This window comes from Papaver somniferum, chromosome 4 (genome assembly GCF_003573695.1).
Source record: "Papaver somniferum cultivar HN1 chromosome 4, ASM357369v1, whole genome shotgun sequence".
Lineage (NCBI taxonomy): Eukaryota > Viridiplantae > Streptophyta > Magnoliopsida > Ranunculales > Papaveraceae > Papaver > Papaver somniferum.
The window spans coordinates 140,843,817-140,915,905 of NC_039361.1; the positions used below are offsets into that span (position 1 = coordinate 140,843,817).

The 72,089-nt window shown below is 35.5% G+C and overlaps 2 protein-coding genes across 2 annotated transcripts; one reads left to right on the forward strand and one right to left on the reverse strand.

The window, feature by feature from the left end:
- The first annotated feature begins 8,744 nt into the window (after positions 1 to 8,744).
- On the forward strand, positions 8,745 to 9,875 carry LOC113273214 (BAG family molecular chaperone regulator 6-like). Its single transcript, XM_026522972.1, has one exon. It carries the CDS (start codon positions 8,745 to 8,747, stop codon positions 9,873 to 9,875), a length of 1,131 nt encoding a protein of 376 aa, XP_026378757.1.
- Positions 9,866 to 13,999, reverse strand: LOC113271386 (actin-related protein 2-like). Its single transcript, XM_026521235.1, has 15 exons — positions 13,823 to 13,999; positions 13,338 to 13,448; positions 13,022 to 13,156; positions 12,839 to 12,910; positions 12,676 to 12,754; positions 12,434 to 12,483; positions 12,237 to 12,340; positions 12,089 to 12,157; positions 11,943 to 12,006; positions 11,481 to 11,549; positions 11,149 to 11,232; positions 10,814 to 10,872; positions 10,505 to 10,571; positions 10,346 to 10,429; positions 9,866 to 10,187 (listed from the first exon to the last, which is right to left on the reverse strand). The coding sequence occupies exons 1-15, from the start codon at positions 13,862 to 13,864 to the stop codon at positions 10,107 to 10,109; spliced, it is 1,170 nt and encodes a 389-aa protein (XP_026377020.1). The 5' UTR covers positions 13,865 to 13,999; the 3' UTR covers positions 9,866 to 10,106.
- Between the last annotated feature and the right edge of the window lie 58,090 nt (positions 14,000 to 72,089).

Below are 72,089 nucleotides of genomic sequence, written 5' to 3' on the forward strand. Positions count from 1 at the left end.
TTAGTTTATTCATATACATAGGATTTGTTAATTAAGTCTCTTCAGAGTGTTATGATCATCTTCTTTTGAGAGGCATGATTCTTATGAATTCCTTGAAGATATCCTTTATAAAAGTATAGTTCCTCGACCTTGAGCACGTTTGGTTCTCTTTCATTTAACTTTTCAGAAGAGTTTCTTGTGCTTGACAAGGTATTCATGAACTTGAAGATATTTCTTAACAACTAAGTTATGTTTAAAGGAGATAAGTTTGTCTCACTAACAGTTGCAACACGTTAGCTCTTGTTTATACTCTTACGAAGACTATCTCTTTTATATAAAATGCCAAAGATAGCATAGAAAAGACTGTCATCAAGGTATGAGGGTAGTAACTTGTGTAGAGTGGAATTAGTATTTTGATAAGACTCATTCTTTTTCAGTTCCAATGCTTTCATCGATAACTACTTCCAGGCGTTTTTTGGATCGTGATTCTTGACGATTTCTTGTCTTTTGTGAGAGACTGGTTTTTTACTGGAATCGATTTTCTCCAATTTAAAATATCAAATCTTCCTGGACCAGAGTTATGAGTGATCTTACTCACAAAAGGTTTATTATAACGACATAGACCAGATGTTGTTTCCTTTAGAATTTGAACAATTAAAAAAATGATGGTTAGTTTTTCACATTCTCTTAGAATTGATTCCACAATGAAAACATGTTTTGTGATTACTATCATCCTTTAATCTCTTACTTGTCTTTCAATTTCTTAATTTCTTCAGTATTTTATGTCGATTCTTAGTTTTTCTTAATTACTGATTATACCTCCACTTTAAATATGTTTTGTTTAACTCCCTATGTCTTCTGCCATGATTGATGTTTCCAAAGTTTTAAGCCGTCGTTGATGAATTATTGAAAAAGTCTTATATTATTTAAGGTTTGAAAGTTCGGCCAGCTCTTTGGTGGGTGCAATTATCCGATGAGCTTTCAAACCATTTTTCGGTTGACCTAGTTTTATCTCAATTTATCATTTTTACCCTTGTTGCGTTATCTTTTTAAAGAATTTGGCCTTTCGTTTAATTCGAAATAGTTTAGTTTTTGTTGCCAAAATAAAAAATAATATAAACCAACATGTGCTTATTTGAACCCAATAAGAATCCCCATGTCTATTCATTGCTCATTATGTTTTTATACTTCATTTTCTTAGATATTTATTTAATTTATGTCTTAGTTAACTTTGTAATTCAACTGGTACTTATTTAATATTTATTTCAAGTTTATGTTTCTCAATTATTTAGGAAAATAAAAACTCCCGTGAAACAACAATTTAATGTTGAAGTCGTTATTGAATATGTACAATTCTGGTTTTGATTTTATAAACCGGGCCGTGAATGCTTGTATCTTATATGAGATACAACTTTCACTTTTCAAATCCTCGATTAAGAAGAAGGCTAAAAGGCTTTCTTAATCATCAAAAAGATATTTTTGTCATTTTTAAGCATTTTTGTCAGGACTTCATCTTGATAGTTTTATCACGAGCAAACACGCTCATCTTTCACATATTCTCAACACTAGGAGACAACTCAACAGTACTGAAGAAGAACAAAAAAATACTATGTATTTAAAGAATTATAAATGTTATTTAATTTTCTTAGTCTTAGATGTAATTTTCATTTTCTTCGATAAAGGTTATGTATATGTATCCCTGTATGGATATTACCTATCTAATATATGTGATACACTTAACCTGCAAAAAGAAAGAAAAGAGTCAAAAAAGAAATCGTGACCCAAAATATCTTTTAACCAAGAGTATGCATAGTGTGACCTATTTTCCCTCCAATTAAAAATTCACATAACGACCTAAATATAACATGTGACAACTGATAAACATAGCAGTGCCACTGTGATAAAAAAAAACTATTTTATCTTCGATGATGAATCGACGATTTCAGCGAGATTTTAAGATATTCCTAATTTTGAAATAAGGGAAATGACAAGAGAATAAAAAAACTATTAATAATATATTGTAAAACTTTTATTTTTTTTCTAAATCATATGTATGTTATTACTAAAACCAACCAAAGATTTTTACAAAAAATTCTGTATAGACAGGCCCATAACAAAATTAACTAAAAATTATACTAAGGGGAGTACATATACAATTTAGCCCAACTTACAATAGGCCCAACAATTAGCAGAACCTAAAATAAGCATGGTTTTCACATTTCAGAGTTCCTAAAAGTGCAGGTTTCTCTTCATATGCAATTACTTCTCATCTTCTTAAGGATGTACCTTTTTTCGCCATTTTGTCTGCAGAAAAGTTAACTTCTCTAAATGAATGTCTGAAGGATATGCTGTGTAGCTTCTTTTATGTTCTTTCTCGTCTGTTCTTTACTATCCAAGGTACATTCCCTGAGTTAAATGCCTGCAATACTGCTTTTGAATCCAAGCTGAAACAAACATTTAAGAATTATCTTCTTACAGCCTGTTCACCTGCACAGATTAAATCCATCACTTCTGCAATGTAATTAGTGTCTATTCTTAGACCTCCAGCCTCTGTCCCAAGATAACTTCCAGTATTACTTCTTCCAACAAATCCATAACCAGGATTTCCTTTTGATGCTCCATCACAGCAAATGAGGACTTGATTAAGTACAGGGAACTTGAAACCGCATTCTTTTACCACTGTTGTTTTAGCTTTCAATCCTTTGATGCCAAACAATGTCATAATGCTCATGTCATACATGAATCCATTTAATGTACCCTTCATTCTTACACTGTTCTCCTTTGTGAACTGCATTATCCTCAATTTGAATTGCACCAAATGTGGAACTTCCTCATCATAACAAGCTCTTTTTCTAGTAAACCAGAGTTCCACCATTACTGTGAAAGCACTTGTAAACCAAACTTCTCTTACTGCTGAACTTTTCTTTTGAGCATACTCTAAAACATCACTGAATTTACAAGGATTCAAAAATTTGAATATCCCTCCAAGCCAGTGCCAGATGTTTTCACTAAAATCATAATGCCACAAAATATGTTCCATTGTATCTTGAGCATTCCCACATAAGTAACATTTTGAAACTGTATGAAATCCTTTTTTCTGTAATTCTCCTCCGTTGTACATGCTCCTCTAAGAATTTTCCATACATTAGTTGAAATCTTAGGGTGTAAAGTTGAGTTCCATACCTGTTTTTCCCATGTAACACAAGGGAATTTTTTTCTTATTAGCTGCACTACACCTTTCACTGAAAACTTTCCAGCCAGATCATTAGTCCATATGAGCTTATCTTTTCCATGACCTATACTTGGTAAATCCTCTAGCCGAAATAAAGTAGACAAATCTGCAGGTATGTTCCATTCTCCATTTGTAATTAGCTCACTGACTTTCATATTACTGCATTGTGTAATGAATGAATTATTAGGGTACAATTCACTTAGAGTATATTCCTTAATCCATTTGTCCTTCCACACAGAAATATCTTTTCCATCTCCAACCAGCCACCTACTTCCTTCCTGTACTTCATTAATAACCCATTTTAAACTTGGCCATGTTGAAGATTTTCTATAACTTGTCACCCATTCACCATTTCTATCTTTGTATTTGGCATTCATGAAATTAGTCCACTCAACTTATTTTGTTTGTATCTTCCAAAGTAACTTCATGGGGAGTGCTTTATTTATTATTTCAAATCTTCTAATTCCCAATACACCTTCAGTTATTGGAGCACAGATTTCCTCAAACTTCACTGTAATAAGCTTCTTAACAGCAGGATCTCCAGACCATAGGAAGTTTCTTACTATTTTTTCACATTCTTAGGCCACTTGTACACAGACATATTATAGACAGGTACACTGCATGAAACAGATTTCACCAAAGTTAATCTATCAGCAAAAGACAACATCTTTCCCAGCCAGCCAGCTAGCATTTTATGCATTAGCTCCACCATACCCCATACTTGATAACTTTTTACTCTACCAGGACATAAAATCACTCCCAAGTATTTATCAGGAAAGTTTGAATGTTCCATTTGTAAGCTTTCAGCTATTAGTTTTTTTCTGCTTTCAGTTACACCTCCAACAAAACACTTACTCTTCATCTTAATTATTACTTGACCTGAAGAATTCTGATAGTCCATCAACATCTTTATTAAATTTTCCAAAGATTTTTTTTGCCCATTACAGAAGACAAAAATGTCATCTACAAAAAGCATATGTAAAGGTTGACATCCATTTCTATTCAGCATTGGAACTATCTTTCTTTCTTGTATGTGTTTAGTAATACTTCTACTTAAAACTTCTTCAGCTATCATAAATAAGATTGGAGACAATGGGTCACCTTGTCTCAATCCTCTTCCAACATTAAAGAACCCGCAAGGACCTCCATTCACTAATACTGAAATTTTTTCTGACTCAAACAAAATTCTAAGCCATCAAATACCTACTTCAGAGAAACCAAAGTGTCTTAATGTCTCAAAGAGAAAGTTCCAACTTAATGAGTCATATGCCTGTGTAATGTCCAATTTTAAGCCTACGTCCCCTCATTTTCTCTTGACATCCAACTCATTCACCATTTCAGAAGCTAAAACAATTTTCTCATGAATATTTCTGCCTTTGATGAAGGCTCCTTGCTGACAAGATATTATTTTTCCAATCAAAGTACTGATTCTTGATGTTATAATTCTTGTTATGATATTGAAACTAAAATTAGCAAGACCAATAGGTCTAATTTCTTTGCACCTTGCACTTTAGGAAGAAGAAACAAGAAGTTTGAATTCATACCTCTGGGAATGAACTTACACCTCCAACAATATTGAATAGCATTGCACAAATCTTGGCCAACTATATTCCAGGAAAATCTGTAAAAACTTCCAGGAAATCCATCTGGACCTGGAGAACTACTGGCATTCATTCCATATACAGCCTCCTTAACTTCTGCATTAGAAGGAGTTGCATCCAGAAATACATTGTCTTCTTCAGATACTATCTTTGGTATCACCTCAAAATTTTGTCATCAAAGCTCACAGGTTGGTATTCAAATTTTTTTTTTGGAAATGAGTAACTAAAATATCTGCAATTTGGTCTTGATTAGTCACCATACAACCATTATCATCTTCTAATTCCACTATATTGTTATGAGCTTTTCTAATCTTTATAGAAGTATGAAAGAAAGATGTATTTGCTCCTCTCTCTTTAATCCATTTTACTCTAGCTTTTGACCCCAGAAGTTCATTATATTGTTGAGATATTATTTCTTGTCTTCCTCTAGTTTATATTAAAAGATTAAGTAAATCAACATTCTCTGGATTTGCATCTGAAACATTGCTTCTTTTTCCACCTCCTCCTCAGCTTGAGTCATTTTCATTCTTAAATCACCAAACACCTCCCAGTTCCATTTTTTATCAAATTCTTTGAATCTTTTCAACTTGGCCATAAACACAAATGCAGGATTTCCAGCTATACCTTCTTCCCAAGAATTTTTGATTACATTCATAAAGTCAGGATGAGAAGTCCATACATTCTGATATCTGAAGGGAATGTTTTTTGGTTTAGGAATCTCCACTGCATTTCCCATTATGGGACCATGATCTGAAGTTCCTCTAGCACCCACCTTATATTGCCATCCATCAAATCTTTCAATCCATTGAACATTAAAGAAAGCTTTATCTAAATCACATATAATTCTTTTTTCCCAACTCTGTTATTGCACCATGAGTATTTTATACCAGTTTTAGGAGCTTGTATTAGATTACAACTACTTAAACACTCTCTGAAATCTTGCATAGCAATCCTAAGAGGTCTTCTACCACCAAATTTTTCATCACTACTCGAGACAACATTGAAATTCCCAAATGCAAGCCAAGGTAAATTTATATCTTGAATCCTCACCAAATCATCCCATAATTGTATTCTATCAACATTTAAACAAGTTGCATGAATTCCTGTTACAAGTACTTCTCCAACTTTAATAGTTATTGCTTGTGATGTTGATGATATAACACTTGGAATAGAAATAGAAGAATTCCAGAACAACCATAAATTAGCCTTACCACCATTAACTGCATTATGTATAATCTTTTGATTCATACCAAGCAACCTTAAATTTTTAACATAATTTCCAGAATTCCTAATTTTAGGTTCTGCTATCCAGAGTAATGAAGATTGTAATGTTTAACTAAATTTATAAGTTTATCTTTGGCTCTCAATCTCTTTAAGCCTCTGATGTTCCAGAAAATGACTCTCATTGATGAAGAGTTGATTGAGGAGATCTAGGACTCCTCATTCCTTTATTTTGTTTAACTAAATTCCTTAAAGGTTGTTTTCTAGTTGGTGCAATAATGCCAGTATTTTTACCTTTCACTGCCTTGTTCAATTCTGTTGTGTTTGTCCCAGCTTTTTCTTTATGTATACTTATTTGTTCTTCCACTACATCAACTAAAAGAACTTACTTGAAGATCCAATTGCAGAAAATTCTTGTACTCCAGCTCCACTGACATTTATTTGTGTTATCATATTTTCATCTTCTCTATGAAAAGGATTAGTACTCCCCAAATTAGGAGGAACATTGTTAACTATATTAAGTAATTTGTCAACAGATAACTTTGGAAACTCCTTTTGAGAATTAATATCCCCAAAGAAAACTGAAGATGTTTTACTAGCACTAGGAGGTATAACAGCATCAACTTCCTCGCTGTCACTTAGCAACTCCTCATGAATCTGAGCATAATTACTAGTCTCCTCTTCTTGAGATTTTGAAGTTAGGCCAATATCAAAACCAATGTGTTATTGTTGCTTCTTCCCCTTTTGTCTCCAGATCTTCTTTTGTACTGGATTATCATTATGCATTTCCTCTTTTCTCATCACTCTGCATTCAGTAATTAAATTTCCCACCACCTTGCAATGGTTGCAAAAACCTGGTAATTTAGGAATTTGTACTTCGTGTTCAAAACTGCCATACTTAGGTTTCACCAAAACATGATGAGGCACTGTATTTGCTAAATCCACTTCAACAAGAACACTTGCATAATAACCTACTTCCCTTTTAAGAGTGGTTTCATCAACTTTAATAGCTCTTCCAATGGCATCTCCCAATGACATAAGAATTTTTTCCTTCCAGCATTCAATTCCCAAACCTGGAAAATTCACCCAAACAAAAGCTGAAGTACAGGGTGTTAGTCCTCAAGGGAGTTGGGGGAGTTGGGTGTAGTTTGGTTTTTTCCTGTTAGTCGTGGGGGAGTTCAAAGGAGTCTCTCGAAATCTCTGTTAGTCGTGGGAGAATTTAGAAGAGTCTCCCAAACTCCCTAGAAAACCCTGTTAGTCGTGGGGGAGTTTGAAAGAAACTCTCAAACTCCCTGTTAGTCGTTAAAATTAGAATGCTAGGGAGTTGGTGTTTTGGGGGGAGTTCTGGGGAGTTCTAGAGAGTTTATAGTGTATTTTTTCCTCACTCCAAATCTCTCAAAAAAGTAGAGATTTCTGGAGAGTCTCTCAAACTCCCCACACTCAAAACACCAAACTCTCTCAAACTCCCCACACTCTCTTACACTCCCTCAAAATCTCCAAGATTCAAAATACATTAAACTCTCCCAAACTCACTCGTGGACTAACCCCCTGGTAGACTTCTGGGTAGCAGGATTGAAGTTATGTTCTCAGTTTAAGTATCTGATTATCCATTTTCCAAAACCCATTCCAAATATACTTCATATCAACTTCATTTGTTAGCTTAATGATGGAGTAACTTTTGCCCAGAGGAATCAATTGATAATTACCTGATATTTTCCGTTGATTTTTCAAAGATTCAACAGCAACAACAAACTTAAGTTTCACAAAATCCAACCTCCCAATTAAACTAAATTTTCATTCATCTAAGATTTCATCAATATCTTCATCAGGAATATATAAAGATGGAACTGCTGAAGGAATTACACTCTCAACACTTTTCTCATTAGATCCAGAAGAAAAGAAACTAAAATTATTATTACTCATCTTCGATCCAGATTGCATCGAATTCCAGTAGAATTTGTAAAAAACTTAACTGAAATCCTTATTCAGATCAATAATACAAGAAAAATCATCACCAATCATTGAAAATAGTTATTGAAATCACTTGAATAAATGCAGATTATGCTCTGAAAACGAAAATTTTGAAGAAAAAATTCGCCGATTCCGTTGCCGATTCACAGAGCAAAACTCAGTCCAACCCTTCATATACTGTAAAACTTTCACAGTGTTGTAACAATCTATTTCAGAGGAGGATGATCAATTTTCATGGACACGGCTCAAAAATCATTTTTTTTTCTTTTTTTCTTCGGATTGATTAATATGATTCTAAGAAATTTGAAGATCATTTACTTCTACAAAATTACTAACATAAAGACAATGCAAAATGGCTATTAACCATTATCTTTCCAAATGTTTTCGATGGCATTGCCATTCCTATTAAGCCATCTTCTTTCCAAAAATCCGTCTCTAAACCCAAGCCTGAAATGCCCGTTCGGAGATATCCAGACCCAAACAAAAGTCCATCTTCTCAATCGCAAAAGCGAACGGTTGAGATTTCCAGGAAAAAGAAACTTGAAAATATTCCCGATTTCTCTAGAAAAAAAAAACAGAAGTTTCCAGAAATAAGAGACGGGAAAACAAAAGGCACTTATAAATACTCCAGAAAAAATTTCAGCCAACCACCAAAAGCAAAACCAGAAAAGAAACCAAAACCCTAGAAGGAAAAGAAAAAAGAAAAAAATCTTGCAAACACAGATCCTTACATTTTTAGCATGGAAAATCCCTTTTACGATCCATTCTTTGAGAATTGCTGGTCTCCATCACCAAGGAGTTACACGAGAGAGGTTCCAGTGGCACCATCACCACGGAGGTTCACGAGAAATAGTCCTGTCAATCATCATGACAATGAGAATAGAACTACATCAGCCGCTCCCAAGGTAGTTTCAATTCCTGTCCATTTTATAGGATTGGAAAAGAAAAGATTCAATGCTGCTTTGAAGATACAGAAGGTATTTAGAGGATTTTTGGTCCGGAAGAGTACGAAAAAGATTCTAGTAATTAAAAGAGAAGTTGATGAGATTCAGAGGAAGTTATCTGAGAATGAGATGATTGGGTTGATTTGTAGCAACACCAAGGAAAGGTTAAAGATGAATGAGGTGCTGATGAGGTTGTTGTTGAGGTTGGATTCTATTCGCGGTGTTGATTCTGGTGTTAGAGATGCTCGAAAATCAGTTATCAGGAAAGCGATTATGTTGCAGGATAGGGTTGATAAGATCGCTGCTGGAGAGCTAATGGATGATGCTGGAGTCCATGTTTCGGAAAATGCAAAAGAAGGTGCAGAATGCGAAGATCGTAATGATAATTCTGAGGATATGGAAATTGACAACGCGGTTGATCAATGTGTAGAAGAAGTGCGCAATCCAGTCGAGGCAAGTGAAGGGAATTCAATGGCTAAATCTCCAGATAAGTCTAACGTGGATGGTGAATCTCCAGATAAGTCTAACGTGGATGGTGAATCTCCAGAGAAGTCTAACATGGATGGCGTTAAACTAAGCGTGGAGGAAGAGAACTTGGTGGAATCAATAGAAGAAGGTTGGGAAGAAATTCCTGGTAATGAAGAGATAAAAGAAACAGTAATAGAAATCCAACAGCCAGAGATGATTCAGGAACATCAGAAGATGGTCAAGGAGGATGACACTAGAGATATGATGGCAAAGATGATAGAAGGAAACCAAAAGCTGACTGAAATGGTGGCAGAACTCTGCAGAAGCAATGCAGTGCAGACACAGATGATCAATTCACTGTCACAGAGGGTGGAAAGTCTTGAGAAAGCCTACAAGAAAGAGAAGTTGAGACGTAAAAAGAAGAAGATGGACAAAGCAACAACCAATGCTGAAAACTAAAGAAACTTAGATCGTTTTGATTGATTAGATGTAGATGAGTTTTACTCTTTGCAAATTGTTCCTTTATCAGATTTTGATTGCTGGATAATCACTCTGAAGTAAGATTTGAGGTGTAAATTACAGCAAAAATCTCATTACAATACTTGAATCTTGACTTTGATTATGGTTCCTTTACTACCTTTTCTAAATTACACACTATTTGAAATGGAGATTCTCATAAGAAAAACTAAGCTAAGCTTGTCCACACTTGCTTAAACAATTAAAACCCTCCTCAAGATAGTCTTGTCTGGTTATCCAGAATTCAGGCGCATCCTGTAGACATAACAAACATGGTACTAAATTAGCTCTGGATATAACAACAAAACCAACAGGAAGAAGAGAACATATGGATTCTCAATCTTCAAAATACACATGCTTATGTATAGGATACAGGTGTTTTCTGTGTGTGATAGAGAGCCGGAGACGTATACCTTCATGAGTCCTGCAAGGACTGCCCCACCGAGGTATACCATGTGCTTCCTTCGAGGGGGATCTTCTATCCGCAAACGCAGCTTCTGCACATCAGAACATTAACTTCTGATAAGTATGTTCTGTTTGAAGAAATCATCAGTAGGACTCATAACTCTTACCTTTAGTCCATCTTTATTTCCCTTCAAGACGGTTTCAAGATAACGATCTTCTATTTCTTTCTCCAAACTGTAACAATGCACAATTTATGAACATGAGTTGGAAACCTATCTGGAAGTAACTGCAGAAACTAACCCAACTCAATGATGCGGATATGTCCCCTTTCTTCTAATGATCATATAAAGACTGTAATTTGCAACATCATGCTAAGGGTATTCGCTTTTGTTCGGTCAGTCAAATGTAAGCAATTTCAGAGCTTAACCTAGAAATTTATTGTTTATTAGCTTCACAAAGGCGGTTAGTGTATTTACCGACTTGGCAATCCAGGATACATGGTACTTCCTCCACTTAGAACTATGTGCTGGTAGAGCTGCATATTACAAGTAGGATAGAAAGTTGAAAATCACATTAGTAGATAACAAAGATATGAAGCCGTTCATGTTAATATATGAATTATAATGTGGGATTGACCAATGATATAACTTTGTGGAGAAACAAAAAGCACCATGTCTACCATGAATGTTCGCTTCAGCAAGGCTTATGATTCATTGAGATGATTTCTCCCAACAACCAGAGCATAATAAATACATCATTAAGGGTAACAAGGTGGGTGCGCATTCAAGCAGCGGGGAGAAGAATCATTTACCATCATTCTATTGTCAATGTCCATTTCCTGAATGCAACGAAAAACCATGTCCGCCATTCCATCACCTTCAACATCTATAAGCTCCTGCACAAGAGTGAATGTTTGTTCAAAATTTCCAAATAATGAATGTAGCCCTGTAGGCAATGTTTTAATTTGAAAGCAATACGGTATCTGGAACGCAAATAACAGACAAGTGTTATTGTCACACCACGAGTACAGATAACAGGTTTACTGAGGGTGCATAGATAATGGTTCGCAACGTCTTTGAAATTCATGTAATTAATGGCACTAAAAGGAAGGGGGAAAAGGACCCAACAAACCAGATGACTTACTGGAGTGAAAAGAGCTTCGGGTGCTTGGAACCGTTCAGTGCCAACTTTGATGACCCTTCCATCTGGCAGCTGATAAAGTTCACTATTATAAATATGGAAAATTATGCAGAAGAATCTAGTATAAAAGATTTCTGTCTATTAAAAAAAAAATACTGTAGGATGATAGCTGCTCGGAAAGAGACTAACAATGTGATAGCTGCTCGGAAAAAAATTGTTCCTCATGAGCATACACAAAAAGAAAGAGACTAACAGTGTGATAGCTGCTCGGAATGCTTATAAACAATCACAAAGAGCAGAGAATGGCATCCTTGGAACGCGCTTACTAAAATGTGTGTTGCACTTGCACATTTGCAGATCAATCAAAATTCTAAAAAGCAACTCCTTTGCCAATGGAGCAATATCCATGGAAGTCGATGTAAATACATTTTGTGTGTAGTATGCCTGAGACAAAAAACAGCTTACCGTGTAGTTTTTAACAAGGATAGTTGTCTCCAGTCCCAGTTGATATTCTCGTTTATAATCATAACTGCAGAAGTATTACATGTCAACATCGGGTATAATGTATAGGGCTTCCATCAAATGAGCTGAAAGAAAACTTTTAATGTTACCTGACATAGCAGAGCTTCTCTTTGATTTTTCTAGCGGTCTCGAAATCTGCATTCCTATTCATTGAATACCTTCAAAACAGAGGGACGGATTATCCAGTGAACAAGGAAAACACCATCACGTGAAAGCGTGAGGAAAGTAAGAACTTACCCTCTACGCATGAGAAGATCCACAAGATAAGATGTTATATGCCTGCCAGCTACATTCATTCGCTTTGTAAGATGCGGGAATGAGTATCCATCAACAACTGGAACCTAGAAGGAAAGATACTATAATTTTAGCAATCGCAGTGAGTCGGTGACTACTGAAACTTGATCAACTGCAAAACAGTTTCTAGAGCATCTTACCACATGAGTAACACCATCTCCAGAGTCGATGACTAGACCAGTTAGCAATCCTGCTAAGATTCAAGGATGTATTAAGAAAGGAATCCATCACACCAAAATGCCATTCAAGTAGATAAAATAAACTGATGTTATCTGTACAGTTTACAAGAGCTTTTCGATACCCTTACACGCAATGCCATGTATTATAGAACTGATAAACAAAACAATTTGAAGTCTTAACCTTCAATAACATTTGTAAGCACCTTGAGCGTACAATGTCAAAACAGCTTGAATTTGAATGTAAACACCTGCGAAATTGTACTTCTCAAACATGGTCTCTACCTGTGAATTCATCCATAAGAATCAGTTAACATGCAAATAATAACTCCTGCAGTGAAACCTAGAGTACCTTTTAGACTGACTCACCATTTTTTCACGGTTCTTTGAGGGATTCAGTGGTGGATCTGTGAGCAAAATTTTGCATTCTGAAGGGTCGACCTGTCAAATGAAACAAATGGAAGTCAATTACATTATGTTGCCACAGGCCCACAGACATACTTAGGGTCAAGGAATAATAAACTGCACAGTCTAAATCATGCAACACGTTACTTTCAATTCGTTAAAAAATGCATGATCCCACACATGTCCCATATCATCCCAGTTCTGCACGATGCCATTGTTAACAGGATATGATATATCCAATTGGTGCCGCATTTCAGCACAACCTTCTCCTACAACAATATCCTACACAATAAAAACAAAAAAAAAACATAACGGATTTCAGTGTAAACAAGTATCCAAAAGCTCATTTTGTATCTACAAATGCGTCAACAAATACTGAACAGAACAAAAGCTAACATTTGTACACCACTAAATGGAACGTTCATGATTTCAGCCATTAATTTGCCCTTGAATTATGTCTTACCTTTAACTCCTGCTCCATGAGTGATTCTTCGTATCGTAACAGCGGTCTCCCCACCACGCAAGGGAATACAGATGTCGGGAAATTCTCTCCAGCAAAACCACACTTAACATACTGCCAGAAAAAGAAAAAAAAAAGAAAACCATGAGACCAAAAAAGACCCAAAATAAATTAAACCCTAATCCCATAATCCCAAATGATCTCAGCTTAAAATTGGAGACCCATGTTTACTAATATGTGCTAGATTTCAATATTTCAGCTCATTTGTTCATCAACCTTTACATCAGACTAAAGAAACAAAGATCTCCATAATTCATCATTGATGAATCAAGATTATTATCTACAGCAGCATCAGATTGATGAATAAATTTGGCATAGGAGAATAGTCAAGAAAAGTCAAAAATAAATAAATGTTTCTTTGAGATTGATACCATGATCAAGTGGGAAATTATGGAAATGGAATTGTCAATGAGTAGAGAAGAAGTTACCCCAGTGCCATTGTCGCAAACGACTACGTTTCTGTTCTCCATTGTTTCTCTCCACTTTCACTTTTCTCCGGTGATTCTCTCTCTAGGTGAAGACCAGGAGGTATTTGGGGTGTCAGTTGCACGTTTCCGCCCTTCAGAAATCGAGTGAGATCGTTTAACAACCGGATACCCCTTCTTTTCCTAGCTAACTTGGGGCAGTGTGATTATCTAGAGCCTATGACTAAAAAAAACAAAAGAGGTCATTAAGAATTAATCTCTAAAATCCCCTTATCTACCAATTTATGTTAATGGCTAATATGTATTTATTCATTAATGATGATTAATTAAGTTCGTATTAGTTAAATTAATTAGTACTAGCAAATATACACGCGATGCGCGTGACGTTCATTTTCGAAGCCTAAAAAGTGACTCGTAATCAAAATAAGATTTTAACTGGTTAGTTTGCTGGAAGCTATACAGTGATCACTTCATCTATGATCTCTATGGACTAGACGCCCTCGCGATGCGCCTGCTGTTACATTCTAGAACTTTTTTTTTTCAAAAATTTTCATTTACAATGAAAAATATCAATTGGCAACCAAACTATTTCTCAGATCCTATATGTGTATTTTTATTTTTTGTTCAGATCCATTTTTTTCTCAACTTTTCACTTTCAATCAAGATTATCTATCGGCAACTAAACTATTTCCCAAAATTTCATTTTGTATTATCTTGTATTTAGTTTCAAACAATATTTAAACATGCCTAAACAACATTGTATTGCTGACGCCAACCATTAGCAAGAACACACACTATGCTTCCACCGTCCCCTTCTAATAGATGATCAATAAAATTTCAAAGTAAATTAGATGAAGTCGTAATCAATAAGTCCCTCCATCTCAAAATAATATACTGGTTTGTGTGTAATTTGTATATTAAAAACCAGTTATTTTTTTTCCAATTGGGGTAATATGTTTTTACATAGAAAGAATGTTTGTCAGGTAGAACCCGAAAATGAAAATAGTGGTTTCTAATGCCTTCCTCGTAACGATTTTACCATTATCCGTCTTACATGCTTCAAAAATGAATAGTCCGGTCATAAGGGTTTTTCACAAAGTTAGGGAAAAAAAGGAACACACAAATATGTTGGGATCCCCGGCACGTCATTATCTCTACTAAAGGGAACGCGTGTTTAACACATGATCTCAGTTAAAATTAGGTCAGCCTTCGGTTCTCTCTTCAGTGGGTCATTATACTCATCGACCGGCCTTCATCATCACTTCTACCTCTTCATATGGTCATCTCTCTTGGCGTAATAGATGCATGCTCATACAATCAAACCAATATATAGTATTGTTTCTTGGAAGAAATATTTGAATACCGTCGTTTGATATCATAATTCTAACTTTTGGGGTTCTACCGTTTCTTTTTTTATCGTATGCATGTCTTCTGGTTTCTGATAATATTTGAAGGATATGAATTCGTGATTGAATGAGGTGCACTAATAATGGGAGTTTGAGAATCATAGTGGTGCATCCATGTCTTTTTTCTGTGTTCTTTTCAAAATAAGAAATGTAAATGTAAAATTAAGTATCTCAATTTCTGATTTCGGATTTTATTTCAATCATGTTGTATATTGATTTCGAGTTTATATGTAAGAAAAAAAATAGGTTTTTTTCAGTAGCAGAAAAGAAGAAGAGAGACGGTAAAGAAGAGATAAAAAGAAACAAAAATGCCGTCGACCAAACTTGATTTTTCCTGCGACCGAAAGGAAGGAGAAATTGATTTTATCTGGGAGAGGAAATAGAGCATTTTTTTTCTTTGTTCATGAAGATGAGACCGATTAAAACGAAGATGTAATCCGGCGAATGATAAGGCAAAGAAAGAAAACACAGAGGCGAGGGACATTGTCGTCCAAATAAAAAGTAACCTAAAAAGTTTGGAACACCGAAAAGAACCCTTTTCTTTATCATAGTATAGTAATATTTGAGTTTGATTAGCGTTAGAATTAGAGTAGAATTTCATTTTCTCTTTCAAGGTTTGGGAAGAAAAAATAGAGGAAAAAAACAACAACCAGGATTTGTGATTTTGTTTGCAAAAATGAAACTTTATAGCGGCGGAAGACTCTAGTAGTGATGAAGAAGTGGGTGAATCTGATGATCACCCATATATGGAAAAAAAATCAAAATTATAACCCAAAATCGGTTTATTCGATAGCACCACATAAACCGATTCTGGGTTAATTTCCCAAATTGAGAACGACAATTGGTCGTTGTTCATCACCACACAAAGTTTATGTACGTATATATGTAACCCGATTGTGGAGACAAAAATTGTACATGAAAATGCGAACATAAATCGGATTACATGTTACTCGACGTGAATCAGTTATTGTTTTTGGGAAATTTTCTCTAAAAGCATCAAATCCTTAATCGGTTGATATACTTAGATATAAAAACCGATTATTCACAATCGGTTTATGTGTGCATTAGTGTAAACCGATTATGGTTGGTGTTCATCGCATCAACCCATAATCGGTTTATGTAGGTGTAGCATATCTACCGAATATGTGGAATATCAACAACAATCGGTTTATGTTAGTGTTTATATCAACCGATTCTGGTTTGGTTTCAGAAATTTTTGATGAGAAATTTCATAGATTCATAGTTAAATCATTGATGAATCCCTCTTGGAAAAAACGTATTAGAGGGATTTAACTCAATCATTCGAATTTGTTTGTCGCCGAAATATTGTCTGAAAACCAAAAAAGGGAGAGTTGAATTGTTGTTTGTGATTATGTTTTAGTTTTTGATTTTGGTGGGTTGGGTTTTAGTTTTTTGATTGAAGATTTTTAACAAAAATGATTTAGGTTTTAGTATTTGTTTTAGATAGTTGGAATTATTAAGTTTGTATAAGGGTAATTTAGTATTTATATATAGTTTAGACACCCCTTATCCTTCTCTATTGGGTGGATGAAGAAATCTATAGGCCCCAAATAATCACACGAGTCCCCAAACTATCCATACTTCTTTTAATACAAACTAGTAAAGACGCACCCGCGATGCGAGTGCAGTTATGTTTCAAAGTTTCAAAACCTATAAAACAAATCATCTATTGATTTATATAATTGTTGGTTATAGACAAATGAGATGCTCTCTTAATTTGATAATAAAATCGGAGATGCATAGAACACCTACATAATGTTAAACATGCCATATTGCTAATGAGTCAAAGAGTTTTAACCCAATCAGTTTAAGCACAAAATACAACAGATCTCTTCAACTTGATGTGACTCTGAAGGAATCAAATTAATTATACTTTTCAAATGCAATTATGTTCAAGCACACATTAACATGTCAATAACTGTTGGCTCTAACTGCATAACAAACTTTTCCGTAATACATCATTACTTCATTAATATTCCCTTCGACCTGGGAAAAATGAAAAACCCAAAGATCCACTTTTTTTGGGATAGAGGGGATACAACATATTGGCTCTTTTTGTACTTTCTAACCTGCCTCAAATAGGCAGACTTCAACACATAAAAGGGTTAACGAATTTTTAATACGTTGACCGTCGGCTCACACATCATTGCAAGTTGCGAATTCAGTCATTTGTACTTTGTGCTTCCATTTCTACAGTACACCTATGATAACCCGAACAACCACAGTTTCATAATCTCAGAGAAAATCAAAAGCTCTTACCCTGCTGCAATGCATTGGATAATAAGTAAAATTGATCCTTGAAAGTAATAACACTGCATTTACTAATGGACCATAATGTCCAAGATTATTGGAATGAAAATTACTTCGAAATAATATAAGTGACTCCTTGTATCCCTGTATGTACATTGTTGTGCTTAAGATCAGCTACTTCCTAAACATCCTAAGATCTTCTCACAGAAAACATAAAACCATTGCGGAATTTAAACAAGAACACAAAGAATTATAGTGGTTCGGCAATATGCCTACTCCACTGCAGCAAATAAACTTCTTATTGAATACTTAGACAATAGACAAACTGTTTCTTCACACACCTCTAAGAATTCAGACTTAGATACAATAACCAAATGGTTATCACATTTATTTATATGTGTATGAATAATCTAGAATCTGCCTAGAAAAAGAAGTCATAAATATAGAACTATTTCCTAATATAACATAGAAATCAGATTCCTAAAATACTTGAGGAGGTGCAAACTGATTTAGGAACTGAGTTTGATCTTTCCTAAAACTAGGTGTTTCCTAAATCGATCCAACAACTAACAATTCTCCACCTCGGCAAGATTTCTAGGAGAACTTCACTATTCTCTGATTTCTCCACCTTGGCATGAAATATGAAATTCTATTTCCTTCATAGCTTTTGCTGCTTTCACTCATCCGTAGATGCTTCACTTCTTCAATCATCATAAAGATGCTTCACTCCCTTATAAGGCTTCACATATGCTTGAAAACACCACCACACCCTAAGGTGTCTACAAATATGCACAATGTTGATCAAGTTTATACAATGTCTAAACTTTTCTCACGTCACCACCTTGGTGAGCATATCTGCTGGATTGTTGACAGTTCCAATCTTTTCCAACAGAATTTCACCTTCTTCAACAATTTCACGTACTTTGTATTATCTTACACTGATGTGTTTTGTTCGAGCGTGATAAACTTGGTTCTTAGTGTTAGAGCATATTTAGGTTGAACCCATTAAGCGTTGGTATGCCAAGTTTGGTTGTCATATTTTAATGAATTAAAACTCATTTAAAGAGTCGCTTGATTATTTAATAGAGTCAACTTCGTATAGGTTAGCTAGAAAGTCACTAGGATATAAGACTTACAGGTATTACGTGAAGACTTGAAGAATGTGAAGAAGTAAAGAGCTACAACGACGAAATCATCCTTCCACTTGAGGTTAGTAATATTTGACTTGAACTGTTTCATTCCTAACGTATCTTTCAAGTCGTGCATATTGAAAACATAACTGCGAAGTTGTGAATGATTATACTCTAGTTAGACATAGTATTAAGGAATTACAATATGAAGTATAACGTCTATCTTTTGAACTTCGTATATAAGACACCGACATAATCGTATAAATGCTATTGTGATTATGTATGGGTATGGGTGAAGATTTCATCATAGGAAACAATGTTTTACATTTGTTCAAAGGAAGTAAATTCATGAACTTGTTTTGTGAATCGAAGGGGAAATCGCTAAGCTTATTTGTATTGTTATTCATTGCAAATCTTTGGATTACCAATATGTGTGTTTAGTATAACCGCTCATAACTTGTTAATGTATCTTGATAAAACTATTCACAAGGCCTGACTTTTGTATTGGTATGACTTTTATTAGTGAAACCGATCTTAAGCAATCACCTGAGATGGTATGATCGACATTTGTAATTGGTGTGACTATTCCTAGTCATTGGGTGACCGATCCTAGAACTTGGTTGGGACTAATCACAAGTTGTGTAATCGATCCTTGTAGTAGGTTCACAAGTTTTAGTTATTGGTGTGACCAATCCTATAACTTATGCAACCGAATACAAGTTTATACCATATATATGTGGTAACCGATCCTAGTACCTAGTCAACCAATGATGAGCGATTAATTCTTACATATTTACTACCCAAAATATATATTTTTGGTATTTATTGTGTTTTTGTAGGTAAATGAATAAAACGGGCTCTTCCAAGAAAATCGGCTAGACCTAGGTTTCCAAGAAGAAAATATGGACTACGGAGTACAGGGGTCGTGGATACTTTTGGATCTAAATGGTATAGACCCAATTTAAGTTAGTGAAGGAGATGATGGGCTGAAGTTGGTGTAAGAAATTAACATGCTCGGGCATTTTGGTCTCGTGGATTTTAGGATGAAGGACTTGGTGATTAGTTCTCGAAGGATTTAGGAGGTATCACGTAAAATGAAAAATCCTACTCAATAATTAATGTACGAGGTATGTCGACATGGTGGAGGAAGAAAGGAAACTAAATATCTTTTGCAACTAAAGAAGATTGATTTTGAGCATAAGATCAGTATGTGCTCATATAATATTTTCTTTCCCATGAAAATAAAAGCAAGTGGTCGGACATGTGGCGAGTCTTTATTAGATGATATTGTGTATTCTTAGACAAGTGGCACACTCCCATTGGACATGACACGTGGAAGAGAATTAAAAGAGGAAGGTTAGATTTTGTTGAAATCTATATATTGATGTCGAGAATAGGAAACCAGAGGAGTGATGAGAGAGCCGGTAGCAAGTTTTACAATTTTCTTTTATTTCTTCAATTTAGTTTTTTTTTTATAATAATGAGGAACTAGAATCACATGCTGGGATTATGGAGGAAACGTTGTTCCAATAATAAAGTGGTATTTTCTTATTAATTTATTATTGCAATTTCTTTATGATTATTTGCACTGAACTATAATTGATTATAATATTTTGATTAATTAGTTGTGTTCTCTCTTGATGGTGCATGCTTAGCTTAGAGCTCTTGATGTTCCATACTTGCGATTAACAATTAATATTTTGGAAATCTAATATTGGCAATATCTTAGAATCAAATTGAATGTATGAATTGCATATATATTGTTGTTAACTGAATCACTTAAAAATTGGTCAATGGTGGAATCCATAGTCTCAGTTCTTTCCATAATCTTAAATCAATCTTCACAAGTCCGAGAGAACGACAACCTTCTTACCACTATCAAAAATACCATCATTTTGGCGCCGCCGACGCGGATTTGTTTATATATTTGTTTTTAGGTTTTATTTTATTTTTTATTTTTTACGCGTTTTGGTATTTTTGTTTGCTTTCAGATTTGGAGCTAAGCTAAAGGAAAAGAGAAAGTGCTGAAAAGAAAGGAAAAGCCCAAAAAGGAAAGAAAAGAGAAATCCAAAGGGAGTGAAGAAGAAGATTTTGTAAATAATTTTATTTTTATTTTTTAATTAAGGTTTTTATTTTTGTAATATTTTATTTTTGGACCCTTTTTTTTTCTTCTTTTCTTTTGGACATTGAACGTTGGACTTTATTTTTAAAACCCTACGGAAGGGTAGTTTTAAATAAACTATTTGCAGAGAAGGACGACGATTACGATATCGCCTCGGTCCCTCGGGTTCGTACATGACATAGGAATCGTGGCCCGAGTCGACTTCAACGGTTCATCCCCCGTCTGGAACGGGAGGTAAGAATTTTAAACACCCGCGAATCCCCTGTCAGCGGGTTTACTGGATGATTTCGTATGCATATATGTTAAGGACCTGAAATCGGATTTAATTTTCTAGTAAAGGGCAAGGCCTGGCCAAATCAAGATAAGGATCGGATTTCAACACCGTTTCCTTCTTGCCCGCCTTAGGAACACGTAACCTACGCGAAACTAAGCCTTAAAATTTGGACTAGAACGAGACCGACAGGGTAACAAGCTTATTAGGAAAGTCGTTCGAAAATATTGGTTACTCTTTTGAGCGTACTTTGAAGTTCATGATGGTTTCTGTGAGTTGAATACGCCGCCTTGTAACGCCGGTGAGGCCTTGGGAATCAAAGCTCCACTGAGCTTCCCTCGTCTCTATTCAACTTACTTTAACTCGGATTGATTCCACAGAGGTTTTCTCAGATTGTAACGAATTCCTTTTCGAAAGAATAAAAGCTGGTCTAGAAACAATCTAGGGGAGCTATCATGCTTTTTGTTTGCTAGATAAAATAGGCTTGTTGTGGTCGAGTCAGCCTTCTTTGTGTTTGTTTAGAATTCCCTTGCAGTTAGGATGTCGAACTGGTATAGCCAATACAATGATTATTCGACTGAGCAACATGAATATTATTATTTTTATGACCATAGTGTGAATAGTGGTTGGGAACACCAAACTTTTGAAGGTTATGGGTCATACCATGGTGAGCCCAATTACTATTCACGTGAATACCGGTCATACGAGAAAAATTCCTGTAATTCATTTTCTCTAGATGAAGCACGTAAAATACTTGAGTCAACGCGTAAGTTACATGAGTCGACACATAAGTCAGCGGACACAGATGACTTAGTTATAGACGAAAGAACTGTAACAATGAGTGAACCTTCTTTAGAAGATAACCTCAGGAAGTTAGCTGAGTCAACATGTAAGTTAACTGAGTCAACACGTGAGTTTTCTGAGTCAACACGTAAGCTTGAATTAGAGACGGAAGAAAGAGAAGCTCGAATTACTCGTGATTGCCAATACATTATTTCCTATATCACCCGTGAAAATGAGGATAATTTTATAATAATCAAGATGGAGAGGTTAGAATTGGTAACACTACTTGTTTAGATGAGGTTCGATCATTTTCATGTTATTATAATGATGATTATGATGAGGATAGTATTGATGAAGAACATGAAATATGTAGGCATAGTGATCAGGAATTTGTTACTCCGATTGAGCTTTATAATGATAGTTTAGTTTCTAGTACAAATCCAAATAATTTTAATAATTATTCACCTATTCAAAAGGATGAGGATTTGACTAGGGATACCACCGTTTTAGACGATGTAGTTCATGATTCTTTAGCCTGCAGTGTGTTGGATAATCCATTATTAGATGTGCCTATCAGTGAATCGGAGGAAGTAACTTTGATTAACACCTTAGTTAATGAGCCTGTACTAAAATCTTTCTCTGATAATCCTTTATATAATTGTGATGACGGTTTAGAGGAACGAGTTTATTTTGATTCTAGCGATTTAGAAACAACAGTCTTAGACAAAGAAAGTGAACTCATAAAAATGAGTGAGGATGGACCTGATTACAACTTAGAATAATCAATTTACCATTTTCAGGAATCTAATGATTTAGAAATTAGGGAAATTGTGACTAGTCTACCTAGAGACACTGAAAACTCTAAGTTTTAGGGTGATTATCACTTTCCTGGTGCCTTACCTTTAACTCTTAGAAAGTTCCCTCGTGTAGGACTTGATATTTGTGCCTCAACCATCTTACAAGATTATCTTCATACACTTTCTCCTGAACCTAGTTGTGCCCATAAGAGAGCTCAGTTGTTAGAAACCCATCCTCTGGTTGATGTGGTTAACCCAGGCTATGATACCAAGATTGACTTTGTTTTCCCACCAAAAACTTTTCTTCCAATTGTGGGAACATATGATTTTCAGATGTGTCGGTTATTAAGTTTTGAGACTAAACCTAATTACTTTAGGAAAATAGGGTCGACACATTTTCTTAAGGAAGACCACCTCTTTCATTGTGGTCAGCTGTGTGAGTCAAATCTGATTGACTTAGAGGATCCCCAATTATTCAAGATTTTGTTATGCGCTTCTAAGTTCTTAGTTGAGTATTTCCAGACTCTTCAGCCTGATCTTCAAAATGCCTTTGAGGAAATCCAATCGATGAATCTTTTTATTTAGACCCTTTTATAGAGCCTGAACCTGAACTACAACTAGATGTAGTTGTCTTAAACAAGGGTATGTTCGATGTGTTCTTGGTTTGTTATATTTTCCTCTTCTTGTGGGTAGCACTTTTTGATCCAGATGACCCACAGTTATTCCGGCTACTGCTTTATGATTCTATGAGGTGATTAATTCCTTCCGATGTCTGGCTGAAGACTTTAAACTTAGCACTTCTTGGGAGGTAACCCAATCTCATGCAACACGGTAATATCTTTACTTAACTCTTTTGCTTCTAGTGGTAACAGTTTCTCCTTGTTCATGATTTTAATTTTATCTTTAGAACATTGAGGACAATGTTAGATTTCAGTTTGAGGGTATGGGAGAAACTGTTTAGTTGCAATAAATAAACTACAAAGCCTAGAAATTTATGTTTATTAAGGATGGCAACCAATCTAAGTGGATGCGAACATCTTGGTTGTAGGAGTTGAGGAACCAATCTGATTAGATAGAAATATCTAAAGAGTCTATTCATAAAAGCACAGAGCTCAGGTGTTAGATTTAAAAAAAGAAACATGGTAGTTTCGTCATATCTCGTTGAATCATAATCCTTCTGTTTTTATTTTTTAAAGTGATTTGGTGGGGCACACGATTCAAGTTGTTACCATTGCTAAAGTGAAATAGAGTGATTGAGACACCACAAAAAAAAAATTGATACCAGTCCATCAAACCAACCGGAATAAATTCAATAAAGTCGACCACTAGTTCCCTTGTATATGCCAGTTGTGTTGACCTAGAGTTAGGTTTATCGAGCACTGGTTCCCTTGTATTTGCCAGTTGTGTTGGTATTAGTCATACCGGTATCTCAGTCCATTAGGATAGGTTCATCTTGGCAGAGGCCTTCAGACAGATATGGGAAACACCGTTCACTTTAAACCATCTGTTTTTCTCTTTATTCATCTTCTTAATCTTTCTATGTGATTGGTCGACTCCGGTTATGATGTCTAGAAACCATCTGAGTAGAGCTTTGTCACTTATATATGAATTATAGTATGTTGTGTGAAAACTCGTGTACAACAATTGGAATTTCGCATCAGGGTACTTCCTCTATAGTCAATGTTTGTATGCCAACCAAGGAGATTATTTAGTGCCTTTCAAGGTTTTGCGTATATATCTAGGGTATGGAGTTAAGGTTTTGTGGGTACACCTCTGGTAAACCCTCCCGAGACTATAACTCGGTCACTAGGGCCACCTAGGGAGTTTTTATTTTCTAGAAAAAATTTGCTCGGGGACTAGCAAAATATAAGTTTGGGGGTGTGATGAGCGATTAATTCTTACATATTTACTACCCAAAATATATATTGTTGGTGCTTATTTTGGTACTTATTGTGTTTTTGTAGGTAAATGAATAAAACGGTCTCTTCCAGGAAAATCGGGTAAACCTAGGTTTCCAAGAAGAAAATATGGACTACGGAGTACAGGGGTCGTGGATACTTTTGGATCTAAATGGTATAGGCCCAATTTAAGTTAGTGAAGGAGATGATGGGCTGAAGTTGGTTTAAGAAATTATCATGCTCGGGCATTTTGGTCTCGTGGATTTTAGGATGAAGGACTTGGTGATTAGTTCTCGAAGGATTTAGGAGGTATCACGTAAAATGAAAAATCCTACTCAATAATTAATGTACGAGGTATGTCGACATGGTGGAGGAAGAAAGGAAACTAAATATCTTTTGCAACTAAAGAAGATTGATTTTGAGCATAAGATCAGTATGTGCTCATATAATATTTTCTTTCCCATGAAAATAAAAGCAAGTGGTCGGACATGTGGCGAGTCTTTATTAGATGATATTGTGTATTATTAGACAAGTGGCACACTCCCATTGGACATGACACGTGGAAGAGAATTAAAAGAGGAAGGTTAGATTTTGTTGAAATCTATATATTGATGTCGAGAATAGGAAACCAGAGGAGTGATGAGAGAGCCGGTAGCAAGTTTCACAATTTTCTTTTATTTCTTCTATTTAGTTTTTTTTTATAATAATGAGGAACTAGAATCACATGCTGGGATTATGGAGGAAGCGTTGTTCCAATAATAAAGTGGTATTTTCTTATTAATTTATTATTGCAATTTCTTTATGATTATTTGCACTGAACTATAATTGATTATAATATTTTGATTAATTAGTTGTGTTCTCTCTTGATGGTGCATGCTTAGCTTAGAGCTCTTGATGTTCCATACTTGCGATTAACAATTAATATTTTGGAAATCTAATATTGGCAATATCTTAGAATCAAATTGAACGTATGAAATGCATAAACATTGTTGTTAACTGAATCACTTAAAAATTGGTCAATGGTGGAATCCATAGTCTCAGTTCTTTCCATAATCTTAAATCAATCTTCACAAGTCCGAGAGAACGACAACCTTCTTACCACTATATAAAATTCGATCAACCAAATTTTGGTAACTAGTGTGTCCGATCCTAGTACACACATGAAAGTAGAACCGAAAATTGTTTTGGTAAAACCGTTAAACCCATGAATGGTGATTGAATATTTTTGATCAATCACATAGTTCTTGGAAATCATATGAACCAATTATAAACTCGTTTCGAAGTGTGGAAAATCGGTTCCAAGATTGTAAATATGGAAAAAGATTTACAAAGTAAAAATGTCGACATACTTTGAACAGGTGCAGTAATTCTTACCTTTTATTGTTCAAAGCTATTCCTTAATAGCTAAAGGAAAGAATCCCGGATATAAATAAATAGGGAATCTTTTAATTAAGATTTTTAGTTTTATATGCTTTTAATTTCCAGCAATTAAAATGCATATCTTTAGAAAATAAAAATTAGTAATGTGCATTTACTAGTTGGAGATTTTCTACTGAGATTTCGGTCAATATTTGGACAGTGCATTTCCAGGAATTATGAAAACCGATTTTGGCTTGATTGCATATCTTTGAGAATATTCGGTTTTGGAGATTCCTTGTTGTCCAGACTTCCTTGGTCTATAAATATTGAAGTTTGCATTTCAAGCAAACTGGTGTGATGATTAGATGCACACAAAACACTTGCAAGTATACAAGGCCAAGATTTGTAATAAAATGATGAGTAGGGGTTTGTCCACAGGGAGAGGAGCATATAAGAAGTTTTCCTAGCTAAGGTGTGTAGTGAGCTAAGGGCAGGCAAGGTAAATGGCATACAGACAAGAATGCAAGTTAAAGCAGCAAAGAAACAACTAAGAAAAAAAAACAATGTAAATCAACAAAGAACCAAGGCTTGGAAGCCAAGGGCAAGGTGAGTTTATGCACTGACTTCAGTGCACAGTAGCTACAAAGTGCAAGAAAATAAAAGGCAAGAAAATAACTGAATTGCAAACACACAGGACTGAAAATATAAGAGACTGAAAGGGAATTGGTGGGTAAGCCAAGGCTTATGATCCACCTTGTGTCCTAATCAAATGACATGTTTCTAGTTATGTTTGTTCCTAAGCATCATCTAGAAATGGAAGAACACCAAATTGCTCACTAGTCTACCCCTAGCATTGGCTGTCTTTTGACAGTACAGCCAATCACAGGCTCTATGAGCATTGGTATCTCCCATTTGCTCAATCAAAACACAGCAACAGGAGAACCATCCTAGCTTCTAGTCACATGACAGTGCACAAGGCTTCACTGAGCCTTGGCCTGAGCTGATTAGCTCATGCTAACCATGTTATGGCAACATACATACATTAACATAGATAATTCATACACATTTGCAACATATCAGATAACCAAGAACATATATAATTTCAACTGTCAACTGATAAGCATTGAAATTTGAAGTTCATAAAAATTTGTAGCAATTCTCTACTGGCTAGTCCAGAGAGGTATACAGTGTTTCACACACTCCCCACAACACCAATTTATACCCAATTACACATTTATGGTTTTCCCCCAATTTTCCCCCAAAATCAGTAGAACTAGGGTTTGGTGAAATTGATTTACCTACTGTTGATGAGATACTCGCTCCATCTCGTCGACCCACTCTTCTCCTGCTTCTTCTCGTTCCTCTCATGCTTCAATTGTTGCTTTAATCATCACTTATATCCCCAATTTCTCACCTAGGGTTTCAGTGAGCAGAGAGATGAGAAATTGAGAAATTAGTGATGCTAAAGAGATGGTACGTGATGGTGATGATGGGCTTAGTAGAGTCGGGGAGAAAATAGTGGAGTGATTTGGGGTGAGGTGGTGATGATGGAGACGGACATGGTGGTGGTACGGGTTCTGAAGGAAGAAGGATGGAGAAGAAAGAAGAAAGGTGCGTTTGGCTGGGTATAGGGTGTTCGATACTTGGGTGTAGGCGGGCGTATCGAGTTTGATGATCTGCGACGCTGAGCCGATGGATGGGAAGATGAACAATCTGACGGCGGTGAGATGGAGTGAAGCTTGTAGCGACCGCTGGATTATAATACAACAAAATCAACAACGCCAGATGGAGTTAGGTGTTGTAGTGTTAGGCGGAGATATCAAACTTCGATGTACAGCAAGGGAGCGACCGTCGGATGCTTCTGAGAACTGATCTGACGGCTGAAGACGCAAGCGGGTATGGATTTGGGTTTTAGGCTTTTGGGTATAGAATATGGGTTTGGGAAATGAGTTTGGGCTTGGAAAACCTTGAGCCCACTTCTTCTTTAAGACAACTTTCTTCTTCTTGAGCCCATTTCCAGCTTTTTGGACGTGCGCTCCATTCTTTGCGGCTTCCTTGCGTGATTTCTCCCGGCTTTTCACACTTTTCTGCTCTTTTCGCTCCGCGACTCATCCGAACTTTATTTATTACCTAAAAATGCAAAAATTAATAAAGTTTCTTGAAAAACAATAAAATACAGATTGGGATAAAGTAGAATTCAAAATATGTGAAATGCCAACAAAAAGGGATAAATATATACAATATTTGGCACTCATCAAATACCCCCAAACCTGAATTTTACTTGTCCTCAAGTAAAACAAAACTAAGGAAATCCTAACTATACCACTGTCGCTGGTCTCTCGAATGCATTTAGCGTATGCACTAAGCCTTTTAAACCACTAAGTGTCCCTAGTGGACGAGTTGAAGTCTCGTGAAGGTTTGCTTAGAACGTACCTACAAAGTTCTAGGTCAAAATATAAGCTCAGATTCCATCAAACGTGACATGTGCAAAACAGTTAAGCTCACAGCAAAATGGAGATGTCAATCTAGCTATCGAAGGCACAATCCTAGCACTGATAACAAAAAAAGACATGTGATAAGAGTGTAAAGTGTATCTACACATGTGTAAAGAAAGATCTGAAGTCATGACTACTAATCACCAAGAGATAGTTTCTCAGGCTAAGAACTGAGGTCGAAATCTAGCTAGCTGTCCGGACTTTACGAGAATTGTGAATGAGTTGGAGGTATTTCACAATTACTCGCGTTGTACATCAATGGCATACACCCTCCTTGCTTATTACACAACAAAAGATGACTATTTACATGACTCTTATTTACATTGACTATTCTCTTTTATTTTTGGAACAAGAGATGATGGAATTGATAAATACTTGATTTTTTTTTTTCTGATATTTTTTTTTTTTTTTTTTGAATATTACATCGTTTTTTTTTTTTTTTTTTTTTTTTTTTTTTTTTTTTAACAAGAAACACTTTTGATACATACAAAAGGAAACAAAAATTACATGACACTTTGCAAGAGGTAGCCCTTTTTGATGCACCCAGTTAAATTCGATGGTTGTCTTTCTTAATGTAACCTCCACCTTCTATCCCAACCAACCAAAGAACAAGCTAGTCAAGTTTCGTTCAGTATTCTAAAGTGATTGGCAATCGTAACTTCCTATCAACACCTTGAAGATCGAGGCCATACATGTATTGGTAGATCGTGCGCGTGCAAATTTCTTATCACTATGTGAATTGTGCTAGAATCAGGGTGCCTAAATATCTAGACTAAGACTCCTAATAAAAATACATATTTGCACAAGAGTCAACATTTCAAGGTAAATGAGCTCCATTTTTATGATTTTTCATTTTTTTTTTAATTTTGATTTTTCAATTTTTTTGGAATTTTTCAATTTTTTCAAAAAGAAGAAGGAGTTCGTTTTCAATTATAGCAATTATCATGGTATCTACTCTATACCCCCAAACCTAAACTAAACATTGTCCTCAATGTTTCAAAATGGAAAGAATTATAAAACAATATATGAAGAGGAACATGCTGAGTAGAGTAAAAGGAGAGAGAATACCCGATTGTACGGTGGAGCTCGATTAAAACTCCGTTATTCAAGGCAAAAATCCATCATATTAGCAGTCACAATGGATGAGCACAAAATATACAAAAGGAAATTTAACTAACACATTATCTACAAGAAAATTTGGTTTTTAATGGGATTGGACTTTTTGGAAAAAATTTGGTTTTGTTGGGATACATTTGGTTTTGATGGGAAAACGAAAAATTTTGGTTTTTAGGGAAACATTTGGAAAACTTTTGGTTATTTAGGGAAAGAGTGGACCAGTTTAGTCCACATAGACTGGGTCCTCCAGGTCGGTTGTTTCAATGTCGGGTGGAAATGGCTCAAGGAATGGCTTTAATCTCTGCCCGTTGACTTTGAAAACGTTCTTGTTGGAGACATCCTCCAGCTCTACAGCTCCATGAGGAAAAACTGTGCGTACTAGGTACGGACCCTTCCATCTGGAACGCAGTTTTCCTGGAAAAAGATGTAATCGGGAGTCATACAGCAAGACTTTCTGACCAGGAGTGAAGGATTTGCGCAGAATACGCTTATCATGAAATATCTTCATCTTCTGCTTGTACAGCTTGGCACTGTCATAAGCCTCATTTCTCAATCTTCCAACTCGTTGAGTTGAAGTTTCCTTTGAATTCCAGCTTCGTCCAGAGAAAAGTTCAGCTCTTTGATTGCCCAGTAGGCACGATGTTCTAATTCCACAGGTAGATGGCACGGCTTTCCATACACTAGACGATAGGGGGACATGCCAATTGGTGTCTTATAAGCTGTTCTATAGGCCCACAAAGCATCATTCAATCTCAATGACCAATCTTTCCTGGACGGGTTGACCGTCTTCTCCAGAATGTGCTTAATTTCCCTATTAGACACTTCCACTTGTCCACTAGTCTGAGGGTGGTACGGAGTAGCAACCTTGTGAGTTATGCCATACTTGCGTACTAAAGACTCAAAGTACTTGTTACGAAAATGTGAACCGCCGTCACTGATGATAGCTCTAGGGGTACCAAAACGTGAAAATATGTTCTCCTTTAGAAATGAAAGTACCACCTTGTGGTCATTTGTTCTGGTTGCTATGGCTTCTACCCACTTAGAAACGTAATCAACTGCGACTAGGATGTACAACTTGCTGTCAGACATGGGAAATGGACCCATGAAGTCTATCCCCCAAACATCAAAAATCTCCACAATCAAAATGGGGTTATAACCGGAAAAGCCATCTAGAAAACAGTAGTGACTGTGTCCAGACACACGTTCTAGCATTTGGTCAATGAAAGGGAGCGGGAAGTGATCCTTCCTTGTTACTGTGTTCAACTTCCTGTAGTCGATGCATACTCGCCATCCTGTGATTGTACGAGTAGGGACTAATTCATTCTTGTCGTTCTGAACAACAGTAATGCCTGACTTCTTAGGCACAACTTGAATGGGACTAACCCATTTGCTATCGGGAATTGGGTATATGATACCCGCATCAAGTAGTTTCAGGATCTCTCCTTTGACTACATCTCTCATGTTAGGATTAAGTCTCCTTTGCATTTCCCTCGATGGTTTGGCATTCTCTTCAAGGTTAATGTGGTGCATGCAAATGGTGGGACTAATTCCTTTGAGATCTGAGATGGTCCATCCTAAGGCCTCTTTGTGTTCCTTAAGTACTTCTAAAAGCTTACTTTCCTGTTCCGTGTCTAAACATGATGAAATAATGACAGGTAAAGTATCAGAAGAACCTAGGAATGCGTACTTCAACGTACTAGGCAATGGTTTCAATTCAAGCTTGGGTGGCTCAACAATGGATGGAATAAGCTTGGAATCAGAGAATAGGGGTTGTTCCACTTCATATTTCCTTTCAGTGACGTCCATTTGAGGTACAGATTCGAGCAGAGATAGGACGTCACTACAGTATGCATCATCATAGAAATCAGGGTTAAAGTTCTCCATACATGCTTGAAAGGGGTCAACGGATAGAATGTTAGTCAACGAATCTTGCATTAATCCTTCAATCATATTAACTTCATGCACATCATCATCATCAAGATTCACAGGTTGTTGACTAATATCGAACACATTCAATTCTACCGTCATGTTACCAAAAGACAGTTTTAACACTCCATTCCGACAGTTGATGATCGCGTTGGACGTAGCCAAGAAAGGACGTCCTAAGATGACAGGAATGTGACAGTCTGGGTTTTGTACAGGTTGAGTGTCTAAGACAATGAAGTCTACGGGAAAATAGAATTTGTCAACCTTGATCAAAACATCTTCCACCACTCCACGAGGAATCTTGACAGATCGGTCTGCCAGTTGTAGAGTGATAGATGTTGGTTTCAACTCCCCAAGACCTAACTGCTCATAAACAGAATATGGCAGTAGGTTAACACTTGCACCTAGGTCTAATAACGCTTTATTGACCGTGTGTTCTCCTATAGTGCAAGAAATTGTTGGACATCCTGGATCCCTAAACTTGGGTGGAGTTTTGTTCAGAATGATGATGGAACTCACCTGCTCAGCTAAGAAAGCACGTTTTTGCACATTGAGCTTGCGCTTTTGAGTACACAAGTCTTTGAGGAATTTGGCATAAGCAGGGATTTGCTTGATTGCTTCAAGAAAAGGAATGTTGATGTTGACTCTCTTGAACAGATCTAACATCTCATTGTAATGGGTACTTTTCTGTTGATAGATCAATCTTTGAGGAAATGGGCAACAGGAGAATGAGTTGGCAAAGGGACATTCACAGCAGTAGAATTGTCAGATTTTCCAACTTGCTCAGATTCTTTGGTTTTCTGGGGTTGTGGAGACAGCGTGGAATTTGTATCAGATCATTAGGTTCGCCTACGTTGTTCTCGATGACTTTACCACTTCGGAGGGTGGTAATGGCATGGATTTGATCAGGTGAGGTTTCAGTGCAGGATGTTGTGCCTGTTTGAAATATCCTCTTTGGATTTTGTTGGGGTTGGCTCGGAAGTTTACCCTTTTCTCTCTCACATATTTGATCCATCTTTTGATCTAGATTTTTCTGACTTTGCATCAAACTCTGAACATTTCCTCTAAGGTGGATAATCTCTTGTCGTATTGTGTTGAGGATATGATTGTTGTTGAGAGTTTGATTGTTGTTGAGGGTTTCTCGGGTGTTGATAACCTTGATTGTTCTGATATCCCTGATTGTTTTGATAGCTCTGATTGGGTTGAGATGGTCCTCCTTGAGTGGGTCCTTTTGACCATGAAAAGTTAGGGTGGTTTCTCCATCCTGGATTGTAGGTCTGTGAATAAGGGTTATGCTCTGGTTTCTGAAACATGGCATGTGCCTGTTCAAGCCTAGACTCCTGGACTGCAAGCAAATCTGGACAATTTTGGAATTGATGGTTGGGGTCGTTACAAGCAGCACAAACAGATGAAGCGACATGTTCTCGGAGAGTAGTGGTGGAAGGTTTTGAATTTTTATGTAGTTCTAACTCTTCTAATCTCCTAACTATTGATGCCATGTTTGCTCTACCCTCAAAATCCGCTTCAATCCTAAAAGCCTTTGCTTCGGATGTAGTCTTTCTGGTTTCACGGATGGATTCCCACTGTTGCGTCTTTTCAGCTACTTCAATCAAGAAGTCCCAAGACGCGTCAGCAGTTTTATCTACGAATAGACCATTACACATCGACTCAACCGTTGTTCGGGTGGACACATCTAGACCTTCATACAAAATTTGCACAAGTCTCCATTTTTCAAAACCATGATGGGGACATTGGAGCAATAATTCATTGAATCTCTCCAGGTATCTAGCTAAGGTCTCACCTTCTAATTGCACAAAGCTATTCAGACTTTGACGAATTGTCGCAGTCTTGTGGTTCGGGAAAAACTTTTTGAAAAACTCCTTTATGAGGTCATCCCATGTCATGATGGATTGAGGCTGTAAAGCATAGAGCCAGGCCTTTGCCTTATCTTTCAGGGAGAAAGGAAAAAGCCTTAACTTCAGGGTTTCGTCGGTCATTTGAGTGAAACGCAGAGTTCCACAAATTTCCTCGAATTCTCTCACGTGGTGGTACGGATTTTCATTCTCAACACCTCTGAAAATAGGAAGCATCTGTATTGTGCTTGATTTCAGCTCATAATGGCCATTAGCCTCGGGCAGCAAAATACAAGAAGGTTGACTGGCTCTAGTTGGGTACATATAATCCTTGAGGGTACGGGGTTCTCCCATTGTTTCTGGTTGATCTGGACTGTCTCCCTCAGAACTTAGAATTTCGATAGGTTCGTCTGGGTTAATTCTAACAAGTCTGTTTGTCTGGTCTCTGTAGGTCACAATCATGTCCTAGTAGGTACCTTAACTAACATGTTGGTCAGACAGAGCAATCGGAAACAATTTGGCCCACAAGGGTTATGAAGATTTGGTTTTTGAATGGGTTTTGGTTTAAAGAAGGGGTTTTGTTTTTGGTTTAAAAATTTTGGGCTTTGGGAAAAAAATTTTTTGAACTAAACCTAGCATAAATTAGCAACAACTCATAAAAGAAAATAAAAAACAATAATAATAATAATTAAAACAAACCCATAAAAGAAAAAAGAAAAATAAAAGAAAAATAAAGAAAAACAAAAAAAAAATTATTACAATCCCAAATATAAAAAAAATAAAAAGAAAATAAAAATTATTACAATCCCAAAATAAATAATTAAATTAATTATTACAAGCCCAAATTTGAATTTAAATGAGGCCCAAGTGGGTTAACTCATGGGTTAGGCTTACTTGTTTTTGGAGGGAAGCCCAAAAATAGGCTTTTAGTCCCCTTTTAGTTGCACAGCCCAGTTGGGCTTTATGATCGTCCTAAACAGCTCACGTCCAAGCCCAGCAGCAGCAGCAACGAAGCCCAGCAACAAAAGGATGCAGAGCCCAGCAGCACTTGGTGAAGCCCAAGAGCAGAAGTTACTAAGCCCAGCTCAGTTGGTTCAAGCCCAGCAGCAAAGGTTGGATCAGAGCCCAGCAGCAGCAACAGCAACAGCAACAGCTCAGCAGAGAAGGCAACAGCAGCAGCAGGCTTTGCAGCAGACTTGGTAGCAACAACAAATAATGCACAGCTCCAGCAGCAGTTAGCAAGTGAACAAGATATCAATGAACACACACAACTAGGCAAGCACAACAAGGCCACAACAGCTATGAAAACTTCAAAAATATGGCAGCCAGCTCCCCGGCAGCGGCGCCAAAAACTTGGTGTGATGATTAGATGCACACAAAACACTTGCAATTATACAAGGCCAAGATTTGTAATAAAATGATGAGTAGGGGTTTGTCCACAAGGAGAGGAGCATATAAGAAGTTTTCCTAGCTAAGGTGTGTAGTGAGCTAAGGGCAGGCAAGGTAAATGGCATACAGACAAGAATGCAAGTTAAAGCAGCAAAGAAACAGCTAAGAAAAAAAAACAATGTAAATCAACAAAGAACCAAGGCTTGGAAGCCAAGGGCAAGGTGAGTTTATGCACTGACTTCAGTGCACAGTAGCTACAAAGTGCAAGAAAATAAAAGGCAAGAAAATAACTGAATTGCAAACACACAGGACTGAAAATATAAGAGACTGAAAGGGAATTGGTGGGTAAGCCAAGGCTTATGATCCACCTTGTGTCCTAATCAAATGACATGTTTCTAGGTTATGTTTGTTCCTAAGCATTCATCTAGAAATGGAAGAACACCAAATTGCTCACTAGTCTACCCCTAGCATTGGCTGTCTTTTGACAGTACAACCAATCACAGGCTCTATGAGCATTGGTATCTCCCATTTGCTCAATCAAAACACAGCAACAGGAGAACCATCCTAGCTTCTAGTCACATGACAGTGCACAAGGCTTCACTGAGCCTTGGCCTGATGCTGATTAGCTCATGCTAACCATGTTATGGCAACATACATACATTAACATAGATAATTCATACACATTTAGCAACATATCAGATAACCAAGAACATATATAATTTTCAACTGTCAACTGATAAGCATTGAAATTTGAAGTTCATAAAAATTTGTAGCAAATTCTCTACTGGCTAGTCCAGAGAGGTATACAGTGTGTTTCACACACTCCCCACAACACCAATTTATACCCAATTACACATTTAGGGTTTTCCCCCAATTTTCCCCCAAAATCAGTAGAACTAAGGTTTGGTGAAATTGATTTACCTACTGTTGATGAGATACTCGCTCCATCTCGTCGACCCACTCTTCTCCTGCTTCTTCTCGTTCCTCTCATGCTTCAATTGTTGCTTTAATCATCACTTATGTCCCCAATTTCTCACCTAGGGTTTCAGTGAGCAGAGAGATGAGAAATTGGAGAAATTAGTGATGCTAAAGAGATGGTACGTGATGGTGATGATGGGCTTAGGTAGAGTAGAGTCGGGGAGAAAATAGTGGAGTGATTTGGGGTGAGGTGGTGATGATGGAGACGGACATGGTGGTGGTACGGGTTCTGAAGGAAGAAGAGATGGAGAAGAAAGAAGAAAGGTGCGTTTGGCTGGGTATAGGGTGTTCGATACTTGGGTGTTAGGCGGGCGTATCGAGTTTGATGATCTGCGACGCTGAGCCGATGGATGGGAAGATGGCAGAACAATCTGACGGCGAGATGGAGTGAAGCTTGTAGCGACCGCTGTATTATATAATACAACAAAATCAACGACGCCAGATGGAGTTAGGTGTTGTAGTGTTAGGCGGAGATATCAAACTTCGATGTACAGCAAGGGAGCGACCGTCGGATGCTTCTGAGAACTGATCTGACGGCTGAAGACGCAAGCGGGTATGGATTTGGGTTTTAGGCTTTTGGGTATAGAATATGGGTTTGGGAAATGAGTTTGGGCTTGGAAAACCTTGAGCCCACTTCTTCTTTAAGAGCAACTTTCTTCTTCTTGAGCCCATTTCCAGCTTTTTGGACGTGCGCTCCATTCTTTGCGGCTTCCTTGCGTAATTTCTCCCGGCTTTTCACCACTTTTCTGCTCTTTTTGCTCCGCAACTCATCCAATCTTTATTTATTACCTAAAAATGCAAAATTAATTAATAAAAATATTTATTCTTGAAAACAATGAAAATACAGAATGTGGGATAAAATGTAGAATTAATGCACAAAAGATGAGTGAATGCCAACAAAAAGGGATAAAATATATACAATATTTGGCACTCATCACAAACTAATCTTCAGAGCCAGCAAAACTACCTAGTTGTGTTGTTACTGGTGGAGCCGTCTATTAGGAGAGGAAAGTACCCTAATTAGGCGAAATCTCTTACGACCACTCGTTTTAAAGACTTCTTTTGGATTGGGAAGCTCTACGAGTACCGTTGGTGGGAAACTAGATAATTGCATTTTATTATTAGTTTTCGATTGATTTGATTGACTAACGGTTGTTGAACTTTGATTGCACCTAGTTTGTTTATCCTTGAGAATTTTCTCTTCTGATATAAGATTCACTCAAACTAGATCGAAGTTTCGACGGGGATCTTTAGACTGTTTGTAGATCTAAAGACGTCTTGTGATAATCCATTGTTAACAAACTCTGTTCTGTGTGTGATTGATCACAAGAGATTCAAGTTGATTGTGTGCAGGTGTTTATTGAAGATCTAAAAAGATTTGAGGACGAAGAAGATTTCTGATTTGGGTTCATCATCTTTGGTGTGCAGAAAACTTGATCGGCTGGTTTATCTTTGTGATAACCTTGATTGATTAGTTGATTAGATCGATATCAATACGTTTCTTTGTGGTTCGAAGTATTGATTGCAAAGTCTTGACAATTACTTTGGTTATTGTTATTGGATAGATCTAAGAACCTGACAAAGGAGTTTATTGGGATAAACGGAAGAGCCTTTTGTCAAAATCATATCACGTTGTTTGAAAAGAGTTTTTACCGAACTGTTTGAATACGAACCAAAGGAATTGTTCCAAGTGCTTGACTTATTGCAATTTGGAGGTGCATGGATACAAACAGAACTAGGTGAACTATAGGTTTAGTTGTTTGGTCTCAACTGTACGAAGTTGGTTTAGATTTTGTATAGCAGCTTAATCTTGAGAGTATTCGATTCCGGACAAAGTCCCGGGGTTTTTCTGCATTTGCGGTTTCCTCGTTAACAAAATCTTGATGTGTCTTTTACTTTTCCATTTTCGTAATTATAATTGTTTTTATATAATTAGAAGTAAAATATATAAACGTGAATTCCTATTTACTTGATAGCAATCCTATTGTGTTTGGTTAAGTTCGAACCTATTATCAAGTAAACATACTTCGTTGTTGTATTATCTCGATCTTGTATCCATAGTCAATCATACAAGTTATCTTGTTGTCGTATTGTCTCGATATCGTATCCATAGACGATCACACGAAGTGTGAACCGATTAGTTGTATTGTCTCGACCCAGTCCATATATAATCACTTTCGAAGAAAGGCTTATAGGTGGAAAAGTTTTAGATTGAGGTATATTTGGGTACCCTCGTCTTTTCAATTAGTATCAGAGCAGGAAAACACGAAAAGATCTAACAATATGTGTTTGGTACGATCCAACCTATAAGAAATTGAATCTATGTATGATCCAGTTAACGTTATGCAAGAGTATGAATACTCAAATGTTGAAGATGGTGCCGATTTAATGACCCACGATCCAGGAGTCACGAAAATCAAGAGTACATCTGAGTCATTCTATGATGGAAAAGAAGATGCTGATAAAGAGTTGGTAAAACTCCTAAAGCCTATAAAATCTCTGTCTTCAAAAGTGCAAATATTAAAGACAGAGTCAAATATTCTTAAGAATGAGAACTGAGATAAAGACATTCAACTGAATATTCTAGCCAAAAAAAATATGGATCTCACTGTCAAATTAGAATCTCTTAAATCTCTTACTCAAGATAAAGAGACACATCCTATGACCCTGACTAATGATTCTGTTATAATTTCTTCTGATGGAGAAACCAAAGGTCGTAGCTCGACTTTGAAAGATTGTGATAAGACTTGTTTGATCACATCCGAAACAGATCATGATGATGGTAGTTTGCCTAACTACATCAAGTCAGAAGAGGATGAGAAATCAGCTTCTACATATACTGATGATCAAACGAAATCTTGTCCAAAGGAAACTTTGAACCGATTACGTGAGCGTGATCTTAAGGAATATAACTTTCAGTCACTTGACAGGAAACTTATACTTCTTCAAAATACGGTGGTAAAATTTTTGAAGGAAGTTTCTTGTCTTAAAAAACTGAAAGACCATTCCTCAGTATAAAAACATAATATACCACTACCCGATAAGATCAACTCAAAAGAAGAAGAAAGAGTTGATAATCGCTTCTGGAAAAAGGCTCCTCCTCACCCACATCTAAACAATTCTTGTTTTGATGAAGAACTATTCCAGGAGAAAGGGAAAGAGAGAATCTATGCCAAAGGAAACAATCAGGAATTTCTGATTGTTTCAGACAATCATACTGATGTGCATCATAAGGAAATCCTTAGAATGAGAAAATCTTATGAAAATCTCATTGATAGAATTATGAGAGATTTATTTATCCCTTAAAATTCTCAAATAAGTACATCTTCTCCACATGATCATATCTCTAGAGCTATACAGGGTCGGCCATGAGGCAAAGTTGACGAAGTCAAACTTTGGGGCAGCACGGGAGGTGGGGCAGCAAATTTTGGTTTTCCCCTTGGTGGTTTATCTTAATAGCTTTGTTATTTTGTCCTAAATAGTGATGAGAAATAAAATAATGGACTTGTTCTAAAATATGACGGGGCAACTTCCTTTTATGGTTCTGTCTGCGGAGAACATTATTCTTCCATATTCTTGCTTCCTCCCTCTATTACTCAACGTCTCTACTTAACAATTTTAAGGAAAAAAATTTGAACCATTACTGGTGTTTTATCTTTTTAATAATTAGTCGTCATATGAAGTTTTTGATGAGCTTAGTCCCTTAACATTTCTCTGTTGATACTGCAATACAGCGAAAAGGGTTGTTGCTCTACAACGGTTTCTAGGAATCCAGTTCGTTTGATTCTGCAGTTGCTTTCTTTGTAACTTCACCAGCCGAATTCACATTTGTACAATGTTTCAATGATATTATTTTCCAATGAATCCAAATTTTAGAGTTCAATTAGAAATCCCGAATTTCAAAGTGAAATTAGACATATTTGTTACAGCCAAAACATAATTCATGATGTTGAGATCAATCGCTCATATTGAGAAATCAAAAACTTATAAAAGGCGTAGTTCATATTAAGAATAAGTGTTAATGGAAAGAGTAAAACTACATTTCTTAGTAATGAACCCAGCAATAACTAATAAGAAACATCAAAAGCAAGGTAGTCAATATCGGTTGTACAGGCCGATATTACAGGTTTTTATCGAATATCGGAAAATACCTATACGGTATCAAAAATATCGGTAATACAAAGACGAAATGATATTATCGGTTGTACAGGCCGGTACAGACCGATATATTTGTTTTACTTGTACACCGATAATATCAGTTTCGTGAATAAATTTTTCATCAACACGCATCTAGTCTTTACAGACAAGTACAATGTCAATTGGAGAAGGTAAAAAGCCCTAATATATTTATAATATAAAATTAATGACTATATGGTAAGATATAAGATGGAAACCACATTTCGATTCCAAGGCAGAGAAATATAAAAAATAAATATGAAGGATAATAAAAAAGATTTACCGGCATAATGGGACAACAATCACAACATTGGCTAATAAACCACCTTGTATTTTGGAAATTTGAGATATGTGTATGATTCTTATTATTTTTTTACTATGGTTTTATAATTATTTGAAATTCTATATTAAATGATATATCGCCTGTAAAAATAGATATTATCACTTGTATAGGTGTATAGGACCCGACCGATACGATACCGATACGCGATATTAACTACCTTGATCAAAAGGAAAAAAACCAAAATTCGATCTTTTTCTTATGCTTCTAACCAAACAGAAGGGAATAATAAATTTTACTGTAAAATGGGGCAACAAATTGATGGCTGCTTCGGGGCATCAAAATCCAAGGGCCGGCCTTGGAGCTAGAAATGATCATTGTCCTGGGAGAAAATATTTAGGGTAGAAATTCCCAAAGAAAAACATGAACTATGTTTCTGATACTCGCTGTAAGATAAAAAGAGCTTACTCCGATACAACTTAGTTGTATCGAAATTGTGCACTCTCATCCTTCTTCATGCTCTTAATTACGGATGAGAAAAGCATAATAAAACGAGAGCACTTTTTTTTTCTCTGTGTTTGTTTATCAGAAAAATCTGTGACATCTTATGGATGACTGTGCATCCATGTCTGTCTAAAAATTGTTCATGTTTAACATGATCTTCCAAAAATAGGTTTATTTAGAATTTTTGAATTTTAATAAACCTTCCAGCATGAGAAGCTCGGACAAAGGAAATTGAATATATTCTTTTAATATTTTCGGAATTTCCTGATATTTTCGGTCCAAGAGTTGTCTCTTTTAAAAGAGAAACTATCTCTTGCTTGTATTCTGAAACCCTGATCAATCCCTATTTAAATAACCGAGCATTTCTCCAATAACTCGCAGTGTCACAAAGGCTAATAAGGAGGAATCACAAAAGGTTAAGGATTGTCAAGAAATCAATACAGAAAGGAAGAAGAAAAACATATCAAAAATCATGTCTGATTATGATTCCGATAGCTCTGTTGGATGACAAGATTAGTCATGTCTGTTGGCTTACAATTTACAAGATCTAACTGAAACCAAGTGGATCGTTCTGATAGTATGATTCACTATATCCAAGGTTTTGAAGAACTAAGAACCAACCTCATAATAACGGTTCGAAATCAAGATTGGCTCAAAGATAAGATTGAGGAAACAAAAGCTGATCTTGCTGATATGAAGGTTCAAGTTGAAAAATAGGAAGTGCTTGCAGACAAGTCTCTTGAGAAATGCTTCAAAAGTTTGAACACTGAAGAAACCTCAGTGAACAACAAGAGCACCACTAGAGATTAAGTTATATGTTGTAATACTTAATCCAAAAAAATAGACATCAGTTTTTGATTTCTTTCAATAATTGTATAATGTCTATTTATGAATAAAACTATCTCTTATTTATGAATAAAATTATTAGTTTATAATTTTTCTTGTGATAGTTTTTTATTATATAGCCTGTGCTTGAATGATATATTTTATTGCTATGTTTGATTTCGGTTTTCATGACCTTAATATCCGATCTCATATTGTGTGAACTTTATGGTTTGAGTGACTTTTTGGTTTAGCATGATTAAGTTCTAGCCCATGTCGGTAGGCTTTATCAAAGGATCGTAAGGGGTTCCGATTGAAACAAATATGTGAAAAAGTCACAATATGTTGAATCATTTGGTTTAGCATAAAAGCATATGTGTTTCGGGGTTTCAACTTTTGCATTGCATTAGTTAAAACTGATTTTCAACCTTTCTCTGGTAAAGGTTGGTCCTTGTTGTTGTTCTTTTGTCTTGCGAGAGGATGACAACACAACGGGGGAGAGTTCTATGTGAACTTGCGCTTAATGATATATATTTCTAGGGTGAAGAGGATGTGGAATTTGAGGTAACGAATTTGTTAGTTAATCGTTTTCCTGTTTAATAAAAGCCTAATTTTATTGCATATATTTATTGCTTTTGCTTAACAAAATTTCGGTACAATTGATGTTTATTCCATTATTTGTGTATGGATGTGTGTGTGTGATTCATTGTTTCCGGTTAAGAAAAACTATTGTCATCTTGCTTTATTGTTTGGTATCAATTGTTTAGGCCTACAAAATTTCGGTGCAATTGCGGTACTATAATGTCTATGTTTGTTTCAATTGCTTCCGGTTGAGGTAAATAATTATGCAAGTTGATTTATTTGGTTTGTATGAATTGTTTATGGCTTAAAAAAAAGAGTTTTCGGGATGAATTGTTTAGTCCAATTCGGTTCCGGATAAGAGAAACTAAGTTAATTCTGATCTTAGTTAGACTTATCAAAGTGGAGGTTTCAGTTATTCAAGTCTAATCGAATGCCTTAACAAGAAATTCCAATTAACTGACCTAGTATTTGTCTTGTTTAAAAGTGAAAGGTCTAAGTTATTATTTGAATAATTAGAACCTGGTGAGAAAAATAAAGTTAATTATAATATTTATTTTGGTCTTATCGAACAAGCGATTGTATTTGTACAATTAGTTTAGCAAAGGAACTAAAGTTCTTAGTCGATTTTTGGTTTGCTAAACTATTAGGGAAAATTACTTCGGGTAATTGTTTCCTTGGTAACATATCAAAACAAAATTACTTTGTAGTTTCGGTTTTGATATTGGTTATCTAAAATGGTGGGTGGAACCCTCGTGCTTAACTCTTATAGGTTTTACAAGTCTTTTGAGATTTGTAAGATCCTTTCGGTTTGTCCTTTATTTGCTCGTACATTTGTCATTTTGTGACAAAAAGGGGGAGAAATATTTGGAGTAAACAAGTGATTTGGTATCACTAAGGAAAGGACAATGATGCTTAAACGTTATATCTAACGAAAGAGTAAAGCATAGATTAAGGGGGAGTAACATATCATATTGATACTTGTATTTATATGGACTACAAAGGGAATAACAAAGACGTGCAAATTGAAAATCTACCTATCTTACCTTTAGGGGGAGTATTAGCTTTGTTATTATAATATCAATAGCGGCATTTTATGGATTGAATGTATACGGGTCATTGTGTTGTTAAAACTCGGAATCAAGCGTATGTGTAATGAATTCTTGTAATTTGTTTATCCATATGATGTAAGAGTTTTGTCACTAAAATTGACAAAGGGGGAGATTTTTAGAGCATAGCTCGGTTGAACCCACCAAGCGTTGGTATGTCAAGTTTGGTTGTCATATTTTAGTGAATCAAAACTCATTTAAAGAGTCGCTTGATTATTTACTAGAGTCAACTTCGTATAGGTTAGCTAGAAAGTTACTAGGATATGAGACTTACAAGTAATTACGTGAAGACTTGAAGAATGTGAAGAAGTAAAGAGCTACAATGACGACATCATCCTTCCACTTGAGGTTAGTAATATTTCACTTGAACTGTTGCATTCCTAACGTATCTTTCAAGTCGTGCATATTGAAAACATAACCGCGAATCTGTGAATGATTATACTCTAGTTAGACATAGTATTAAGGAATTACAATACGAAGTATAACGTCTATCTTTTGAACTTCGTATATAAGACATCGACATAATCGTATGAATGCTATTGTGATTATGTATGGTTGTGGGTGAATATTTCGTCATACGAAACAATGTTTTACATTCGTTTAAAGGAAGTAAATTCATGAACTTGTTTTGTGAATCGAAAAGGAAATCGATAAGCTTATTGGTATTGTTATTCATTGCAAATATTTGGATTACCAATATGTGTGTTTAGTATAACCGCTCATAACTTGTTTATGTATCTTGGTAAAACTATTCACAAGGCCTGACTTTTGTATTGGTATGACTTTTATTAGTGAAACCGATCTTAAGAAATCACCTGAGATGGTATGATCGATATTTGTAATTGGTGTGACCATTCCTAGTTATTGGGTGACCAATCCTAGAACTTGGTTGGGACTAATCACAAGTTGTGTAATCGATCCTTGTAGTAGGTTAACAAGTTTTAGTAATTGGTGTGACCGATCCTATAACTTGTGCAACCGAATACAAGTTTATACCATATATATGTGGTAACCGATCCTAGTACCTAGTCAACAAACTTTTGGTAACTAGTGTGACCGATCCTAGTACCCACATGGAGGTAGAAGCAAAACTTGTTTTGGTAGAACCGTTAAACCCATGAATGGTGATTGAATGTCTTGATCAATTACATAGTTCTTGGAAATCAGATGAACCAATTCTAAACTCGTTTAGAAGTGTGGCAAATTGGTTCCAAGATTGTAATATGAAAAAGGATTTACAAAGTAAAGATGTCGACATACTTCGAACACGTGCAATAATTCTTACCTTTTATTGTTCAAAGATATTCCTTAATAGCTAAAGGAAAGAATGCCGGATCGAAATAAATTGAGAATCTTTTAATTAAGGTTTTTAGTTTTATATGCTTTTAATTTCCAACAATTAAAATGCATATCTTTAGAAAATAAAAATTAGTAATGTGCATTTACTAGTTGGAGATTTTCTACTGAGATTTCGGTCAATATTTGGACAGTGCATTTCTAGGAATTATGAAAACCGATTTTGGCTTTATTGCATATCTTTGAGAATATTCGGTTTTGGAAATTCCTTGGTATATAAATGTTGAAGTTTGCATTTCAAGCAAACTAATCCTCAAAGCCAGCAAAGATACCTAGTTGTGTTGTTATTGGTGGAGCCGTCTTTTCGGAGAGGAAAGTACCCTAATTAGGCGAAATCTCTTACGGTCGCTCGTTTTAAAGACTTCTTTGGGATTGGGAAGCTCTACGAGTACCGTTGGTGGGAAACTATATAATTGAAATTTATTATTAGTTTTCGATTGATTTGATTGACTAACATTTGTTGAACTTTGATTTCACCTAGTTTGTTTATGCTTGAGAATCTTCTCTTCTGATATAAGATTCACTCAAACTAGATCGAAGTTTCGACGGGGATCTTTAGACTGTTTGTAGATCTAAAGATGTCTTGTCATAATCCATCGTTAACAGAGTCCGTTCTGTGTGTGATTGACCACAAGAGATTCAAGTTTGATTGTGTGCAGGTGTTTATTGAAGATCTAAGAAGATTTAAAGACGAAGAAGATTTCTGATTTGGGTTCATAATCTTTGGTGTGCACAAAACTTGAACGGCTGGGGTTCCAACTATAATCGGTTAATCTTTGTGATAACCTTGATTGATTAGTTGAGTAGATCGACATCAATGCGTTTCTTTGTGATTCCAAGTATTGATTGAAAAGTCTTGACAATTACTTTGGTAATTGTAATTGGATAGATCTAAGAACCTGACAAAGGAGTTTATTGGGATAAACGGAAGAGCATTTTATCAAACTCATACCACGTTGTTTGAAAAGAGTTGTTACCGAACAAATTTGTTGTTCCTTTACTGTTTGGAATACGAACCAAAAGAATTATTCCAAGTGCGTGACTTATTGCAAGTTGGAGGCGCAGGGATACAGACGGAACTAGGTGAACTATAGGTTAGTTGCTTGGTCTCAACTATACGAAGTTGGTTTAGATTTTTTATAGCGGCTTAATCCTGAGAGTATTCAATTCTGGATAAGGTCCCGGGGTTTTTCTACATTTGTTGTTTCCTCATTAACAAAATCTTGTTGTGTCTTTTACTTTTCTATTTCCACAATTATAATTATTTTTATTATAATTAGAAGTAAAATACACAAACGTTAATTCCTATTTACTTGATAGCAATCCTATTTTGTTTGGTTAAGTCCGAACCTATTATCAAGTAAACATACTTCGTTTTTGTATTGTATCGATCTTGTATCCATAGTCAATCACACAAGTTATCTTGTTGTCGTATTGTCTCGATCTATCCATAGACGATCACACGAAGTGTGAACCGATTAGTTGTATTGTCTCGACCCAATCCATATATAATCACTTTCGGAGAAAGGACTTATAGGTGTAAAAGTTTTAGATTGAGGTATATTTAGTTACCCTCGTCTTTTCACTTATCTAGGTGTATCACACTTTGACTGTCATAATACATTCTTACTTGCTCTTGTTGAATCCCCAACTCCTCAAACAAACCTTTCATCAAAATGGATTCCTTAATACCTTCTACAACATCTATATATTCAACTTCGGTTGTCGATAACGCTACTGTAGATTGTAAGGTTGACCTTCAACTTATCGGTCCACTCGCAATTGTGAAAACATACCCAGTAGTGGACCGAAACTTGTTCAAATCACCATCGGAATCGAAATCACAATATCCTACTACTTTGCAACCAGTTCTCTCATTCCGTGAGAAACTTAATCCAACATCTACGGTACCTTGAATATACTGCGGAATCCACTTCACAGTCTGCCAGTGTTCCTTCCCTGGATTATGCATATATCCACTAACTATACTAACAACTTTTGAAATATCTTCCCTAGTGCATACCATAGCATACATAAGGCTCCCAACAACACTTGCATACGGTTTTTCTGCCATTAACCTCTACTCCTCCACTATTTTTGGTGATTGTTCAGCACTCAAATTTAAAATGTCGTGCTAGAGGTTGTGTTACTGGTTTAGTCTTGTCATCTAAACTGAAACACTTTAATACCTTTTTCAAATAAGACTTTTGAGAAAGACAAATAGTGCAAGATTTCCTATCTCTCTCAATTTTCATCCCCAAAATTTTCCTTGCTTCATCGAGATCTTTCATCTCAAATTCACTACTCAACTGTTTTTTCAAACGTTGAATCTCCACCTCACTCTTAGACGCAATAAGCATGTCATCTACGTATAAAAGTAAGTAGATAAATGATTCATCTTGGAGTTGTTTGAAGTATACACAAGACTTATAGTTGCTGCTTGTGTACTTTTGTGTCTTCATAAACTTGTCGAATCGTTTGTACCACTGCCTTGGAGATTGCTTCAAGCCATACAACGATCTATTTAAGCTACTTCAAACCCCTTAGGTTGCTTCATATAATTCGTCTCCTCCAAGTCACTGTATAAGAAAACAGTTTCCACATCGAGTTTTGCAAGCTCGAGATCAAACTGCGCCACCAAAGCAAGTAAAATTCTAATGGAAGTATGCTTTACCACTGGAGAAAACACCTCGTTACAGTCAATCGCTTCCCTTTGCGTGTAACCCTTAGCTACCAACCTTGCTTTGTATCTTACATTTATTGCACTTGGATATCCTTCATTCTTTGTGTATACCCACTTGCATCCGATTGCCTTTTCCCCTTTAGGTAGATCCACCAGCTCCCATGTTCCATTCTTGTCAAGAGAATCCATCTCTTCACTAATGGCTTTCTCCCGCTCCACCTTTTCACCTGTCTTGACGGCTTGTTTATAAGTGGTAGGAATTTCTTCTTTTACAACCGGTAATGTATATGCAACTATATCCGCAAACCATTCAGATTTACGAGTATTTCTTTGTTCTTTCCTATGAGCAATGCTATCATAATATGTAGCTTCTTCCGGTACTTCAGGTTGTGTTTCTTCTACTTGTACCTCTAGTCTGGTTATTGGGTTGAACCATCAGTTGTTCCTAATTCTAAGTCTTTGTCAGAACCTTCATCTTTAAAATTCTCATTTATGTGGACAGACTTTGTTAGTTTCTCATTAGGAATAAACTCTTCATTTGCTGACTTACTTCATTCATTTCAGATAATTCGTTCTTCCACATCGCAATCTCATTAAAGGTAGCGTCCCTACTTATAACACCCTTATTTGACTCGGGACACCACTACTTGTATACTTTTACCCCTGATTGAAAACCCACGAAAATGGCTTTCTTGTCTCTAGGGTCAAGTTTTCCTTCCCTCACATGGTAATAAGCGGGATAACCAAATACATGTAACATACCATAATCTGAAATTGGTTTACCGTACCATACTTCCATCGGAGTTTTACCTTCAAGTGTCGTTGTTGGCAACCGATTCACTAAGTGACACGCATATTCTACAGTTGCAACCCAAAACTGCTTGCCTAATCTAGCATTAGACAACATACATCGTACTTTCTCCAGTAATGTACGATTCGTGCGCTCTGCCATTCTGTTCTGTTGTGGAGTCTCCCTTATTGTGAAATGATGCTCAATGCCTTCATTTTCACAGATTCGCAGGAATAGATCAGACTTGTACTCACCACCATTGTTCGATCTTAAGGCCTTCACTTTTCTGTCGGTCTTCATCTCGACCTTCTTCTTCCACTTCAAAAATAAACCCAAAACTTTATCCTTTTTATTCATGGTGTACACCCATACTCTTCTGGTGAAGTAATCTATAAAGGATACAAAATATTTTGTACCTCTCGAGGATGCAGTAGTTGAAGGTTCCCATACATCTGTGTGAACATAGTCTAGAATTTCCTTGGTGATGCTTTTACCGGCCATATACTTCGTTCTAGTTCTCTTTCCCTTCACACAATGTTCACAAAATCCCAACTTGTTGTATGATTTTTCTCCTTTCAACAATCCTTGTGAAGTCAGCTTTTGCAAAGACTTTTCTCCGGTATGCCCTAAACGCATATGCCATACTTTGGTAGTGTCTGACTCAACACTATCCTATACTGTTGCAATTCCTTCACTCACACTTGTGTTTCCTTGCAGAAAATACAAGTTTCCATGTTTCGAACATTTCATAACAACTAGCCTACTGGAAAATACTTTCAAAACTCCACCTTTCAATGTCATCTCGAACCCTCGGGAGTCAAGTTCGTCTACTGAGATCATATTTTTTTTCAATTCCGGTACATAACGAACATCTTCAAGTTCTTGAACGATGCCATCATTCATCTTCAAACAGATCTTCCCAATCCCTTCAACTTTACATGTATTATTGTTACCCATAAACACTCTTGGTCCATCAAAATTTTCAAACTTAACGAACCAGTCCTTCCTAGGACACATATGTTAGGAAGCTGCACAATCTATAATCCACTCAGTTGTATTCATAACTAGTGCGGAGTCATGAACAGTCATCGAGAACTTGTCATATTCATCATCTTTAACAGCACCAGACTTGATTTCAGCAACGTTTACGTCTAAACTCTTCTTTCTGTCATTGTTCTTTGCTTTAGGACAATCCTTCTTCCAGTGTCCAGTCTGATGATATCAGGAACATTCATCATATGCTAGGATCTTTGATTTGGCCTTTGGTTTGAACCTTGGTTTACCTGAATTCTTCTTGTCAGACTTCCCTATGACTGTCAAAGCTTCACCAGTCGTTTCCTTGTTCGAATTCCTATCCCTTTGCCTAATCATAACTTATAAGTGCAGTAGTCACATCATCAAACTTGATTGTTTTATCCTTTATCTTTTTCGATATACTATCATTGAAAGTCTCATACGAATCAGGTAGAGATGCCATAAACAAAAAGTTTTGATTTCATCATCTAGTTTCACATCAATATTAAGTGCATCAACAGTTAATCTATTGTACTCAGCAAGGTGTTCGACCATAGAGGTACCTATTTTTTGATTGAATCTAAAAAGTCTTCTCTACATCATAATTCGGTTTGAAACACTTTTCACTACGTATTTGTCTTCCAGACTCTTCCACAGCTTGAAATCTACATTCTCATTCATCACATCGTACTTTATATCCTTTGTAAGGCACAAACGTATTGTGCTGCAAGCCTGAAGATTTATCTTTGCCCATCCAACGCCCGCCATCATTGGTGCAACAAGTTTTACTTCTAATAGAGCAATCTCTATGTCTTGCTGACTCAAAACATCATGAACTTCACATTACCACATGGTAAAATTGTTCTTACCATCAAATTTCTTTATTTCAAACTTTGCGTTCGACATCGATTTCGACATCTTCACCTTCAAACTCTATTTCTGACTTCAAACAAGCTAACTCTAGACGAAAACCCTAGAACTTGGCTCTGATACCAGTTTGTTGTGCTTAAGATTAGCTACTTCCTAAACATCTCAAGATCTTCTCACAGAAAATAGAAAACTATTGCGGAATTTAAACAAAAACACAAAGAATTATAGTGGTTCGGCAATATGCCTACTCCACTGCAGCAAATAACCTTCTTATTGAATACTTAGCTAATAGACAAACTGTTTCTTCACACACCTCTAACAATTCAGACTTAGATACAATAACCAAAGGGTTATCACCTCTATTTATAGGCCTAAGAAATCTAGAATCTTCCTAGAAATAGAAGTTCTAAATAGAGAACTAATTCCTAATATAACATAGAAATCATATTCCTAAAATACTTGAGTAGGTGCAAACTGATTTAGGAAATGAGTTTGATCTTTCCTAAAACAAGGTGTTTCAAAAATCGAGCCAATAACTAACATACATGTATGAAGGAAAACAACCCATAGATAATGATTCCCCTTCTAAGTTAAACCCATTTTTCGTTCTATAAATGAATACTAGTATTGGACTCAAATACACCGTCCTCTTTCGATCCCTACCCATAAAATGACAGCAAACATAAGAGATCTATGGATATCAATCGTGAATTATGCTGTTCCTCGGGGACCTTTAACATAATGTATCATTATTACTTAGTTAACTAATTTTCTGAGTTACTTCTATTTGCTAATTTTACCGTGTTAGCTAGCGTTTTAATCGTTAGCTTTATAGTTATCTCTAGAGTTCCTACAGTTCCCTGCGAACGGCCTCTCAAATTTTGTTTATTATTCCATATTTATAGGTGATGTGAGTTGATGTTGGACCGAGCATGATCTATAAATCAAGGGAAATCAATATCTTTTGACGAAATTTAAAAGAGAGTTTGAGTTAAACATTATGATAATACACTATATGAGGTGTATACATAATTTCAATCACTAATAAATGTACACAACTATCTATATTAATTATGATGTTTTAAACCCATTAATACAATATCAAATGTAACTCTCAATTACTTATTTCTCAAGTGGCTTATCATAAATTGTTTTTTCCCCTCCACATAAAATCCAAGTACCTCATGTAAGTGTCACCTACTCATTCTAAGTTCTTCCCAGACCATAGTATTGTAGAAAGAATTTCACTACCTAATATAAAAGCATGTAATTAATCTTCACTTAAGCACTAAGCTTTTCACTTCACATCGAATTTATAATCATAAAATTTCTCCTAAAATTCCAAAACCTAGAAATAACATTACAGCATACATAAAACATAGAGTTGTTTTTTCCCAATTTACAAAAAGAAAATCCTGATTTTTCTAGGTTTAAAATCCAAACCAGATCGAACTCAACTCATACAACTCAACAAAATAAAACATGAAACTGATGAAATACTCTTTTAACTAAATCAAATTAGCTCAAACGAAAAAGAAAAACTCAAGAAATAAATATATAGGGTTTTTGATTTGAACTTACAGTAATGAATTAACGAAAATCAAAACTAAGAAATTCGAAATTGAAACTAATAAACTTCTGAAGTCATCTTAAGGATGCTTATCACTTATCGGTGATCAACAAAATTGAACCATTGACCAAGAAACTTGAGAGTTAAGTGAGTAGGTTCGAAATCAATATAATTCCCAATATTGGATGGATTTCCAGACAATTTTGATATATATCCGACAAATGTTACCTCTCTTTTAGAATCGCATACTGAATTATGCTTCAAATTTCCATGTGTGAGGTTAGGTTTTTTTTTTTTTTTGTTTGTCTGTCTGTAAGACGGGAATTTATCGATTTGAGATTGTTAGGAAGTGAATAAAATAATTCAAATGACGAAAAGGGATAATGCTTATACTAAGCTAAGATTTATGACAAGGGCCTTCGTGTAATTTTATGGTCCATGTAAAAAGAAAGGACCCATTCGAAAAGTCCCCCTTTTCTTCATTATAGTAAGATTACCTACATGCCACGTCATTCAGTATTTCTTTTTTATTTTCTCATAAAATTAAACCAGAGGTGGATTGGTGATGAAGTAGAAGAGTTGGACTTGGAGGCCCGAAACCAGTATTGCTTAAGATGCACAAGTAGAGAATTTTATTCATTTGGAGTTCTATTAGTTTGTTAGTTTTGTTTCACGTTTAGAGTGTTAGGATCTACGGTCTTTTAGCATCTAGATAAGGATTATCTTTTCTGGTAAGGTTTATATTTTATTTTCTTAGCTTACAAGTTTAGGGTTCATTTCATGTTTTAGTAGGCAGATTTTGATGAATGGAGAAACTCAGAGAGTTTTTTGTGTTCAGTTTATGTTTAATCTTATAACCCCGCATCAGTTTTGGCGCTAGAAACAAATCAACGTTCATGGATCGAGTGGGAGGAAAACGTGGAGTTGGTGTTCGTTCTGCTTCTCATCTAGAGGGGATGATAAAGTTTGAGAGGATTACCAAACTTGAACGACAGGTTGAAGTGCTCACCCGTCAAATGGTTGTTATGTAGAAACAACAAGAGCATCATCAATATCCAAACCAGCGAGAGGCGGAGGATGATGATGATGAGGAAGAAATGTATGATGTCTTCGCTGGTAACGTAGAGGGTTGTCGACTCACTGCTTATCAATCACGTGATTCTACAGATTGTGAATCTAGATTGAAAGTTGCATCCCGTACTTTGATAATAGCTCTCTACCAAATCAATTTAATAGCGTTTCTAAAGAAGATGAACATCTGTTTCTATTGGGACATGTTGTTCATGAGGAATCGTTTTTCTCGGTAAATGCAAAAGGAAAAGATAAGATTCTAGTAGATTGGGACTTACCGTCAGTCTACGATACTTATCCAGCTGAAGAGGTTTTCTTTCAATCAGATTATTTTGATCCTATTACGAGGGAACATACAAATGTCGTAAGTATTTCTGCAGATTTATGTTGTCATTCTGTTAGTGACTATCGATTTTTATATTTGGTAGAAAATATTTATTCAACTTCAGATTGTTGCAAGAAAATGTTTTGTCTTAAAGAAACTTGTGGTGAGAATTATGCTAGAAAAATTTGTGGGTGAATTTTCTCCAACAACGGGAAAGCGATGGCAGAAATTTTATTAAGAAAACTTGCAACGGACATGTGCTACTCAAGCACAAAGTATCAGAAAAATGGTGCTAACACTGAGGCAGCATCGAAGAATGTATCCCTTTCAAATGAGTATGGTCACACCGAGATATTGGATGGTGCGAAATTGATGGTCGTTCTGTTAATTGAGGTCAAGAATATATGTTTAAAAGTCCAGACGCTACTAAGAAGTTGAAGGAATGTGAGAAGGTTGTAATGAAGCTTAAAATTGAAGACGCCATTGTTCCACACGGCCCAGGAAAACATTCAGTAGCCGAATCCATTGATTTCGTTCTACAGAGATGGAGCCAAAATATACTAGTGTGCAAATAGAGGGAGAAGTTGCAACCTTGATACACATAAGTGATGTGCGTGGTCATTTTCATGAGAGTAAGAATAACGGGCACTACAAAGACACATTGTATGCTATTCAACGGGGTGAAGAATCACAGTAAAAATATCAAGTTATGTTTTTTGTATTTGATTGTGGAAAAGCTACAGGAAAATCACATGAGTGGTTGAGCAATATCTTTTGCCAGCAGTGCTTTAAAATTTACAAACTTGTTTCTTGTTTTTGATCGTGGGAAGGCTGCAGAGAGAAAAAATTCGGGACGAATTTTATTTGAGTTGGGGAGAATGATGAAGTAGAAGAATTGTACTTGGAGGCCCGAGACCAGTATTGTTTAAGATGCGCAAGTAGATAGTTTTATTCATTTGGAGTTATATTAGTTTGTTAGTTTTGTTTCACGTTTAGAGTGTTAGGGTCTACAGTCTTTTAGTATCTAGATAAGGGTTATCTTTTCTGATAAGGTTTATCTTTTTATTTTCTTAGCTTGCAAGTTTAGGGTTCCATTTAAGGGTTAATTTCATGTTTTAGTAGGTAGTTTTTTGATAAATGAAGAAAAAAGAATGAAACTCAGAGAGTTTTTTGTGTTCAATTTATGTTTAATCTTATAACCCTGTATCAATTGGTCTCCTCCTCTAGCAGGAAGGGTTAGTTTTCTTTTTTGGAGCGTGAGTTATAACCCCAAATGTGTTACTATTCATCCATAAAAAACCCATCAAAACAGAAGTAACACAAAAACCCCAAAGGTGTCACTATCCACCACCAATCACCACTAACCAGTAACACCATTATTAATCAACGGTAACATGACAAACAACATCAATGCCACCATCCTACCATCCCCAACCAGAAACACCATCATCGCCGCCACCACTACCATCACCAACCACCACCACCATATCCACCATCAATATATACCAGCGCCACCATCTCCACCAACCAGCACCACCCATCACCATTAGCTTCATAACTATCATTGCCACTACTAACTACTACTATTAACAACCAACACCACATCCACCAAAAAATACTAGCACTACCATCACCATAAAAAAGCACCACCACCAACCAACACCACCACTAACTAGAAACAGTACCACCAAAATTTGGTTTCATGATAAACTTACCATTTCATCATTAAAATCTTTGGTTTCATGATAAAAAATAGGTATAAATAAGTTGAAACCAAATTTGGTTTCATCATAGAATTTGATGAAACTAATTTTGTTTGGGGTTTTTGTATCAATTTTGTTTAATATGGAGTTTTAATAGATCCTAACATTTGAACAGAGTTTTTGTACTCCAAATTTGGTCACCTTGGTGTTTTACTACTAGTTCTGTTTCTTTTTTGTTAATGCTTATGTGGGTAAAACTAACACTTCTAATTTGGATTTTATTATTCGCAATGGTGCTGGAGAGTTCTTAGCTGCCAAACTTATTTCACTCACGACAAGAGATATTGATCAAGCGGAAGCATTGGCGTTGTTTGAGGGTATACAATGGGCTCAACAATTGAAATGTAATAAAGTTACTGAACAAAAAGATAATAAAGGTGTTGCTGAAGTTGTCTCTATGTTCTCTAGTAGTCGAAAAGAAGATTTCGATCTCTTCACCCATATTAGAGCTATGATATCTTGTTTTCCTTTTTGTGTGGTTGTTTTTGTACATATAATGTGTAATAAACCAGCATATCAGTTGGCTAAGTTTGCTTGTAAGCATATGTATACGGGAGTGTGGTTTGTAAATCCTCCTAATATAATTAGAAAAGAGCTTCTGCTTCACAGAAGCTAGCTTGTAAATGCTCTATGTGAAGTAAAGTTTCCTTTTCTTTCAAAAAATAATAAAAGTAAACCGGTGGATCTATTTCAATTGAGAATGATGGCTATTCTAGATCAAATAGAAAATATGTATCTCCCCTGTTTAAGGAAGGTAGGCCTAAAGTTAAAAGCTTAGCAAACTATGGATTCACCAAACGGAATATTTACACCATATTTTTTGGTTTCAACCTATAAGTTTGATACCAAGTGTGATAGTCTATGGACAAAGTCGAGACAATATAAGAACAGGTATTCACTTGATAATGGTGATGGTACAAGACCAATTGACTATAGGATTAATGTCAAGTGATATGTATTAATGTTCTAGTGTATTTACTTTTTAATTATAATTGCGGAACGTAAAAGTAAATCACACAACAAGAATTTGTTAACGAGGAAACCGCATATGAAAAAAAAAACTCGAGACAACCACACCCAATAGTTGAAAAAGCGGGGGTATAACAACCACACCCAATAATTCGTTCGGCAATCTGTATGGACTAAACTCCAATATAATTCCGAGAGCACCAACTTAAAAGCGAGCTCAATCAAGAGATATATCAAAGAGCTTTACATATATTTATAAATCAAACATATAGAAATCCGTGAGCCTCATTGATATGAGAAATAACTTATATGGTACCAAATACCAATGCCCAAGTTTCAATCAAGTTATATCCAACAATCAAGGTCGGATATATCAACTGATTGAACTACGCACGACCTGTGATATTTCAATTTTATAAACAAATATAATACGGAAAAGAAATAACACAGACACCAGAAATTTTGTTAACAAGGAAACCGCAAATGCAGAAAAACCCTGGGACCTAGTCCAATTTGAACAACAAACTGTATTAAGCTGCTACAGACACTAGCCTACTACAAGTTAACTTCGGACTGGAATGTAATTGAGACCTAACTAAGTCTCATACCGATTAAGGTGCAGTCACGTTCCTTACGCCTCTAGAACCACGCCGGATTCTGCGCACTTGCTCCCTTAGTTGATCTCACCCACAACTAAGAGTTGCTACGACCCAAAGTCGAAGACTTATAAAAAAACATGTCCCCCACATTTATGTCTATTTTTTATTCGGTTTTTGTTCCGTCTTTTGATAAATCAAGGTGAACAGGAACCAACTGATATTCTGGTTTTATACTCGCGATGAGCAACCTAGAAACATCAATCACCTCACAATAACCCAACTGATTAACTAAAAAAGTTATTGCGGAATCACAAGAGTCTGAGACGAAGAACTGTTGTGATTAATTTTTATATCTTACCTATCGGAGATAAATCTCGAGTAAATCTTAAAGAAGATAAAACTCAATACGATAGAACAAGTAAGATCAAAATACGCAATTACAGAGAAAATAGTTGGATCTGGCTTCACGAATCCCAAATGAAGTCTTCAAATCGTTAACCTGTAATGGTTTTGGAAAAACCTAGGTTAAAGGAGAATCGACTCTAGTTTGCAACTAGGACACTGGAAAGTGTCCGTATTAAGTTTTCCAGTTGCTAGAGTTTTCCCTTATATAGTCTTTTAAATCAGGGTTGCTTCAATCAAAGTTAAGATAGCTTAGTAACAAAGCATTCAATATTCACCGTTAGATGAAATCCTGATTTAAGATTCAAGCTAAGTCTGCTTAGAAGTAAAGCAATCAATCTCCATTGTTAGATGGTCTTAGATTGTTACACACAAATGAAATATACCATTATTTAGATATGGGTAACCGTACCTAAACGTGTATATTGAGGGCTCAATACCAGTTAACCGAAGTTAGCCATATGAACACTTTTGTCTTAACCATATTCATCTAACCCTTCTAGATCTAATTGTGTTTCAAGTAAAGTTGTTCATTTTCACTATCGCATAGAAATATATATGAACAAATTGAAACAAAATCAGATTGATTCGTAATCGTACAAAGTACTTATACAAGAATAAATTCATGAACATTAAGCACTCCTCAATTCATAACTGTTTTAGTTCATGAGTATGAGAATCATACATTACCGATTTTAGAACTTAACCACTGTGTTCGCAAACTAGGTACGCAAACAACGGCTACGGACCTTGGCATGTCAAGCCGTTCGCAAACTCGGTTCGCAAACAGCTTTCCCGGACCCAACTCAGGTAAAACCGTTCGCATACCAGGTACAACCAAACAAGGTTCCCGGACCTTCTCAGGTAAAACCGTTCACATACTAGGTACGCAAACAAGGTTCACGAACCTGAATTATATCAATACAGTTCGCATACTAGGTATGCATACCGTGTTGTATCCATACATAGGTAATTGTTCTAAACTCTCATTTCAATAATTGAAACATCCTTATAAGATGACAATGGTAATCTCACACATACTATTAGCTTCAAGTAATTTTAAAGTGATTGAATGATCAATACGAAACTTCCCAAGCTAACATCAAATGACTGTCTTACACAAATCATGTAAGATATTCAAGGTAATTTTCACATGATCATCTTTTGACTTAATGTTTAGTTTTCAACAAATAAATTGTTTCCAACTAAACTCGTTAAGAATATGATGAACATAATTAAAGCAAAAAGCTTCCAACACATATTTCGAGAAATATATAAGCGAGATAAACTCGCTCGAAATATCAAATGTGCATAATGTAAAAGTTTATATAGCTATATGACCTAGTATCTTTATTAGAAGATAAAATAGAATAAACTTCCGAGTGATAGATAAGTTTTAGTCTCCACATACCTTTTGTTGATGAAGTTCCTCCAAGCTCCTTAGTAGACTTTGTCTTCAATTGGTGAACTCCATGAATTCTAAAGCTCAACTACACATTCTATCTTAATCCGAGATATAACTATAAGTAGACTAGAAATCAAGTATATAGTTTTGATCAAATAAACTTGACAAATAAGCTTGAGATAGCAACGCTTACGAGTTCGACCGAGAAATTCTCTAACACTAGTCCAGTTTTGAATACTCTCATAATTAAGACGCTATACAAAGAGCAAAGCTAACTTCGTATAGTTGAGACCAAGTAATCTACCCCTAATTACTTAGTTCCCTCAGTATCCCTGCGTCTAGGACCGTCTGGTCACGCATGTGAATCTCCAAGATAGAAAATCACTATCTTGAGTTGATTTACCAATGTAAAGTCTTAAGCACTCAACTCCTTTTGATCATCTTCCAAACAGTAAAGGAACAAAGCTGTTTAGTAACTACTCCAATAATCTTTTAGAAAAAGATTCGTTGAGTTTTGACAAAGGCTCTTCCTTTTTAAACTAGTAAACTCCTTTGTCGGGTAAGATCAATCCAAATCAGTAACTTAGATTCGGATTCATAACTATCAGATTTGGATGTTGAAGAATACCACCAATGATAGTTGCCGATCTAAACGACTATATGATCAAATCTATCAAAGATAAATTGGATCTAAGTTGAATCCCAACCGATAAAGATGTGTGCACAAATCACGAGATACGAAAACCAATAAGAAAATTTCAGGTTTTCAAGTCTTCAATATCCTTCTTATGTACCTACACACCACAAACTTGAATCCACTTATGATCGATCACACACAGAACGGATTCTGTTAATAAGGGATGATCACAAGTTGTCTTTAGATCTAAAACATTTCTAAAGATTCCGTCAATAATATGATTTAATTAGAGTGACCCTTATGTTAGAAGAGAAGGCTCTCAAGAATAATCAAACCAGGTGTAATCAAAGTTTCAACAACCGTTAGTCAATTAAATCAATAATCGAAAACTAGAATAACAATGCAATTATCTAGTTTCCCACCAACGGTACTCGTAGAGCTTCTTGATCCCACATAAGTCTTTAAACGAGCGGTCATAAGAGATTTCTCCTAATTAGAGTACTTTCCTCTCCGGAAGGCTCCACAAAAAACAACATGAATGAAATTTTCCTAGCTCTTAGGATAGTTTGCAAGAAATGAAAACTCAACTATTTATAGACCAAGGTTGTTTGAACAACAAGCAAATTCCAAAACCGAAAATATTCTCAAGATATGCAATAAGTACCTAATTTCGGTTTTCATATTTTCAAATAATATCCAACCTGTAATTCTGAAATCTCTCATCGGAAAATATCTAGTATTAGTTTAGCACTTAACAAATATAATTTCCAAGAGATATGTTTGGATTTTCTGGAAAATCAAAAACATATAATCGAAAATTTTAATTAAAAGATTCTTAAGATTTCAGATTGGGATCACTTTGAATATCAAGGAATATCTTTGAAAAATAGTAAAAGATAAGAATTATATTCATGTTCAAATTATGTTGACATATGGAACTTTCCTATTTAGCAAACCCTAATTCCAATCTCACACAAAACCGTAAAGTAATATGTGAATATAGAGGATCGGTTTCGCTCTTGGGACCGGTTCTACCATGACTTCTAACATAGGTTAAGATCGGTTCTAGAAATTCTCAAAATATAGGTAGGGATCTATTCTACCATGACTCCCAACAATAGCTATGATCGGTTCTACCATGTATCCCAACATAAGAAAAGATCGGTTCTACCAAGACTCCCAACAATAGCTAGGATCGGTTCTGCCATGTATCCCAATATAGGTAAGGATCGGTTCTTCCATGTATCCCAATATAGGTAAGGATCGGTTCTACCATGTATCCCAATTCGGGTAAGGATCGGTTCCACCATGATTCTCAACATAAGTCAAGATCGGTTCTACCGTGTATCCCAAACTAGGTAAAGATCGGTTATACCATAATTTTCAACACAAGTCAATATCGGTTTTACCGAAGTTCTTTCCTGGGTTCGAATTGGTCATCCAATAGATCTTAAATGAAAACCAGACCAAAACGCCTACTGATTTTTTTTTGGTTAAGAAATAAGTTTCGTATATACTTCCTTAAACATATGTAATCAAACATATTTTCCTAGGATGAAATCCCTATATCCAATACAAAATCAAGTAACGAGTTACATACATTTTGTGTGTGTCGCACTTACGAAGTTCAAAAGATAAACGTTATACTTCGTAATCGAATATTCTACCTTGACACTTTGATCATAAAAAAATGACCAAGTCTAATACTAGATTATTATTAAATATAACCTTGCATGTTATTTTTTCAATCGTAAACGACTTGAAAGCAATGATAGGAATGGAAACAAGTCAAGTCAGTATCACTAACCTCAAGTGGAAGGATGATGTCTTCATTTTATTCGATACATCTTCACGATATTCAGTTCGTATGCCTCAACATTCCTAGACTTTCTAGTCTAACCCCTAGTTAGTAAATTCGCGTATGATACGCGAATTATTCAGTATTAATGGAAACACGTATTTTGCGCAAAAATAACAATATTAAACTTTTATCTTTGAATTATTTATGCAACGAGCATAAATAACAATATTAAATTTTTAATTTTTCAATATATTAATGTTTTTCCATAAAATTAGATTAATTTTGAAAAAGAGAACTCAATAATTATAATAAAACTAACAAGGATTTACTCAATAAATACTTTTACAGATTTGTGGATAATTTAAATATGTCACGAAAATTAACAACTTTCTAAGAATTATAGAGAATTGGGTAAAATTTTGCAGGGTTATGAAGAGTTATATAATGTCTTACAGAGATTTGTAGAGTCCTAAAGATTTGTAAAAAAAAATATATATAGATATCTGCATAAATCTAAGAAATTATATGAAAACTTCTATCATAAATATAATTTAATCTTACCTTGTTTATTATACCAACTTTAACTAAATAAAAATTAATATTATAAAGTAGATAACTTTTTTTTTTGTTCAATAAAATGCAATAAATAGTAATATAAAAATAATGATTATTACACATTTGTGCAAAATAAATGAAATAAAAAAGTGTTTGACCATATCATATAATTTATATACATCTATGATTTATTTTTTGAGTAAAGCTTTCTGTTTTTTTAGGTAGGTTGAGCTTTTGAGATTTTTAGGTATATATGCATCTATAATATGGGTTTTATTGATTGTATATATATCTATAAGATAAAATGAAATAAAATAAGAAATATTTTTAATTTTTGGGAAGTCTTTCAAAATCTTACATATTGTGCAAGACTTTTATCAAGGAAAATTTAAGGATGCACACGGTACAGTTCGGCTCGGTTATTGCCAAGACCGAGTACCTGTACCTCCCTAGCCTCGTTCTGGTACAATTCGGTACACGTACGGTACCAGGTACGGTTCCGGTTCCAATCGGTTCTTTTCTGTCAGGATTCCAAACAGACTTCCCTGTCAGTTTTCCAGACAAATTATGTACCTTTTTTACCTGTTTTTCAATATATTAAGCAATATCTCAATCAAAGAACAAAGTAATAACCCAAAAGTAGCAATAATTATACTAGCAAAGCAAAGTTCCAAACAACAAAAGTCTTGACAAGTAGCAGTATCACACAAACTGACAAACAACCAAAGTCTTAACAAAATAACAAGTACTCAAGTAGGAGTAGCACAAACACACACAATGATGACTGACCAACAACTAATAGAAAGTTAACAACTAATAGAAAGTTAGTTGAAGTTGTAGCATGGCTGAAGTGGTTGTGGAGATCTATTCCATGGCTGTACTGGTGGTGGCATTATTTTTGATAGGACCCAGTAACTCTACAATAAAAAGTAACAGCAAGTTAGAAAGTTAGTAACTATTACTAAAAAAAGTAACAAGGAAAATGAAATTTGTGAATAGAATATGTTACCTTCTTCAACTTCGACATCGTCATCTGGTATGTAGTCACATAAAAGATCAAGTTGTATTGGCTTCCTTATCCAGCTTTGTGTGCAAAGCAATGCCTCAACTGTCCTTGTAGATAAAGAGCTTCTACAAGGACTTAACACTCGCTTTCCTGTGCTAAAAGCAGATTCAGAGGCAACATAAGACACAAGAATGGCTAGTATGTCCTTAGACACATGTCCAAGTATATTATACTTCCACCAACCCAATAAGTCAAACTCATCATCATCACCATCTTCTCCTTCACCTTCTTCAAACTTGTCTATCAAATATCTATCCAACTCTGTTTTTCCCACATCATCATCTGGGTTGCTCTTGAACCTCTTACTCCTTGACATCAACTCTTTCATACGACTTGGGCCTGCCCCTGGTTTACTCACCACTGATTTGGCTTGTCCCTGCATAGAAGTACTTGACTCCTCCTCATAAAATGAATACACATCCTTATATTCTTCAAATAGAATCTTAATATCCAATAACACACTCCTCATAACAAGTTCAACCTTTGGAGACTTCTTCCCATACAAACACTTGAGAGAAAATTCTAGTCCTTTCTCTCTCTCTAGGATCCAACAACATGGCAAAAAAGTTATAGAGTTCATCTTTGCATAATCACCCCAATATTTGTTATACTTCTTAAAGATTTTAGCAACCATAGTTGCAATAAAATGATCTTCATCTACATTATCTCTAAACTCAACTAGTTGTTCATAAATGAGAACTAATTGCCATAAGAATGTATGTGTTGTTACCTTAGTTGAGGCTGAAAATGCAACAATGGCATCAAAGAATACCTTCAAACATTTCACAAGGCCTCTGGCAAAGATCCAGTCCTCTTGACATGGAGCAGGTTTCTTCACTATAGCCTTCTTCTTCTTTTGTGCCTTCTTCTTGCCTTTCACATCATCTTCTTCTTCTTGTTCTTCTTCACTAAATTATTCTTCTTCTTCACCAACATTAACATCAATATCAAAATCATTAGCATCGGTTAAATATTTCTCATTGTCTTTAGTGGGGAAATAAAACAACTTCTGGTATTCGTTATCATACCTTTCTAACCTAGTGAAAGCTCTTTCAAACACTAGTGCAGCCTCTAGCATCAAGAATGTGATGTTCCATCTAGTCTTAACATCTAATATCAATGCTATCTTAGACTCTATTCCAACTAAATTTGCACAATGCCTAAGCTTAGCCAACCTAGATGGAGAACCCTTTATATACTTGACAACTGACCTTATTCTTGCAATTGATTTGTTGTAGACCCTTACAGCATCTTTTACAACAAGTGCAAGTACATGAGCTGCACACCTTACCTGAAAAGATGTAGATTCATACAAGTATTAGATTTTTGTACAAAGTAATAACTAATAAACACAATTCTAACTAGGAAGTAAAAATAAATAAAATCATATACATATACATATACTTACATGCAAGTACTTATCTCTCTCTTCTGCCCTTGTCATTGAAACAATACTAGTGGTCAAATAATCAATTGCTACCTTGTTGGCACTAACATTATCCAAAGTGACAGAAAAAACATCTTTAAGCCCCCAATCAGACAAGCACTTCTCCAACATCTCACCAATATCAATTCCTTTGTGACCACTAACCTCACAAAACATAATAATTCTCTTTTCTGACTTCCAATGCTAATCAATAAAGTGAACTGTTACACAGATGTAGTTCAAATTATTTGGTGAATTCCATGTGTTTGTTGTCGAACTAACTCTCTGTTTGCTTGACTTGAAGTAAGTTTTCAACTTCTCTTTATCGTCTACATACATTTCTAATAAACATCTGTAAACAGTCATTCTACTTGGTACAACATATCTAGGCTCTAAGACATGCCTCATTCTCCTAAAACCTTCACCCTCAACTGCTCTAAAGAACATATCATCAATTATAATAAACTCAACAACTGACCTTTTACATTTGTCTTGACTGAAAATAGTAGAGACTAACTGACCTTCATCCTCACCCAGTGTTGCAAGCTTTAATGACAGAGTTTGTTGTCCTTTTGGCTTTGGCGTGTTAGGATTCTGCTTGCATCTGTTAAAGTGCTTCCACATTCCACTTGTACCATTCCTTCCAGTATGAGCCTTTATTATCTTCTTGCATTAATTACATTCAGCTTCTTGAACATTCTTCCTAGTGAAATGATTCCAAATTTCAGAAGTTATCTTAATCTTACCACCAATTTGAGTAGAAGTAGCTTCTACATCTATTGCTGCTGGCTCTGCTGCTCCATCTGTTGGTTAGATAGAGGATCTAACAACTGTATCTGTAGCAGTTGTAGGTGTAGCATCTGAAGCAGGTGTAGGAGTAGTTGTTCCATGAGCTTGACTTGATGCATCCATGCTTGAGCTTGATCACTGAGAAATCACAAATAAACATAAACATACATTCACATATATTCATACACTTATAAAGAGAAGAAGAAATAAGTACTGAAATACATTCACATTTTCAGGGCTTTCATACATTCATATTTATAAAGTGACGAAGAAATAAGAACTGAAATGGCGAACCTCAAAGGAAATAAAAATTAAGAACTGAAAATAAATTCTAGTATTGTTTTATACATATAAAAGTTCATAAACATTAAAGACATTGTTCACAAACATTAAAGACATCAAAGTTCTAAGCATTAAGCATAACTGTATAAGTTATAAGCATTAATTATGTGAGCTCTGTTATGATTAGGATTGTGGGTGCATCTCTTAAAGTGCTTCCACAAGGCAACAGTTCCATTTTTGGAGATGTTAGCCCTAAATGTCCTTCCACAATAATTGCAAGTGGCTTCTTCAACATTTCTCCTAGCGAAATGGCGCCATATTATGATCTGAACCCTAGCTGGAATTGATGCATCCATCACTGACAAACAATTCCATATAACCTCAGTAAACTACACAGTGCCAAACTAGTAAACTACACACATGATGACATGACACAACACAATAAAAAAGTAAAATGCTAACCTCAATAAGAGCAACTAGCTGTACTGTCCTGTCTCTAGTCCAATAACATATTTCAGCAACTAATCAAGATTACCTGTAACAATACACTTGATCAAGTCAGATAAACAAATCAAAGATTTTGATGAACTCACCCTTGGTTAACAATTTCAATTTATGAGTTAGATTGTTCCTTGAATCTTTTCCCTTTGTCTTACCCTGTGAAAGTGAAAACCTGAATTAAGTTAATCTAGTTGGTAAACAATGTATCAATAGTAATTAATTTGGTAAACAATACAAATCATCACTACTTCAAAACCATGGGTTCCAAAAATCAAAATAGGAGAACTGATTCAACACTTACCTTTGGTTAACAATTTTTCTTTCTTCTTCTGGATCGAGAGGTGGTAAGTAATGGAGTTAACAATGGAGAAGAGAAGATTTATAAGAAAATTGTCTCGTCTCTGTAATGGAGGTCTTCACTTCTTCTCCTTCTCAGAGACAGAGGAGAGGAGACGGAAAAAAAAAAACGAAAATGAGAAGAGAAACCCTAGCCCTATAATGTTCGCTTATATACCAGGCTTTAATCTAACAGCTATTAATGATTTATCATCCCCTAAATCTAACGGCTACTACTACTCGGTACAAACGGTACGGTTCGGCATAGGACTAGGTCAGGACCGTGTACTTGTATCTCCCTAGCCCCGGTTCCTATTTTTTGGACCGGTACATGTACCCCGTTCCTGGGTTTGATATAAAACCAAGTACGGCTCCACCTGTTCCGGGACGGTCCGGCTCGGTTCCTGTGCACCCTTAGGAAAATTTATATACAAAAGTCACTCAAAGTCTTGAAAATAGGCAAGTACACAAAGTTTTTGAATTATCAAGTTTACGACGAGTAACACAAACTTTAGAAGACCTTTAACAATCTATAACCAATAACATAAACTTTGAAGAAGATTTTAGACAATACTTTAGAATTTCGTTAAAGTCTTTACAAATCACTAAAAATATTTATAGAGTAAACCCTTGTAAGTATCTCACATGTATCTCAAAGTAGGATGGGAGAAGACTCGGAGAAATCTGGTCAATTAGCTTTCCATAATCAGTAGGACTTTTGATCTCAGATTTTTCCACGACGTCACTCTCATGGGTCCATATGTCTCTAAAGCATTTAACGTACTCATGAACCTCTGTATGGTCTGGATAATCGTACAATTTCTAAGCTTGTATCTTCTTCATATGCTTTCTGATAATGTCAACCTTTGCATACGAAACTGTAAGCAAATCTTTCGATGGACCAGAAAATCCGGGTGCGAACTCCGCCACAACAACCTTAAAAGCATTGTGTTGACCTCTACCTCTTAGTTGAGCTCGAATTTGTTTTAGATAATCGTACCACTGTTGATGATTAAGAAACCCTAGGTGGGAAAACAAGCATTCCCACTACAAACATTTCATCCTCTCCCTTATCCAAGCATCGTTACTAATATAAATACACACACGAAATAGTAAGATGCATTTGTTTAAGACTAATAACAAATGCATAATTGCATCACAACACATTAATTCAAAAAAACTAGAGTATGATATTTGTCAAATCGAGTTAAGAGAAATATTTATAAAGGCTACTTCATAATCTGTATCATTTTTTGTATTCTAGCATAAAAGTTGGTGCAATTAACATGGTGTCAAGTCTCAATAGTAGTAGATTTCAGCTACCAATAAACCATATTACGTAAACTACTTGTGGCAATTTTCAGCACAAATTTCTCGTTAGCATATTTCTATCCCCAAGACCATGTGTCGTTAATATAAAACTAAGTTTTTTAAGTTTGACTCAACCTGAGTTTTTAAAGTAAATGGACAATCTCCAAATCTAAATCCAACCATCAAGTAACCAAGATTCCATTCAAACTAACTTTACATCTCAACAATGTTTACCCTACTTCTGCTCAATATATTTATAATCAATTTAAGAAGTCAAAGAATGTTGCAAAATAATATTTATTTAATATCTTCATAATCAATTTAATAAGCCATTTATAACAAATATCAGTGTTATTAAAGTGTTATTAAACTATTTTCTCAAACAAATTTATGTTAGAGACGCTTGTAACAATATAAAATTTATAACTATTGTGTAGCAAACATAAGTGTTAGGAAAATTTTACTTTCAAAATTATTAATCAATTTGTGACTATATTTTATTATCCAAATAATATTAATATTTCCCTGCCCAATCAAAATTTCTACCTCTAAAACTGTCTGATGCGGTAATACAACCGAAAAGATTGTCTTTTATGTTAATTCAATATCTTCAACATACAAATTTATTTAGAAGACTAAAAACTCCTATATATTTAGAAGATTAAGAACTCCTCTAAATTTGGAATATAAATTGCATACTAGTTTATCAAAAAATAAGTTGTAGGTTGTGTATGTTACCTCATTTTACCATATAAACACTTAGTAAGTGATTGTACGCATGGACTTAATAGATACTTCCTCATTTCAGGCAATGTATAATATAAAATTAGATTCTCCAAAAAATTGAATCCAAAGTCAACCTCTCTGTTTGAAATTCCTATCAATATAAGTTAAAAGAAAATGAAATTAAAAAAAACAATTAATTATAATAAAAATCGGAGTCAAATTCTTACTTGCCCCCAAAATATGACATGATATGAGTTTGAAAAATTTTAAATCCTTGCTGTCGCCCTCTAAGAAAAATGTTGTGTGAGTTAAGGTATTTTATGAAAAGCTTTTGTCTTCTAATCTTTTTAAGTATTCTTAATGCTTGTCTGCATTATATAAAAGACAAAGAATTATTATTATCCTTTATCTACTGGATATATGAAGAAAAAAAATTGTAAGAGAAAAGACTAAATAAAAACTTATCATTTCTAAGTAGGGGACTCGTGTCACAAAGATGTCCTTCCATATTGTTATCAAATTTAAATTTAGCCTAGAAATCAGCTTTCCCAAAGGTGTCAATGAAATCTGTAAGGACATTTCATATCGTTCATGAACACATGGACGGGTGACATTGTTATGGATCAGGCATATTTAGGATTGGTATTAGAGTACTGCTCGGTCGATCTCGCATGCTTTGCTATCTCAAGCATGATTGTCAATATTAGTGATCAAATCTATAAGTCTTAATTTCTAGCCTATTTATAGATGTCTCAGACTAGGACATAGATTGTGTAGTTGAGGTTAGTTTTCACGGCGTTCATCATTTGAAGACGAGGAGCTAATAAGGGGAGATTGTGGAACTTCATCGGCAAAAGGTATGTGGAGACTTAAACTCATCTATCACTTGGAAAGTTTATTTTTACTATATCTCCTATATTGAGACATAAGTCGTATTACGATATAGTTTTCTATATACACATTTGAGATTTCGAGCTGAGTTTAACTCACTTACATATTTCTCGAAATATGGGTTGGCAAGCTTTTGGTTCGACCAAGTTCATCTTATATCATGTGAAAATTGCCGAGTAACATCTTACATGGTTCGTGTGATACAATCATTAGGTGTTGTCTTGGAATGTTTTGTAATGGTTATTTTAATAACTTGAAAATTACTTTGATGTTAATAGTGTGTGAAAAAGGATATTTTCATTCTCTAATAAAGTTTCAATGATTGAAATAAGAGTTTAGAACACTTAACCATTATTGTATATGTCATGTTGTGCACTCTTGCACATATGTAATCCATGTCCGGGAACCATAGTATGCGCACCCGTTTGCGTACCTGTTGGTTTGAGAAATCCGGGAACCTACGTATGTGTACCCGTTTGCGTACTGGCGTATGGGTTCATATCCGAGAATTTCTGCTGGGATTTGAAGTGTGCATACCCGTTTGCGTACTGCTAACTCAATCTTAGTCCGGGTATTTTAAGTATGCGTACCCGTTTGCACACTTGAAGGTTAAAGTTCTAAAATCGGTTTTAAACATGAACATAAACATTTATATAATAAGGAATGCAATCTTTGCAAAGCGTGGCTATACTGTTCATGATTGATTCGAGTGAATCAAACTGATTTTGCTTCAATTGTGTTCTTGTGTAATTCTACGAGAATATAGCAATTGAAAAACTCTTTAACTAGTTTCATTTTAGTCATTTGAACTAGTTATGGTCAAGATGAATAAGGTTGATATGAGAGTAATCATATGGCTAACCTCGGTTAATTATTTGTGAACCAAAATGGTGTACACGTGTAGGTACAGTTACATAAACCTAAATGAGGGTACATTTTATTTGTGTGTAACAAGCTAAGTTCGATCTAACGGTTGAAAGATATTAGCTTGGTTGAATCAGGTTTTTCATCTAACGGTGAATATTGAATGTTGTGTTACCAAGGTAACTTGGATTGCAAACCCTGATTTGAAAACTATATAAAGGAGAACTCTAGCAACTGGGAAACCTAATCCCCACACCTCCTGTGTGTTACTAGTTGCATAACTAGAGTCGATTCTCCTTTAACCTTAGGTTTCTATCGAGACCCTGTTGGTTGACGACTTCAAAGACTTCATTAGGATTGTGAAGCCATACCCAACTATTTTCTTGTAGTTGCATGTTCTGATCTTGCCCGATTCTATCATATTGAGTACAATTGAAATAATTGAGTCGAGATTAATTTCTCCGATAGCCAAGATAAAAGTAATTACAAACATCTTCGTTTCATCGTTTGTGATTCCACAATATCTTGTTTCGCTAGTCGATTAAGATTATTGTGAGATGATTGATAATACTAGGTTGTTCTTCGGGAATATAAGTCTGGTTTATCAATTGGTTCTTGTTCACCTTTATTTATCAAAAGACGAAACAAAAACTCTTGGATATTTCTGTGGGAGACATATTTATTCAATCTATAGTTTTTTCTGTGTGAGATATATTTTTTTATCAAGTCTTCGACTTTGGGTCGTAGCAACTCTTGGTTGTGGGTGAGATCAACGAAGGGAATCAAGTGCGTAGTATCCTGCTGGTATCAGAGACGTAAGGAACGCAACTGTACCTTAAATCAGTGTGAGATTGATTAGGGTTCAACTACAGTCTAGTCCATAGTTAATTGGTAGTAGGCTAGAGTCTGTAGCGGCTTAATATAGTATGTTGTTCAATCTGGACTAGGTCGCGGGGTTTTTCTGCATTTGCGGTTTCCACGTTAACAAAATTCTGGTGTCTGTGTTATTTCTTTTCCGCATTATATTTTGTTATATAATTGAAATATCACAGGTTGTGCGTTAAGAATATCCAACCTTTGGTTGTTGATTTACATTGATTGACACTTGGACATATAGGTCTTTGGTAACGTTCAAGTAACTCCTCTTATATTCAATCGGGCTCGCGGATTTTTATTTGTTGATTGCAGATTGAATTAAGAGTTAGAGATATTAAGCTCTTTGATATACTTTACTATTGGAGTAAGTCCTCTCAGATTGCCAAACGAATTGTTGGGTGTGGTTGTTAGACCCCCGCATTTTCAATTGGTATCAGAGCAGGCAAACACGCTAAGACCTCATAAGTTTGTGTTTGAAGCAATCTGATTTTTATGGAAAAGTCTATCTCTAATAATGTACCAGTTCATAAATTACTAGATAATTTTCAAAGATTGGATTCACCTGAGAGAACTGTCACATCTAGGTCAGTATCTAAACATTCTCTTAATGTAGAACCTGTAGAAGTTTGAGAAATACACCTAGAAGAACTGTTGGATGAACTTTCTGATGAAGGTGATTCAGATATTGATAGAGATGTTGATGAGAAAGTTTCAGAGTATGTTAAGGTTTTGAATTCATTGGAAAATAAGAAGATGACAACTTCTCATGTCACACCTCTTCTAACTCCTCTCTGTTGAGAAAACAAGAAATTGAGAAGATGTTACGCAGGTGTTTATATTTCAAATCGTTCTAACGAATAAATCCTCAAGGATTCTGAGGAAAACCTACTTATAAAGTCACTTGAATGTGATAATCTTTATCAAAATTATTTTTTGTTGGAAGAGAAACTTGTAGAATCTGAAGCAAGGATTAACTCCCAGCAAACAAGTTTTGATGACAGAGAAAGCGCTTATCTCGCTCGAGAAAAACGCCTTGAGGCTGATTAACCACTTCTCTTGATAAAATCAAGATGTTGGAAGATTACTTCAAAAAGTTCAATACTAGTTCAAGCAAATTAACCACAATGCTAGGAGCAAGTAAAAATCATCGTGATACACGAGGATTGGGTTATAAGGGAATAGATGCTCCAAGTATTAGCAAAGATGTAAAAAATTTCAAGGCTAGTGATTCTTCTCAAAAAAAGGTTTCCACTGATGGCAAAACTGAAATACCTTCACCGGAAGTTAAGGCTCGAAAGAGCAAAGTATATCAACCTCCAAAGTCAGCATACACAGATCGAGGTAAGAACATTCCTTATATTTGACACTATTGTGGAAATAAAGGTCACCTGGAAAGGAGATGTCGTTTCCGTATAGGGAATGAGAAACTTCATGATGTTCTTGTTTGGGCATCACAAGAAGTTGTGAAACCAAGATCATATATTAAGACTAATCCCTTTAACGTTACAGGTTGTAACTGTACAACCTTTAGGCAAAGGAATCAGTGCTGTGATAAACCTAGATTTGCCTATAAACATCATATGAATCCTTTTCACAGTCGTAATGGTTATCAAAAGGATAACTTCGTAAAGAAGATGACAAGATCTGATTCTCCAAACTGTAGAAAGACTAACTTGCAAAAGAATAGTCAATCCACTCCTCTTCCAAGAATTATAGAAGAGAGTAATGGGAAGAGGGTTCCGGTTGTTCCTAAATAGTCTCATAAGTGGATATATGTTGATGGTGGTTTTTAGCTTAGTGTTAAAATCGTAAAACCTTAGTCAGACAGTGACGTCACACTTGAGTAATAATGTCTCCACTAGCACATTTATTAAACCATTCAACATGTCTACGTAAAATTACCAGGGTACCTTTTTTTTATGTAAATGCCATGCTCCACAGCAGAGCCCTCGGTATTGACTGGCATCATCTCTACACATGCCAGCCGCGCATGCTATCTAAACGTGCCAATAACGCGTGCCACATATTTTAAACTAGAGTTTCGACACACTAAACCCTAATATCCATATATCCGCGCCAAAGGCATGCCAACCATGCCAGCCGCACCATCGTGCCAATGGCATGCCAT

What these genes read in the sequence shown, in the direction of transcription:
- LOC113273214 (XM_026522972.1), top strand. Translation starts at nt 8,745, where the DNA reads ATGGAAAATCCCTTTTACGATCCATTCTTTGAGAATTGCTGGTCTCCA.
- LOC113271386 (XM_026521235.1), bottom strand. Translation starts at nt 13,864, where the DNA reads ATGGAGAACAGAAACGTAGTCGTTTGCGACAATGGCACTGGG. An exon ending in GAGATGGTGTTACTCATGTG is followed by an intron (nt 12,341 to 12,433) that starts GTAAGATGCTCT and finishes CTTTCCTTCTAG; the next exon opens with GTTCCAGTTGTTGATGGATA. An exon ending in GATCTTCTCATGCGTAGAGG is followed by an intron (nt 12,158 to 12,236) that starts GTAAGTTCTTAC and finishes TCTGTTTTGAAG; the next exon opens with GTATTCAATGAATAGGAATG.